The sequence below is a fragment of the Canis lupus genome, chromosome 17, assembly GCF_011100685.1.
Source record: "Canis lupus familiaris isolate Mischka breed German Shepherd chromosome 17, alternate assembly UU_Cfam_GSD_1.0, whole genome shotgun sequence".
In the NCBI taxonomy this organism is placed as follows: domain Eukaryota; kingdom Metazoa; phylum Chordata; class Mammalia; order Carnivora; family Canidae; genus Canis; species Canis lupus.
Genome location: NC_049238.1, coordinates 4,067,187 through 4,139,275, shown reverse-complemented (window position 1 = coordinate 4,139,275; position 72,089 = coordinate 4,067,187). Strand labels below are relative to the sequence as shown.

At 41.5% G+C, this 72,089-nt stretch overlaps 2 long non-coding RNA genes across 3 annotated transcripts; one reads left to right on the top strand and one right to left on the bottom strand.

Annotated features, from left to right (window-relative positions):
• Positions 1 to 18,025: 18,025 nt before the first annotated feature.
• On the bottom strand, positions 18,026 to 69,356 carry LOC111090469. 2 transcript variants are annotated; one of them, XR_005371784.1, is made up of 6 exons: positions 69,306 to 69,356; positions 63,071 to 63,127; positions 54,557 to 54,618; positions 52,651 to 52,854; positions 49,520 to 49,738; positions 18,026 to 18,160 (listed from the first exon to the last, which is right to left on the bottom strand). It is a non-coding gene; the product is annotated as an uncharacterized LOC111090469 (long non-coding RNA). The 2 variants fall into 2 exon arrangements; XR_005371783.1 differs by lacking the exon at positions 18,026 to 18,160 and adding an exon at positions 43,348 to 44,597.
• LOC111090470 lies at positions 20,539 to 31,869 on the top strand. The gene is made up of 4 exons (XR_005371785.1): positions 20,539 to 20,690; positions 26,751 to 26,892; positions 28,233 to 28,302; positions 31,787 to 31,869. It is a non-coding gene; the product is annotated as an uncharacterized LOC111090470 (long non-coding RNA).
• Positions 69,357 to 72,089: the final 2,733 nt, after the last annotated feature.

Below are 72,089 nucleotides of genomic sequence, written 5' to 3'. Positions count from 1 at the left end.
AGAGTGGGATGTGCAAGAATCATCAGATTAGCCACACATGGAATTAATTAAAACCACCATATAAATGCACTGACACAGAGATACTCTGCTGCTTTGGTAACATCACCACCACCAAAGAAAACAAGGTTAAGATAATTTAGGTCATTAGAACCTGTTCTAAAAGGTTGTTTTGGAACTTTTATCCTCAAGGAGGTGGGAATTCGAAACATCCAGCACTCTCTGATATTCTAGGCTTAGTCTAATGTCTCCATCCACTGGAGACTATAGATCTGTCCCTGGGTTTCATCTCTTTAGGTAGTCAGGTGTGTGTGTGATAGTTCTCCTATCTGACTAAATAATCTATTTTTTTAACATGCTTCTAGGTGTGACTATCCTACATTTTTTTTTTTATAAAATACTATTGAAAAATAACCTCTTTAAGAGAAATGAGACATTTGCAATTGTGAGGCTTTGCATTCTGATGAAGATCTGGAGACCAGTATTCTGAAGCTGGCTGTCACCTAGCCATTGTGACTCCTCCTATGAAGCTGGCCAGGGTGGGCATGACTCCCCACCTACAAAGCCTCTACTGCCTGGGGCACACAAGGCCTCTAGTAAGCAGGGCTGTGTGGTAACGGTGTGGGGCTGATATCTTTGGGTTGAACCATGTTTTTCTTAGGCATGAAAGACTAGAGGAAGAATATTTCTCTATCTTCTCTCCAAATATATTGTGCTTTTTGAATGTAAGACATTGACTTGTATTAAATCAATGTAAGCATGATGTAAACATGACCCTGAATCAGGTTTATGTCTCACTTTATTTAAGATGAAGTTAGATCAAGATATTGAAAAATGAAAACACCAGAAGTTGTAAGATTTATTTCCAACTCTTAGTGTTAATTTCTCAATATAACTCAAGTCTTGAGCTGCTGACCACAGAGAAACCAGCACCCTGAGTCACTAGCATGAAAGGCAAAGCCTTCTGTGGTCATAGCCAAGAGAGGGCTGGAATTCCCACTTCCCACTGTCTGCTCTCTCGGATGATGAACAGAAATAAAGAAGAGATCTGGATGCTATGAGGCTGATCATCCCCATCAGAATAATGTCCTCTGATTTTCTATGACCACTGCCAAAGACAAACCTGGACAGTTGTTAAAGTGGACAGAACAATTTTTTTTTAAAAATTATTTATTTATTTGATAGAGACAGCACAGAACAAGGAGCAGAGAGAGAGGAAGAGAGAATCTGAATTCAACTCCCCACTGAGCTCAAAGCCCTACATTGGGCTCCATCTCATGACCCTGAGATCATGACCTGAACTGAAACCAAGAGTTCGATGCTTACTGACTGCACCACCCAGGCACCTTGACTGAATAGATTTTAATCAATAGCACACTAATGCAATAGGGAAAGAGTCCATTGTGAGCTGAACTCAACTTCCATTGGTGCCGAGATGACTGGGCTTTTTAAAGAGAAAATTGAGAATAGAGGGGATGAAGTGAACAGGAGCTCCATGGAGCCAAGGAAAGAAAAAAATATTAAGAGCTGGAAGGGGGGTGGTTTGGGTGTGCTAACTGGTGCTCACTGAAGTAGGTTCCTGCCCTCTACAGAGATGGGGCAATGAGACCTTGTCTTCAGGTGTCAGCTGCAGCACATAGTGGGTCATCTGTCTGCCTTGAGTTTTCTCGGGCAATTTAAGGGAGGCTGGGGTGGCCCTAGGGACATGCCCTTCAGCTGTTAGAAACTGTTCCTATTTGTTTAGGTCTTTACAGGTCAAGATTGAGGCCTCCTGTAGAAGACAGCTCCGTGAAAATGGGATAAAGTTTGGTCAAGAGAGAGTTTTGCTACCTCTCATGGAAAGGGTTTTTCTCTATTGAATTTTTTCATTGTTTTTTTCTTGACTAGTCTCTCTTTCCCTCTGCCTGTCTTGTTTTATTTTTAGGTGTTACTTCTCCATCCTGCCATCTGCCATTCTCTTTGCATCTTCCCAGAATCCTTAAATCTGTTCATTAAATACTTCCTTTAATAGATATATTTTTCTACCTGCAGTTCCCATTCCTTAGACTGACATCAGAGAGAGCTTGGGTTATAGAAAGATGATTCCACTGGCATTTAGTTTTAGAAGGGAAGAGACACCTGATTGCTCAGGTGACACATAGCATGACTTTTCTTCATAGGACACAGTGAACATTTGGAATCACAGCACTTTATGAAGTGGCTGTTTCATCTAATAGAGGAAGAAATTAAGGGCAAGAGATGAACATATTTCTTTTTGGGGTGCTTTTGACAGCCACTGAGTCATGATGAATTGAGGGAAATTCCAAGAGACTCCTGAAGACCCTCTCACATAACCATTTCTATGCTGACAGCGTGCCACATCCATGGGGGCTCTGCTCAGGCCTGAGTGTGCTGATTTCCCAGACCCTGCAGACCACCTGTGCACCCTGCCAGTTTCAAATCTCAGCTTTGTAATGATTTCTGTTTCTCCCAGCCATGCCTTTTATTTTAATTTTTACCCTGTGTCCCAATTTCCTTCCCTCCTACACTTCCTTCTAATCCAAGACTAGACTTTTGAAATTTTACAGCAATGTTGATTCCTTCCAATTTTGGAGATTCTGTTGTGACATATTATTGGCTGGATTGTGTCCCCAAATTCATGAGTTGAAATCCTTATCCTTAGTACCACAGAACATGACCTCATCTGGAGAAAAGATCTTTGTATCTGATCAAGTTAAAATGAGGTCATGAGGATGGCCCCAATCCTATATGACTGGTGTCCTTAGAAGAACAGGAAATATGGAGGCAGACATAGATGAGAGGACAATGATGTGGAGACTCTGGGAGAGGATGGTCATTCACAGGCAAGGAGAGGGGCCTGGAACAGAGTCCTCCTCCTGGTCCTCAGAAGGAACCAGCCCTGAGATACCTCGGTTTTGGATTTCCAGCCTCCAAACCAGTGAGAAACATGTTCCTATGTGTAAGCCCAATAGCCCTTGGTGCTTTGCCATGGCATCTCTAGCAGATGAATCCGTGTATCTTCCTGGGATATGAAGTATATAGGTCCAGGGAAACTGAATGACTGGAAGATTCCAGCTCACATTTCAAGGTATTTTCCCTATGAAATGAATTGAAGCTAGAGTGGGAAACCCTAAAATCTGCCACCTTGGTCTCCACTGCTGTCTATCTTCTTGGTGTGCAGGCTGTCTCTAGGGGGGACTTCATGAAAGCTCGGCATTTCTCAGAGTGTAGTTAGAGAAAGAAACAAGGACTGCCTCTTACAAAGCAGGGTGCACATATCTACAGAAGCTGTTATTTCTCAATAAAAGCTTGGTTTAAAGGAAATGTAGTTGGTTTTGCGCTCAGAGAGATTGTGTATGTCTGCTGATCTTTCTTTTCAAATAACTGTGCTTATTGGTAGAAAATAGAGTTGGAAAGATAGCCAAAGGCGTGCTGAGGGTAGAAGAGAAAATGTGACTTTATAAAGGTCAGCAATGAAGTAAAAAAATTGATTGCTAGAGTAGGATTTCAACTTTTAGGTCTATATTTATTTTTATAAAAATAGAGATACCAAGTAGATTCTAAAAGCCATGTGAAAAGTCAGCAAATACTCTGTCAAGCCGACTTATTGCTGACTACTGTATAAGTCCGACAGTGGATGAAAAGAAGAATAACACAACACTGACTTGTCTTTTGGCCTTTTCCTTTGGTTAGTGTTAAAATTATGAAAAAAAACATATACAAAATGTGTGAAGGACAAAAGTTATGGTAGGTGTAGCATCAGTGTTGATGAGCAAACATTGCATCATTACCTTATTTTAGTCCTAACACTGACTTTCAGAGGGACACATTTCTATTTTCAGAATGTGCACAAGGAAACTGAGGGTTGGAGGGGATTGGTGACCTGATAGTGTCATCGAGCCAGGGGGAGGTCACGCTGGAGCCAGAACTAGTCATGGACCTCAAGTCCACGGCAGGGTCTGCCTCAAGATACGTGACCTGCAGTCACGCAAAACCCCATGGTCAGACATTCCTGAGGACTGCATAATGCTTTGCTCTCACTCGCTTGAAATTCTTAATGATTTTCAGACAAAGGGATTCCGTTTTCATTTTTCGCTGGGTCCTGCTAATTATTTAGCCAATCCTTTATCCAGGCAGTGATGTGTGTGTGTGTGTGTGTGTGTGTGTGTGTGTGTGTGTGTGTTGAAGTCAGATAAATTGCATGAGTTTTTCTGCCATAGTTTTAGTGTTATTGCTCACTTTGAAATGGTTCAAATTTATAAGTGATTATTGAATATAATTGGATGACTGGGAGATTTCACAGTAAAGAAACACACATTCCTTTGGTGGCTGCCAAATCCTTCAACCTCTTCTGGAAAAGCAGCAATGATGTATTCATACTTCTTTAACCATGACGTATAAACTTGAAGATTCTTAGAAGAAAACTGGGCAATTATATCCCTTTGAGGTATATCAACATTTTATCACCATTTAAACTTGAGAAAAAATTTAAATATTTCACTAAAAAGTGTATTCCAAGAGAGCACTTTTTAAGAATTAAAAAGCAAAATAAAACACTTGATTTTCCTGTACTTAGTTATAAACAGAAACATTGATTTTCATAGAAAGACAGGGAGGTTTTGAATCATTGAGTCAGATAGACTTGGGATCAAATGCAATTTCTAGAATTTACTAGCCTATCACTTAGACTATCTAACCTTATTTATTTAACCTATAAAATAAAATAATAATACTTTTTTGCAGAAATATTTTTCACATTCGATGCTGTATGGCTACAAATTAATTACAAAATTAATAAGGTACAAGCTATCTCCTTAAAAATTATTGTATTTTATTTCATGGAACCATTTCTTTAAATATTTGGTGATATAACTAGGTGTAAAATGTTTAATACAAGTGATTAATCATAAAACTTTTATTTTTTATTTTATTTTTTTAATTAATTATTTATTTATTTATGATAGTCACAGAGAGAGAGAGAGAGGCAGAGACACAGGCAGAGGGAGAAGCAGGCTCCATGCACCGGGAGCCCGATGTGGAATTCGATCCCGGGTCTCCAGGATCGCGCCCTGGGCCAAAGGCAGGTGCCAAACCGCTGCGCCACCCAGGGATCCCCAATCATAAAACTTTTAATAAAGAAGTTGAAATCATGAGGGTATCTGATGTATACTCTTAGGACACTTCAGAAAGAATTTTTAAAAATTGGTAAAAACTTGTGACCAGGATACAAGTCAAAATAATATGCAGCCTACCTCAGTGCAAGAGTTGTTTCTGTAACAAAGTAAAGAATTAAAGGCCACAAAAACCCCTGAAAATTTTAAAGAATTAAAGGCCACAAAAACCCCTGAAAATTTATCAACAACAATTATTAAATACTGTATTGGTCAAAAGGGGAACCAATCTGAGACTGTGGGTCATGTCTTTCAGTTTGCTAGGGAGAAATTCTTCTTTTGCTCCTGATAGTTTCTTTTGCTCATTGGCTGGTGTATCCTAAATTTACAATCATAATTTAAGCAAGGAGAATAAAAACCGGGATCTATTTTCATTTTACTTTGAATGACCAGGTCTGATGCAGTGTTATTTCTCAGAATATCTCCTCTGCTTGGTCCCCTGCTTGACAGAAAAGCTAATTAATTAATAAATGAGTAAGGGGAATATGATGCAATCGTCAAGGGAAAATTCTGTGTAAGAACCAAGGCCCTCTGACATCATCCTGTAATGAGACTTTCTTCCCACAGAAAGCTGAACCTGGGTCTATTATTCTTCATCTAGGTGTTATGACAAAGTTCAACTCCTCTCAGAAGCTAGGCTATGTCCTTCACAGAGAAAGAGAATTGCTAATTCCCTGTGTAAAGTTCTTTGCGTTGTTGTTATAAAAAAAAAAAAAATGTTGGCTAGCTTTTGCAGAATTGGATGAGGAGAAAGAACAAGAAAGAATGTGTGCCGTTCAGTTGTGAGAAATGAGGATATGACCAGAGTCCTTGGTGGCTTATAGTTTCTGCTCTGAGAATGACAACTGAAGAGTTCACAGCCATGCTTGCAGAGAGCTGGTCCTTGCTCTTTGATTGCTCAGCTCTAAAGTTTCACGTTTCTCCAGGTCATCTGACTCCAGAGACCACGTGATTAGATAAGGGCATGGGCCCTGTACCATTTGCATCATTGGATTCCCATCTTCGAGCAGAGAGCAAGAGTAGCCTAGGCACTATCTGAATATATTTGAATATATTCAGCTGATGGGGAATAAAGGGATGGGAAACCTCAATATGCTCCCTGAGTGTGTTGCCATAAAACTTGTGTCATTGCAAGCAGGAAAGGTATCTAAATAGATCTGATAGCAGCCAAAGTACTATATCCTAATGTTTCCAAAGTCCAAAATTAGAGACTATTTCTATGTTGGAATGTGTGTGATCTTGGCGACTTAATGAAAAATTGGTTTTCCTAAGGCAAAATTTAACTGAGTTGGTGCTATGCTCTTGGAGACTTCTGCTGTAGCTGGTGATATACTGAATATTCTAAATGCCATTGTTTGAAACCAGGGAACAGTGGATTCAGTGTAGACAGAAGTGAGTTATGTAAACACCTAATGTTTACATTAGGTGACACTATAAAACAGAGGCAATGAATTGTAAGGTGGTAAGACTATTTGTATCTTATGTCATTCACTGCATTTCTGCGTGTGTTAGGGAATGCAGTGCCTACAGAATTTTACAAGTTCTATAAAGAATTATATTTCTCTGATTGTTTGCCTGCTGAGTGCCAGTGTTTTGACCCTAGGATTTAGGTAGAGCACATCAATTCCATGTACCTGCCTAAACTAATATTTACAAGGCTCATAAATCTAGATTTTACAAAATGTAAAAACAGTGAATCCACCCTGTACAGTGAGAGGCACATTTTACAATGGAGCTCCATCCTGTCCAAAGTAGAGCTCCCATGGGCGCCACAGAGCCTCCTCTCTAAAGGCTGGGGACCTAGGACAGGGTTGTGCCTGCCTGTCTAGCTAGATCTCTCTTCTTGAATTGTCCTTATCCTACTGACCTTCTTAAATGTAGTCTAGGATGCTCTATACTTGGTTGTGGTCCAAGGTGATATCTATTCAACATCTTCTCTTCCTTCCTTCCAAACAGAACTCCAATTTGTTCTAGTATCCTGCCTCATCCTAGGCCAGAAGGTGATCTTGACACATTCACACCAGTCAGCAGATTCCTCTTAACTATTTCTGGTCAATGTAAGAGCAATTGCCTACATAGTCCAATGTGAGGAAGAAGGGAAGATCTCCTCGTGTCTTTCCCATTGCACACGGATGAGGAAGCATTTTGTTCCAAGTGGGTCAAGGAGATGTGAGGACCAGGAGAGGAACTAGGCTTTTGATTAAACTGAGGCCATGATACACACATTTTTATTAAAATACCTGTTAGACATGTGGCATACATGGGACAGATCCTGTCAATAATGTTAACAAAAGAAAGCTTGGGGCCAACATAAATATTATTTATTCTAGAACATGTCTGCGGATCTCACCTTAGAACTGTCCATACAATTCTTCTAAATAGTATCAAAGTAGAACCAAAACAAAATAAGCTTTGTCTATAGAGAATCACAAAATTACTCTATTTCTATAGTAAGACCATGATATGATGTGCTCCACTTGTAAACCAAAATTTAAGTAAATTTTATATCATTCAAATCAGAGGTCGCTTGCAGAATTTTTTGAATGGAATGTTCATAGTCCTAGTGCCAGGGTCCATGTGCAGGTCCATGTGCAATTGTTGGGTATTGGACTATCTAGCATTATTTAGGGTCCAGAGAAAAGATTCTTTACTGCTATCATGAAATATTTATCCAGACATTAAGGTTCTGAGCTTCCATCTACCTCAGTTGAGGTGTTAATTTTTGGCATCAGTAGCATCCCAGAGCTCTCCTGGGTGGTCTCCTAACTTCAGTTTGTTTCCCACCACACAACCTTCCACAAAGTAGGGATATCTCTAAAACACAAAACTGATTACATAATTTCATCATGTAGAACTTGCGCATCACTCATCTTGCCATAGAAAGTCAAGTTCAAGCCCTCAGCATGGTGCACAGGGCCATGTGAGGTCTCACCTCTGTGCTCACACCTAGCCCTTCATCCCACTCACCATGCATCCTAACGTCGCTCACATGTTGGCAGTGCTCCTGACACACCATGCCTCCTTTACTTGACCACCTAACAGAATCTTAGCCCTTAAAAAAAAATCCTAATCATCATAATCCCTGTGATTCTTTCCCACACCACCCACCACAAGGCCGGAGGTACTAGTGCTTCTTCTTTAAACACAATGATGTTTGTGCATGTAATGTATCTGTTAGTCTATGCTTCTTAAGAATCTACCTTTCATTTGGAATGGTGGTTATCAACTCATCCTTTTGCCTCTTTCCTATCTTACCATAGTGCATAAGGGACCGATAAATTGTGATGAGTGGACAAAATGCTACTTTAACCAAGTTAATCCTTGGATATGCAAATAACTCTACAACATGCACAGATTTTGGAGGAAAAGAATAATTACAGTTTAATTGCTTATTTGATATGAACATGTCAGGAATACATGTATATATACCTTATGAAGGCACTCCACGCTTTTTAAGTGCCAGTAAGCATAAGAAAAATACTATACCAGCGATGCCTGGGTGGCTCAGCGGTTAAGTGCATCTGCCTTCAGCTCAAGGTGTGATCCTAGAGTACCAAGATCGAGCCCCACATTGGATTCCCTACATGGAGCCTGCTTCTCCCTCTGCCTATGTCTCTGCCTCTCTCTCTGTGTCTATCATGAATAAATAAAATATTTTTAAAAAAGAAAAGTACTATACCAGAATCAGTAAAAGATATACAGATTATACAAAACAAAATAAATGACAACAGACCATGTCTCTGCTAACATCTTGTGGAAAACAAAAACCAAAAAGAAAAGTGAAACAACTTGCACACAGAAGTGCATGAATACAACATCTCCCAAACACACACATACACAAAATCACCATCTTCTGTATTCAGTTCTTGGATACTACTGGTCACTAATGTAATAGATATTATTGAGCACTTGGTCTGGTCAGCCTTGGAATATGTGCTAGGAATAAATGCAAAGGAGATTCAACTTTTATTTTCAACATTACAGTCTAGGGGCACCTGGGTGGCTCAGTGGTTGAGCGTCCACCTTTGACTCAGGTCATGATCCCGGGGTCCCAGGACGAGTCACACATCGGGCTCCCCACAGGGAGTCTGCTTCTCTCTCTGCCTGTGTCTCTGCCCCTTTCTCTGTCTCTCATGAGTATATAAATAAAATATTTTTTAAAAATCACAGTCTAATGGGGCAATGAGTCAAGAGCCTACTGAGGCTAGTGGGCGAGACCAGCAGTGCCAGAGGTGTCTGGAGAAGACCTTTTCTGTGTCCTGGGAGGAACTAGCTCGGCTCATTCTCGAGGGGCAAAAAGTACTGTCCAAGGGGAGTCAGGAAGTCGTTCTATGTGCCTCTTGCAAAGGACCTGAGGCAGAAGGTTTTTTGCCACCTGAGACCTCAGCTTATTGTTTCCATTGCTGCTGAAAGGTATTATCCCTTGATGCCAGTAATGATTCTGAAATATATTTTAATAAACAACTGGTTTTATGGGCATTTGTACTTACCAAGTGCATGCACTGACCTAACATGTGTTTATATGTCTTAATTATCTAATCCTTAAGATTTATGAGATAAATATTCCCATTAATCTCTGTGTTATAGTCAAGGAGACTGCGATGCAATAAACCTGCGAAATTCACCAAATAGCATTCAGTCCAAAAGTGACAGTATATTAATGAACCAGGATGGGAACCCTCACATTCGGATACACTGATTTCAGGTGGCATAAGACTGGGATATGGATTTGCTCTTCTGTATATTCCCTGCTGATTCTTGCCAGGGACTTCCTTTGTGCCTGGTCATCTTCAAATACGTGAAGGTTTTTCATATGCTGCCATATGTTATATGTTATTCATATAGAATAAGTAATTAAAGTCTAATAAACTAAGGAAAACCTTGCCCTCTAAACTTTGTGGGTGTCTGGATACTGCATGCTATAAATAAAGTGGAACCTAGAAACCACTACAATTTTTCTTACTTCTTCCCATCTCCTGGTGAGATTACCAAACTCTTTCCAGACCCCTATGGGAATCCCTAGGGCACATTTCTATTTTCCTGGCAGGTTGACTTCTGCTTTTCAGCTCCTTGGTTCTTGGCATCTCTATCTTTCCTGGTGTCCTTCAAGTGGTTGGTGGTCCCATTCCTTCTATACCAAATCTTCCTATGGCTGTCCTCACTGGGTCCTCACCTGCGGAGTATGGCTGCCTTGTTTTCTCTCACGCCTGGGACCGGCACTCCCATTGCAGCTGTTGCGGGTACAGTTTCACTCTAAGCCATATTCATTGAAACTGGAGACAGTCCATCTAGCCGCTTCCAGATTTCCCGATTTTAGGACTCACAAGCTAAACTCGGCTTCCATTTTCCTTGTTCTTAGTTCTAAGACAGCTTTGCACAGGACGGGGATTGTCATGAAAACCCAAGAAAAAGAGTGTTCCAAAGAAGAGTGATTAGGCTACAGCCCATCAACGTGCTTCCTTCTCCCAGAACAAAGGCACAGATGTCATTATAATAACCTAGAAGATGCAACCTAGAATACTAGAATGACCCGAAATATTTTTAAAAGCTGTTTCTGCAGCCTTAAGATAGTCCCAAGACCTGTCAACACAGAACAAACTCTCAAGTGCAGGGACCTCCCACTGCTGTGCATCAGGAAAGGAGAGCTCAGAGAATTTCAATCATTTCCCCGAGATCACACAGCCAGTGGATGCTAACCCAATGATTCCAACTGATCCCAGAGCCTCTGCCCCTCTTCCCTGTCGCTGTAAAACTCAGTAGCTCTGCTACTCCCAACTGTGTGCCCTTGGGTAAATGAAACCTCTTTCTGCCTCAGTTCCAGGGGCCATCTTCAGGGACATTTACAGCCTGGGTCTAATAACTCCCTTCAGGGGCCATCATGAACTCAACTGAATGAAAATGGAAATCTTAGGTCTCAAACACATTAAAGGATTTTCTCCTCCAAAGACAAAGCACATTTTAGCAAAAGAAAGAAGCTCTTCTCGGGAAGGACGGAGGTAAAAGGAGAGGTAAGCAGAGGAGGCCCCCACCCAGCTCTTTCACTCCCAGCAATTTAATTGATTGGATTTTTCTTTTTAACTTGTTTGTTTGTTTGTTTTAACCTGACTCTCATTTTCACTGGATTCCTTGAGAAATCCCAGATGGAATAACAAAGCTCACAATCTCCGCCTAGCCTCCAGGCTTGCTAAAACAACCCCAAGAAAAAAAAGCTGTTAAAATCCCTGTTGAGAAGGGATGGCCATCTGCTTTAACCAGCTCGATCACCTTTCAAATGGCTGTTGATAAGGCAGGATAGGGCTCCTTTCCTATCTCTCGGGCTGAGGCTTAGAGGGAATCTGAGAAGTCAGGAACTCAGCAGAGCTTTAGAATGTGAAATGAAGGCTTAACTCTTACATGGCCAGGAACCACATCTCTATTCCCCTGCCTTGTTTTGAAGAACGATTTATCTTCCACCTTAAGTATCACAGGGAAGTATGTACTGCAGAGGTTTCTTTGGAGACATGGTTGTTGTAGCTGTTTTGTCCCTAAGAAAAAGAGAGAAAGAAGAGAAGCAAGCAAGCAACAAGGAATCAGTTTCAGAAGGAGAGAGAATGGGAACACCTGATCCAACTCCTTTTTTGGAAGGTGTACTGGGGGGGAGACGTGAGTGCTGGAATATTTCCGCTTTCAGGATGGTAGACTCACATTTATAGTCAGTCTGTTTTTGCTATGTCATATGTGGTAGGGTAGGATATCAGAGGAGGTGGGGCCACTGCCGCCATTTTAAATGAAAAATGTCTCTTCTCCTCACGCATGGTGCTATAATGTGGCACAGATGGAAACGTGTGCTTTTCTGTTTTAGTGTTTCTGTGCATTACCCAGGCAATAAATACCAGCCAAATCAAGCTGTAATTTCTAAAGTTCCATATAACCTATTTTACCAGTGTCAGCTGCCACAGCTTACAGATCCCCTAGAGAAAGTGGCCCAAGCTCCCAGCTTTTTATAGGCCTTTTCAGGGAGATCTGACAAATAAAATGTATGGAGAGCATGGCTCATACTTTTACTATCCATACAGTTAATGCTGCATTTGCTTGTTACAGTTTACACACTTGCATTGTGCAGACTCTTTCTCTTTGCACTCATATTTATTTATTTGTTTGTTGGTGGGTTGGTTGGTTGGTTTATTTTCTTTTTTAAAAGTAGTTTTCAATTGTTGTGAGAGCTTTGTCTCTCTTTCTTTCTTTTTTCTTTTTTTTTTTAAGATTTTATTTATTTATTCATGACAGAGAGAGAGAGAGGAATAGACACAGGAAGAGGGAGAAGCAGGCTCCCTTGGGGAGCCTAATGTAGGACTCAATTCTAGGACCCTGGGATCATGACCTGAGCCAAAGGCAGATGCTCAACCACTGAGACACCCAGGTGCACCCTTTTGTCTGTTTTCTAGGACAAGTACACCCTGGGTGAGAGCCAGGAGGGAAGATTGTTTTACAATGGAGTAGTTGCTTCCCCCAGGATTCAGTCAGGGTCCTATGGGCTTTGAACACAAGAAAACTGGGCTCCTGCATAAAAAAGTAAGGAGATTTTTTTTTCCAGTCTTAATGCAATCCTTGAAAGAAAAGAGACAAACAAAAAGATTAATAGATTCAAATCTGGCCCAGCTCCACGTATAAGAGATGCTCATTGCCTATCATGAGCAAGGTGGTAGGGGTTTTAGAAGGCTTATCTAATTTACTCACAACACACCACAAATTGGGGGTAGTTATTGTCATTTACAGATCAAGAAACTAAATTTCAGAGCTGCTGATGACCTGTAATTCACACAGCCGGGATTGGTGTGGAGCTGGAAGATGGCATAAGGGATCAGAAATACTATGTAAATAGATGATAGATGATGGATAGATAGATAGATAGATAGATAGATGATAGATAGATAGATAGATGATAGATAGATGATAGATAGATAGATAGATAGATAGATAGATAGATAGATAGATGATAGATAGATAGATAGATAGATGTATCCAATGCTGCCTTACATATTCTGTTTCTGATAACTGAATAAGCCTTAGTGTGGCCAGCAAAAGTCCATCTTCATGCATTTGGGTTCAGTATGTGTCCTCGGTGGTCACATTTTTGCACTAATCCAGTGAGCTGCTTCCACTAACATGGGCTTCTGGTCTGGCCCTCCTAGACTGGTGGGCATCTACCTTCCCACTGTCCAGGAACCTGGGGTGTCAAAGTCAGTATGTGAGAAGGATAACCTTCAGGGAAGGACTGAGAGGATCAGGGAAGACCCTCCATTTTTCTTTTTAAATGAAAGTGGCAGGAGCAGTAGGATCAAGGCAAGTTAACAGCCCCTCTGCACACAGTTGACTGAGCCTTTACAAGGGGCACTTCCCAGATGAATTTTCGACAACCTTCCAAGATGACCTGTGCCTGCAACAAACTGTTCCCACAAGGGTGCCAGTGGAGAGTTAGTTGTCATTGGGATTTTAGAGCTGTGGAGACTAGACTTTTACTTATTTGCAGAAAAGTTTCTCAGCTTATTTTGGGGGAAATTCCCAGTGCACACATGGGAAAGGCTTGATTCTCAATCAATCAAAGGTTTCCAATGGTATGTGATGGATTCTGACCTGCGTTTAGTAAATTCTTCTTTTTCTCAATTATCACTGGGAAGAAAATAATTTTAAATATGAAAGGCATTTCTAAAAATTAATTTCCAAAAATATTTCTAAAACCCATAATGTTGCAATGGCTTCACTTTTCCCCCTAATGATTAAATCCAATTCTTAACACACCAGCCTTTCTGACGCTGACCTTGCACACTTTCTCCATCAACATTTAAGTCTTGCTGTTTGGCCAACATTGGGGAAACTTCCATCAGGCCCCTCTGAGCATTCTTCTGTCCCGTCTTTGTTTTGCAGCCCAGCGAAGGCTCTGCTCTTTCTTGCATCATGTCTAGGTCCTTGGTCTGCCTTAGCAAGAACCCTCCACCCTGATGTCCTCCATTAGCAATTCTGCGTGGGCAGGCCCCCTCTCACTGTTCCCTGGCTCAGTCCTCCTCCTCTTTGCCCCAAGAGGAGCTCAGCACAGTCCCTCCACCTGTTGCATTGTATTGACCAAACTCTTCTTTATTATCTTCATAAAGGTCAGAATAACTTTTTCTTTATCTTCTTTCCTTGTCAGATACCCTGTTTTTAACAATACCAAGATACTTTTCATTTTGTGAAGGAGCCGCACCATGCCTTTCCCTGTTTCTGTACCTTTTTATGCACTGTTCCCTTTGAAATGCTCCTTCCTTCCTTCTAACCCAGGAAACCTTTGCTCTGTACTTAAGGTTCACACCAGATTTTATTTCCATTGAGTCCCTGAGTACTTTGAATTTACCCTTACGAGGCTACTTATTACCTGCCACCTGAGTTCCTTCGTCTGTCTCTCCCATTTCCCATGGGCTCCTCGAAAGGGGTTCTGCTCCTCATAAGGCCTGTTGTACCCTTTTCCTCTGCGCCCAGTGAGGCTGGGTCCAGGACTTGGCTTCCCATAGGGACTCTGGATGCTCATGGCTGGAACGGATGCAGCACGACGCAGAGCTTCACGACACAGAGCTTCCTTTCAAAGCAATCACACTCCCCTTCTCTTTATAGTAATTACATGAGATTTTCACTGGGAAACTTTTAGTTCCTGTTTTTTTTTTTTAAGTGTTTTTTTTTTTCCTTAAAAAGAATAATCCATATTTAAGACTTGTCACCAATGTATACTGGCCTCTCTAAATGTTTCAAATTGTTTTTTTTCCCCCTTTTTAATATTTTGGAATGTGTGCCTTTGTGTTCTACTTTGGGATTAGAAGGCCCCTATTTACACATTCCAAACATAAGTTATCTATTTACTCTGGACCCTAATTGGGAGATCCACAGGATATCCTTTCTCACCTTTGTGACTATTCTTTTTTTTTTTTAATTTCTATTTCATGAGAGATGACATCTTGTATATAATTGGCGGAAAAATTCCTTGATAGACCCTAATTTTAGGTTTCCCTAAAGATATATTTCTTGGCTACTTAGTTATGCAGGCTGATCGCATCATATTCAGATGACCATCACCTGCATTAATTGTGTAAGATGCATGATTGGCTCCTTCCCACCTCCCTGTTCCTTTTCTTTTATCTTATTTTGAATAAGGATAAAATATTATGATATCTAATCATTTTAGTTTCACTTGAAAAAAAAAAACTTTTGGTAACAATTATTTTAGAACTCTCTTTGTATCAGACAGAGTTAAATTCTCTTTTAAAGGTGTCAATAACCCTACCATGTGTTATTAAAATATGTTTTTAGGGCAGCCCGGGTAGCTCAGTGGTTTTTCAGCCCAGGACCTGATGCTGGAGACCTGGGATCGAGTCCATGTCGGGCTCCCTGCATGGAGCCTGCTTCTCCCTCTGCCTGTGTCTCTGCCTCTCTTGTTCTCTCTGTGTCTCTTGTGAATAAATAAATAAAATATTTTTCAAAAAAGAAAGAGAAAATGTCATTATTAAAAATATATATATGTTTTTAATTCTTATTTTGCAGAGCAAAATAAGGTGGGTGATTTGTCCTGTAACATGAGGCTGGGGAGGGCAGTGCAGGGACTCCAAAGCTGGTCAGAGTCGCCCCAGCTCAGACCTGGCCACAGCCCCACACCCCAGCTTAAGCTGATGGGCCTGTTTTGTTACTCATGATTTTATATAACTTTAGTTCTCCTCTAAATTGCTTATCTAATGATATATTTTACATAGTTTTGTATCAGTTCACACTTAAAGAATAAAAATGTTCTTGGTTTGCTCTTGGTTTTATTAAGAGCTGATAGAAGGAATTGATATCATTATCTGGGTACATGGCTGGGTTCAGTTTAAACTCCATCTGACCAGCTTGTATTGGGTCCTTCATGGCACGAGTGGGAAGGAGAACTGGCCGATTGTGTGTAAAAAGTCAGCTAGACCTTCCTAGATTAAGAGCACAGGTTCTTATTTCCAGATGTAGATAGAGAATGTGGTGACGAGCTTTGATGTGAGGTCGCCGTGGGTGAGGGTGTCATCTGTAGTGACTTAGACTTGACCAAGTCGTTTGGGCTCTCAGAGTGCCAGCCTCCTGATCTGAGGCCTACAGCATCTGTCGTGTGGGATCATTTGGAAGGAATCATGTAGAGGGCCTAGCCCCGTGCTCATACTCCGTAAAGCCTTTTCCTTTGGCCATTAATTAGCTTTGTGACCTTTAGGGCAGTTTCTTAACTTCTCTGTGACTGGCTTTCTTCTTGTCAAGTAGCAATATTAATACTTGTTTTATCTACACTTAGAGGTTTTTATAAGGGTCAAATGAGATAATACACTTGAAAGCATTTGGAAAATATCCAAATGTAAGCTGCCAGGATTAATGACAGCCATTGTAACTACACCAGAGAGGGGGCGCTGGGGAGAAGCAGACTGGTTGTTGCTCTACTCCAGGGATGGCAGTAATTGCAGTGATGCTATTGTATTAAAAACAGGGTTTTCTTCCTGTTTGTCAATATAGGTATAAAACAGGAACCTCATGGATTTTTCCTCCCAACTTCAAATGAAGTTTTCTGCCTGTTATGTCATGTAGTCTTTTCCTTTGCTATACAACTTTTATGATAAAATTGCATAAATCTTCCCTTTTAAATCTGTTGTATTATTTGGTATTAAACTGAACATATGTTTATTTATGTATCCCTCACCCTTTGAGGATGTGAGCATATGCTTTATTTCGACACCTAATATGAAGAGAAACAGACTTTATTTTTCAGCGTGGTTTAGGCTTCGAGAAAGTACCTTTCCTTAGTTTATGTGCATATCCCTGTAAGATTTCCCAACATCCTATAGCATTCTTATGGAACCACAGACTAATAGGGACATTTTGACGTCTGGGCACAGATGTCTCTGTTAAATGAGCTATAGGAATCCATGGATTAAGGAACACAATTCCCTGAAGAATTTACCCCTATCGGGTGTTGGATTGTGATTGCAGCAGAAAAACAGAAAGTTGAAAGCAGTGTGTGGGAAGAAAAAGAATCAGAAATACTAGATGATGCAATCTGCCTAAATGTAATCAGATGGCAGTAGATAACCAGACGCAGGGGACGTCTCAATGCTCACCAGCATCACCTTCCGTAAAACGCACAAAAATAAGTAAATAAAAATTCTGCAAGCTAATAGAATTTAGAAAGATTCCTTTTTTTTTTTTTCTGTTTGAAAATGATCCTGCCATCTCTTAAAATTTCTAAGCGACTCCAACATGGTGCATAGATGCTCTTCAGTGCACGGTTCTGAGTAGATCAAACCCTGACCGGCCCTTTTCTCTGGGCCTGGAGAACACGTGTGGCCATGTTGAGAGCCCATCCAAGCCCAGTGGTGTGGCCTTTTCAAATTGAACTTAAACCATTTGGTATGCAAGTTCTTTTGGTCCTGGCCAAACATGACTTCCTGTTTCTGAGGAGAAAGGCTTAAAAAGTCTCATAAAAAGACTCAAAGGGCTTCTTGGATATCAAAGGGTCCTTACAAAACATTGTTTGACGAGTTAAGTGTATGGAATAAGAAACACACGGAATTCATTTCCTTTAAAATGCACATGGGATTAAGAATTATGGAGAAAAGGGCTTTAGGAAAATACATTTGAGTTTTTATCAAACTTAACTTAAAATGTGTAAAACATAACTTGAGTTGCATTAAATATATAAATCATGGCTAAAATTATCTCTTAAAATATATAACTGTTTATACACAAGAATATACTCATACAGAAGATGAACTTATAAAATAATGTGGTAGATTTTCAAGATTCAGGATAGAAATTTACATCCCAAAGGATATTCCTTTCGAAATGGACAACTTACAAAGAAAGATCTTGCATGACTCTGCCTCCCACCACCAGCATCACCACAAAACAGCATGCCTTCTTTGTTTAGAAGTTGTCTTCAGGGTTTGGAAATATTATTTTGAATAGCTTCAGTCTTCATTTTATGGCTATATTTGGAAAAATCAAATTTCATTTAGAGTCAAGTCTCATGTATAAATTAAGTGATAAATCTGGGAATTCTAATTTAGGCTTAAGAAAATCAGATGTGATTTCATTGTGGGTCTCTTAAACTGGTTCTCCGACAGTCAAAACAGAGGAGATCCAAAAAGTATTTAGAGCAATGGAATCATTCTTAGAAAAAAACATTCAGACTCATCAGATGATTATTTCAAAGGATGATACCCATTTACATGGGTATATTTTATGACATCTGTTCAAAACAAATCCCATTGCTTTATAATGGTTATGTGTTTTGATGTGTGTGTTTATGTGTTAGCATAGAAAAGATAAGAGGGAAAACATCAAAACATTGACAAGGGGCTTCCCCAAATGGTAGGATTATGGGTGATTTTTTATTTTTTGTGCTTATAAATGAGCAATTTTTTAAAAATTGTTTGTTAGTACTATGCTGGTAAGAGTTTAACCACCAACTCTCTAAACAGATAAACAAAAGCAAACTCAGATTTGTAGTGTTTACCAATTTCCATGGTGTAAATATTCCAACTATGGCTTATTTTGTTATCAACATGACATCAGTGAATGGATCACTAGGAAGAGACACCCCTATTTGCCTCTAGCATACCACTGGCACACCCGTTTCTTTCACAAACAGGAGGATATTTTACAGCAAGAGAAAATGAGAACATAAGATTACACATGACTATACACAAGGTATCACCCTAGATTTTTTTTTCATATATATGTGTTTAATGGGAAATATCACATTAAAATATTTAGAACAGTTATCTCTAGATGTATGGCACGTTTCATCTTAGAACTAACTTTAATTAAGGTGATCACATATTTTAGTTTCTAAATTCTAACAGCCTTAAGAGTGAAGAGGGGCATTATTATTAGTTTTGCAGGGAAATGGGCATTAGCTGGAACTCTCCCTAGAAAACCAGGAGATATGGTCATCCACTGTATCCTTAGCATTTCGAGAACCCCTGGTCATGAGCAGAACCTGACTCTTAGGTTGGTATTGGGGGAGGTGCTGTGCATTGAATCCTGACCTTGCTGTTTCTGGTATGTCTATGTGCATTAATGCCTGCTGTGTGATAAGCACTGTGACAGGTGCTAGGAAGGAGGACCTGGCAGGGTAGTTTGGTAAGCTCAACAGAGATATTTCATAAGGCATGGAGGATTGTCATGAAGCCTGAGATTTCAGAATGGAAGGGAAGGCATGCTCTCTTGTCCCTATGGTGTATTTGGACAGAGTGGAGGCTAGTATCCCCCAGTATTTCCTCACTTTTCCTGGAGACAGGTGATCAATTCTCTGTTATTTAGTAGGAAGAAAGGAAACACTCTGGATTTCAAGCCTGAAGCTTCACTTTCATTTACGTGTTGAATCTGGAAAAACCACATCTTCCTACTGCCTAGAGAAAATCTATATGGTTCTGAGATGGACTCGTATGCGTTATTTAAACTTTACCTCAATTCTCATGCCCCCTCCCCCCCGAAGGGCTCTCTGTTGCATGTTGATCAAAATCTCTATCTCTTAGGGATTCTTATAGTACTTGTCATTGGTGCTCTCCTGTAGTTGATCCTTGCTGTAGGTATAGTATCTTATCATAGAAGGTTTGTTGTTAGTTCTCAGTATATATTCTCTTTTATTCAGTCAATCCCCCCATATGTTTTAATTTATCACCTAAACTGAAACTCGAAAGCTCTGTGTAGACATGGATTTTTAATATAATATCTACCTTCCTTTACAAACTGCCTAGGATCATGTTTTGCTCATAGTAATAGCTAAATAAATCTTCATTTCTTAATGGGCTGAAAACCACTTTGGAATGTGCACACCAAGCGTGGCATAGGCTGGCAAATTCCTGTTAAAATTCAGAATGTCTTAATATAAGTAAGAGATTTAATAAATTCAGATCTAATTTTATACAACCAGGTGACAACTCTGATAAATCAGAGGGAAGTGAGAAATGTAATCTAGCTCAAAGAGAGCAAAGCCTTGGATTCTATCTCTGCAGATGTGCTCATCAATAAACTTGAAAAATGTAGTCACACTCAGGTAGCTGTGCTTTGGTGTGGGTGCTGTTTGGGTAGTAACTCTTGATATAATATTTCATATGAATGTTATGCATTAACGGAAGTTCAGAATAAGGAGTCCAGAGTTGCAGAGCCAGTCCCTGTCTGTCACTAGCTGGCAGGGCGACCCCACTGCAGGAAGCTTGGGCTTAGCTCCTTCCTCAGCCCCGTGGGATCTTCACTGATAGGATTCCAGGCTGACCTTTGGTTATGTTGTCTGGCTCAGTTCCCCTGGTAACTTGGCAGGAGTACAATTGTCCTTTATGTTCCTAAGCAACCTCCTTAGGATAAAATGGCTACTGACTGGACCTTGCAGCTGAATGAGAAGAAACAACAAATCAGCCTTAAATACCTGAAGGATACCATGCTTTGGGCTTTCCCATGTCAGTTCTTGTAACTGATCTGTCCTCATGCCTGTGAAATTGTGAATTGTGAAAGGTACTGACTTCTTCGAAGGCCTGAGGCTTAAACCCAGAAGGTTTTAAAACAGGGCAACTCCTGCATCTGCTTGATGTGGAGCCCTCTCCTGAGACCTGTACCTCTGCTGGGACCCGGCTGGGGGCGGCTTAGGGTCCCTCCTCTATTCCTCTGAGTAAACAGGAGCAAAGTTGGCTTTTGTATGGGAGTGTTTACTCCTCGGTGGGCAAAGTCCTAGTACAGTGTGGAATCTGGAGTTATTGCAATGGATTTTATTTATTTATTTATAGAGAGTTCATTCGTGTGTGTGCACAGGGGGTGGGGCACAGAGGGAGAGGGAGAAGCAGACTCCACACTCAGCATGGAGCCCAATGACCCTGAGATCCCAGGTCCCTGATCCCAGGGTCCCTGAGATCACAACCTGAGCCAGAATCAAGAGTTCCACACTTAACTGACTGAGCCACCCAGGTACCCCTGCAATGGGATTTATTTATTTATTTATTTATTTATTTATTTATTTATGAGAGAGAGAGAGAGAGAAAGAGAGAGAGAACAAGAGAAAGGGAGAAGCAGACTCCTCCCTGAGCAGGGAGCCTGGTGTAGGGCTCTATCCTAGGACCTTGGGTTCATGATCTGAGTCAAAGGCAGATGCTTCACTGACTGAGCCACCCAGGCACCCCTGCAATGGGCTTTTAAAATGCATTTTTGAATCAAGGGTTTTTTTTGTGAATTGGAGTAAACATGTCATACATGTTTATATAGCGATGTTTTAAAATGTATATGTAAGCTGCAAAAAAGTACATTAAAATACCAAGAAATTTATTATATCTTGTTATAATTGGATACTTACTCATCATATTATTATTAAATGGATATTACATTAAAATATTGACTTTGAAATAATTTTTTTGCTCTCAATATTTCTTCAAGATCTAGCATTCTATAACCTTCATGCTTATGTGTCCTTTGATAGTGTGCCTATTACTAATATTAAATAAGTGTGTTCACTAACATCTTTACCAACTGAGAAATCAACAAATTCTCAGAATTCCAGGCAAAAACATTTCCTTCAAATGTTAACTTACAAAAACTAAGATAACCAAGAGTTGGCTTCAGTTGTTTTGAGAAGTGATGATTTCTTCTGAATTAAACCAAAGGATGAAAATGTGTCTGTATTTATTGCATATTAGTTATATGTGTGGAGGTACCACATGCATTCATATATGGGTGCGAATATCTTCAAACTCTAAGATATAGCAGCTTTTTAAAAATTAAGAGCACCTATTCCTTTCTCATGACCCCTTTTGGCAGAGCTGAAGAGGTGGTCTCTGGTGGCTCTCTGGCCACGTGAGTGGACCAAGTGCTTGAGAAAGTAACTAGGGGGCTCCTGGGGGGCTTAATCAGTGAAGTGTCTGCCTTCAGCTCAGGTCATGATCTCAGGGTCCTGGGATCAAGCCCCACATCGTGCTCCTTGCTCAGCTGGGAGTCTGCTTCTCCCTCTCCCTTTGGTGCTCCCCCTGCTTGTGCTCTCTCTCTCTGTCAAATAAATAAATAAAATCTTAATAATAAAAAGAAGAAGGTAACAGGATATCTAAATACATAGAGTTTTGTTGACAAAAATCCTGTAATTGCACCCAGAAACATGCTGGAAGGCAGCCCTGAGCGGAATGGGGCAGGGTAGCCAGTACTGTGAAACACATTCTTAGCTGTCTCCTACAAGAGCAGATGCTGTACCAATACCGCTATAAGTAGCACCATCAAAAAAATTCAAATTTCACCACATATTAAAGAGAAATTTAGACACAGATGAATAGGCTCACAGGGGTGAGGAAGTTCCATATTCTCCAAAAACCAAGAGCCACTCAGCTGCTCCAGGCTGGGCCCAGGCATTTAATGAACAAAAAAGTTGGCATCCGGAGCATCTTTTGCTCTCCAAAATCATTGTGATTTTCCTTTTCAGAGACGGCACATTATTTTTAAGACACTACCCCACCTAGTGAAGACACGGGCAGAGAAGTTCCCTGCTTCCCAGTCCAGCCTTCATCAAGATTATTTAGAACATGTGTTACAGTTAAAAAAAAGAAAGAAAGAAAGAAAGAAAGAAAGAAAGAAAGAAAGAAAGAAAGAAAGAAACCCTCCAAAGTGTCAGAAAACAGAAGACGAGGGTGCTGGGAGAAGGGAGGCGTCAGGAGAAAAGGAAGCCGGGGTTATTAGGGTTTGAGACATCACACACACAGCCTTTCTTCTGCGAGGGCCAGGGCCTTATTTCAGCTCCCCTTCCCACAGACTTTCCTAAGCAGCAACTACAAAGAGGCTGGGGATTTCTGAGCATCTTGAATAGATCAGAGGGAATCCAGATGAATCGGGAGGAAAAGTGCCCCAATCATTTGAAGGTCAGGGCCTCCAGGAAAGGAATGGCAGACATTCGCCAAGCAGCACGATTACTAAGGAACTAGGGGGAGGGGAGGAAGGAGGAGGAAGGAGCCTGCGGGGCGGCAGCACAAGTGCAGGGACAGGGTGGGACGGAGGTGCCAGGGTGGCCCGGGGAGGGAGGGCCAGGCAGCAGGGTAGAGGCGCCCAGGCTGGGAGGAAGGAGGTAGGGACGCAGAAGGGGAGAGGAGGGAGGAGGTAGGGACTGAGAAGGGGAGAGGAGGGAGGAGGTAGGGACAGAGAAGGGGAGAGGAGGGAGGAGATAGGGACTCAGAAGGGGAGAAGAGGGAGGAGATAGGGATGGAGAAGGAGAGAGGAGGCAGATGGTGACACAGAGACAGCCCATCTGAATGCAGATCTGTCAAGAACACTGCCACCACTCACCCTTGGCTTGTTGCAGGCCAGGTGTCCAGATGCAGACCATCGAGGTGGCCCCAGGACACCGGGCCGAGGCTCCTGTTTTATCCCAAAGTTGCAACGGACTAAATCGTGAATCTGACGTCTATTAAGGCATTTTCTGAGTCACAAAACCTCTCTCCTTAAATTTATCGGTGCTTTTAGCAACTAGAAATCTGCTTCATGTCTTCAAGTGCCACATCCTTTCCTTAGCAGGGACCCAGGTCCAGTGACAGCAACACAGGACAACACCGGTGATCACAGCCTTCGTAGAACTGAGCAGCTGCCCTTGATCACAGGGACAGAGGACAGGCCACCGTGGGGCGTGTATTTGCAGTTTTTTGGTTTTTTTTTTTTTTTTTTTTGTCTGTGCCACCTCTATGCGATCATTTGTCCCAACAGTAGAAAATTACTCAATTCTTTTAGGTTGAAGTGCCCCAGTTATTTTACCCTGAATTCAATAATCTTGATCTCTGATTGCCAGCATTTTTGCCCCCCAGAGACAAAATAGATACAGGCTAAGAGGAGAACAGAAGCCTGAGACCCACACGGTGGCCCTGGGTGCGTGGCGGTTCCAGCCACCTCGCTCTTCCTTGTATCTTCTGGGACTTTGTTCCAGGGAACAGGTGGAGTGAAGCATCAGGGCCACACCGCTGTCCCTGGGACGAGGACTCACGTGGGGCAGGAGGCGAGGAGGGAGCTTGTGTGTGACGAAGCCAAGAAGGGATTTCCATGAACAGCTCCACAACAGGGCTCTTCAGAATTGCCTATTTTGTGGAGTATTATCACAATTCCGTGCACAAGGAGGCGCGGCCGTCCCCAGTGCGTACATTTGTTGGGAGGTAATTACCAGTTCAGACTCCTCTTCAGGCAATCCCTGTGACCCCCACCCAAGCCACTTTCTACAGGGATTGAGAATTGCCAGTTAAGAATGCTCAGGAATGTTTGTCATAGATGTTTCAATATGCAGATCAGCCCTGGAGACTTGAAAATCCGTCAAAGCTCCATTGTGTCAAGGACCCATTTCTTTAAATTAGTTCTTGCATATGTATTTAGAATTCAATAGACTAAATCAGCTTCAGGGAAGCAGTCAAGGGGTAGTGATTAAACAGTATATACTTTTCAAAACTGTTTATGTGACAAAAAGTAACATTGCAGTCAATTATTCAAATATGACTTTCTTAAGAATTGAGGAAGTACACATGTTAATAGTCTCTTCTGTATGTGGCTGCTATAGAAATTAGAGTATGAGCAATGCGAAGAGGTGCTAACAGAGAAATAATCACCCCTCATATCTCAGTTCTTAGAGAACAGAGGGCAGATTTTTCATGATGGTTGCCCAGATGGCCAGTCGGGGAAACGGGGAGTCGCTAAGATGTGTGTGGGGCCCTCCACCCTTGTCCGCCTCCCATCCATCCATGTCTGCTCCACGCCAAATGGAACAGGGACTGTGACACCAGCCATGCATGACTCTTTTCTTTTCTTTTGCCCTCCTTCCATCTGGTCTGGGAAGTGCTCTGACACATGGGTTACCTTCTAGCCCTCCCCACAAATTATGCTACCAGCTGGCAGAGGGGCTGAGTTGGCGAGAAGTCGGCAATGCCATGGACCAAGGCCAACCGTCACCATTCAACTCAACATCTTTCCTTCCTTTACCTCTTTTCCCTCTCCTGGCTTCTCATTTCTCTCCTGGAAATTCTTAGCAGAATGAAGCTAAAAAAGTAAATAAGCTAAAGCAAAGCTGACAGTAATAGAGTAATAGTAAAGCCTCCAGAATGTTACATCTTTGAAAGACATCGTTGATATTTTCTGGAGTTTGTCAAATTCAGTGATGCTTTTTTACCTCCCCACCAAACACACTCTAGGAGGGCAAAGATTGTGCTGATGAATTACTATGGTGATGTATTCATTGTATTCACACCACACTTTTGTTCATATTCTTTTCCCCAAACTGGTGGAAATCACCCCCTACCCACAGGCATTTTTTCTTTTTTCTTATTCAGCCAAACCACAGCATTTCATTGACAAATTCCTTGCAGGATGTAGAGCTCGCTCTCCACTGGAAGTTTACAGAGTTGACTGACAACGCTTGCCAATGTTGTGGTGATTTTCTCTACCTTTGTTTTGTTTTTAATGATTGGATTCTCCACTACTGGGGAGGGGCCCATGAACACAATGTGGAGAGGAATGGTCCTTGCCATTTCTTCAAGTGGAAAAATCAACAGCATTATCAGAGCATCTGAACAACAAAAATGACTTTCCAGAAACTCAGTTCCTTGTCTAAAGGGAGTGTTGGCATAATGGTTACTGTCAGGCAAGTTCAGCATCTCAGTGTTTTCATTTCCCAGTTGCATGGTCCTGGGCAAATTATATGATTGTGTCCATATCAGTTTCTTTATTTGTAAAATGAGAAAAAAAAGGACTGTTTACCTAAAAAGGTTTTGGTGATTTTTAAAATTAATCCGTAGTATGTGTTTAGAATAATGTCTGAGGCAGAATAAATTCTCAACAATTTTTAGATATTCTATCTTGTTTTGTTGTATCATTGCCATGCCTATGATCTCATGGCCACTAGCACAAATTTATATTCCTGGCTCAATATAATTATTGGCTGATTCTTAGTTCCCTTGATTGGTGGGTTAATATTCTTTGTTTAATGTTTGAAAACACATATATTTAAATGTGAGTATTTGAACAATACTGAGAATATACACCAAACCTTAAATTTTCTACTCTACCCTCCAAACTTCTTCCCTCTGAGGCAATCACTGTCAGCAATTACTTATATACCTTCCAAAATATGTGTGCTTGTGCATTCCTTTATGAAAAATCCTACCAACGCTCTTTCTATCCCTCCTGGAGCTCACACTTTTGTGTTCCCACCAAAGGTAATCATTGTTTCAGATTTTATATTTATATACCTTGTTTTCCTTTTTAATACTTTTATCATACGTGACTCTACACAGTATTTTTTCAGCTATTCTTATTTTAAGCTTTGCGAAAAAAGGTTATCATTCACTTTTTTTTGTTTACTTTTTAGTAAATGGGAGCACATTATATATACTTTTCAGCCTCTTTTTCTCTTAACAGTATTCATTGATTTTTTTTAAAGTATTTGAGCCAATTGTCAGATCAAAACAGTTTTCCTAATTGTAGACTGATGATGATAAAAATAAGATTAAATTTTCAAACCCATTATGCCTAGAAATAGTATCATTTAGTTTATCTTTAAAACATTTTCTTTCTTCTTCTTAGGTCTCTTAACATATCTGGGAACTAAATGGTTAAGCATTGATGTCACTTCAAAGTTATGGAGGTAGTACGTGACATGAGAGCTGAGATTAATGTCCACTTCTCATCAACACTGGAGTTGAGGGTTCCACCACATTTATTAGAGGTCCGGGTATATTTATTATTTAAGATAATAGCTTAATAATAACTCTCATACTGATATGAATGCTGTCAGATGATCTTAAAATGAAATTAACAGTTTTGCTTCTAATCGTTCTAGTTAACCCTTCAGGTTATTATTAAAATGGGCACAATGTTGATGGTGAGTATATATTAGCTGTTAAAAATAAGCTTTCAGTACCTTCCATGCAAAATCAATTAGACTAGCAGCCCTAGAGATTTGAGAACACAAACTCTAAACCTGTGGTGCTTACAATTCAGTATTGAAACAAATTCCATCCACGTAAAGATGCTAATTATGAGATCTCTTGGAGTTAGCTGAATATCATAGTGGAATGGTGAGCAGGCAAGGGAACTTGAAGTTAGCACCTAGGGACCCTTTAGGAAGTGTAGACATCTCTGAGTGCCTTTGTAGCCAAGGAAAAGCTAGAGGCCATGGATGAATCAACTCCATAAAAATGCATGTTTTGTAGTTTGCATGCATTCACTTTACCAAATTGCTTTATATTCAGTGTTTAATTTGCCTCACACTTCTCAGGAAGAAAGAGAAAATATCTCACTTAAGAGCATCCAGATAAATACAACTAAAACATTGAGATGAGACCTGTGTATGTTCATATGTAAGCCAATTTAAGAGTTCTTCCAGTCTCAGGTTGCTGACTGGTTTGAGGCTTTATTTTCATCTACTCCCCTGCCCTCGCTTCTCCTCCTTCCCCTCATCTTTCATTCCACACTTGTTGAAAATCTACTACGTGCCAGGCTTAATACAGGACAATGTTTAGGCCCTGGGACAACATATTGGTCACAGTCACTTGAATTCAGAGTAAAAATGAAACACATGATTTTTGGTTAGTTTCAATGTGTGCATTTATGATAAAAGAGTGTGTTTGGCAGATAAAGGGTGAAGTCAAAGGTATGTAGCAAATGATTTCAGCATTTGAACATAACTAGAACTCCATCTCCTCACACACTTGATTCTTCTATTGGCTTTATTTATAGCATGTCTTAAAAAAAACACATTTGGAGGAAAATTAAACCGAGAGATTCCCTTTCATGATGGACAAAATAACCCTGTGTTTTGTATATAACCTAGCCTAAGGAACAGAGGAAATAGAAGCATTGGTTTTCTCATGAATGGAGAGACTAGGGAAACATCTCCAATATATGAACCATGACTTAAAACAGATTTTAAATTCCCTCTTCTTTCTCCCCTCTACCAAGTGGTTATGTGCCATGCTATTAACAGACTCAAAGGGATTATACGAGCCAGGGTAAGTTGCTTGATTCTGGGGTTGCTGGTAAGCATAAGTATTCTCCTTCTTTCAGAGTGGCTGGGTAGAGGCATAAATAACCAAAATCATTGGAAAAGGAGAGCAAAGTTACAAAGACAAAGTAGGTAAGCAATTACAGAAACACAGTCTGTGCTTGACCTGCTGGTCCTGTCATCGGGCTACTCATTAAGCAGATACGATAATAAAGAATCTTGAAAACATCATGCCAAATGGAAGAAGTCAATCACAAAGGCCATATCTCGCATTATTTTGCATATATGGAAGGTACCAGGAAAACCTATACAGATGCAGACAATGTATTAGCGGTTGCCTGGGGTAGGTAGAAAGAGTAGGAAGAGGTGGAAAGAACACCTGATCATGCAAAGGGGCTTATTTCTGAGTGATGGTCATATCCTAGAATTATATTGTGGTGCTAGTTGCATGACTCTGTGAATATACTCAAAGCCACTAAACTGCACACTTTAAATGGATGCATTTTATGTCATATGAATTATACCACAACAAAACTCAAAGAAACTCCAACCCAACAACAGAAAAGATGAGTAACTCTACGATGAGGGTCTTCTCCAGCCCTACTAGCTAGCACAGTTTCCTGAGTGGAATGGCGGAAGAGTCACCCTAGAGCAGGATCTGGCTTGAGATACCTTCCTGGGCTCACCACTCTGTGATCTGAATTCGGACCCTTCCTTGTTGGGAGACCTTGGTTGGAGGTGGCCACAAGTTGCATCAACACAAATGAAGGAAAAAAATAGTATAAATGACTGGTCAAGGAAAAAGCAAGAGAGCTAAGGGATATTTTCTAGTTGTCTTATAATATCTGTGTTCTTTGGAGAAGCTCCTTCCCCTATCCCAGTGGCTTTATTGTTTCCTTATTATCTGTTTTTTTCTTGATCCCTCTGACAGAATTTCCTCCCTGGAAATGGATTGACAACACAGAACAATAGCATTTGGCTTCATGGAGGAGGGAGGATCTGGGTTTAACTCTGCAGAATCCTCCTGTGTGTGTGTGTGTGTGTGTGTGTGTGTATTCTTCAGGTCTAGAGGTTGAGCTCATAATACTCTTCAGTTCATGGTTCTCTATTGTTATCGATTTGTGCAAAAGTCCTTTTTTAAAATTCTATTTTTATCCTTTCTGATACTCATGATCTATTCTCATCCCTCCCACTTTTTTTTAACCACTCAAATGTGGTTCTTGCCTGTCACTTTGTTTTTATGTGCTCTTTCATAATAAGAGTATTTTGAATAAACATAAATAATATTTTTTAAGATTATATTTATTTATTTACTTATTTATTTGAAAGAGAGAGAGAAATAGCGAGACAGGGAGCATAAGCAGGGAGGAGAGGGAGAAGCAGACATCCCGCTGAGCAGGGATCCTTGCTTGGGGCTCAATCCCAGGACCCTGGTATCATGACCTGAGCTGAAGGCAGATGCTTCATGGACTGAGCCACCCAGGCACTCCTAAATGGTATTTGTTCTGAAGTCATTGTTATGATTCTTTTAGTCTCTTGCCTCGTTAGCACCATACAACTATGTCTGAATATCACCTATTAAAGGATTTGAATGCTTATTTAAAGCAACTATGTAAAATAAACTAAATTATATAGAATTAATCATGTTACTATACTCTAAACTCCTTGAGGGAGAGCATATGTGCCTTGTCAATGTTCTTTGAATGTTGAAAGAAAATAAGAATGGAAGAACAGAGAGATGATGGAAGGAAAGAATGAACGTGTCTGAGCTCTCGCACACCTGTCCTCCCACATTGCCGTCCTTCATTAATCCTGCCCCCTTTTACACTCCACTGTTGCCCTCCTTTTCGTGGTCCCCTTCCTTCTGACCTAAGTACTCAAGCATGTTGTTGAATAATAGCAAATGTTTCCCATCATGGCCTCTCTTTATTGATACAGTCAACACTTGCAGTATTCAAAAACAGATTGGTCATGTTTAAGCCAAGTGTTTGCTGATCGCTCATTAGTCCCAGATGCTCAGACTGTTTGTTAGTCTTTCTACTTGACACCACCTCCTACAGATTTGGTACCAACGCAGCAGCTTAAGGGAGCTCTGGTGGGGCTGTGATAGATACTGTTCAGCTTGTTGGATAATTAAAATAAAAACTTATGGTAGCCAAGATTTAGCTGAGATCTGAGGCTTTGACAAAAAGGTCATATTCACAGGACCCTGTCCAAGCCTTGCTGGCTCTCAACTAAAGGGGGTGTTCAAACTTAAAGTCATGAATCCAATGATCACAATCTTGCTTAAAGGAGTCAGATACTCAAAGTAATTGAAACAAGAAGCTAGAAAAAAAAAGTAGCTAGAACTATAGCTTCAAAAGTAGATGCAACATGGGTTTGTTTTTTCCGCTCTTCATCTAGATTTTCACCTTTTTTCAAAGTTGTGACTCATGATTCACATCCCTAGTGAACTCTGCCTGGATTCGTAAACTCTCAGTGGCCATTCTTTCATGGAAATATTCCCATAGATTCTCCTATGTCTAGTTTCTGATGCTTGCCAGTTGGTATGCAGGAGGTGGCACTGTCTTTATAGAAGATGGCACTTTGATATGTATAGACTTCTTACTTATGTTTGGTTCTCCAGAAAATGAACTTGGGAGGAGAGATTTCTGTGCAAGAGATTTTGGGGAAGTGCATTCAGAAACAGCATCATTCAGGGAATTAGGGGAGCATACTGGACAGAAAGCACTATTGAGCTACAATGCAGTGCCACAGAGACCTCAGCTAATAATGTAGGGAGCTCAGGAGCTGGTGTGGCCCAGGGAGTCGTCCTGAATCAAGGCAAAACACCAGAGGTTTGTACCCCAGGGACCCAGCGATTCCTGAATTGGTGGTTACCTGTTAGCAATGAGCCAGTTCTTCCAGCGCCTGAGGAAATACGTACCTTCATCTTGGAGGTCTGAATAGCATACCACAACATTTTGCCCAGTGCATTATTTTACCAAAACAATGAGGTTGACATTATCAATCTCGTATTGTAAAGGAGGGATTCTGGACTTATGGAATATATATGAGGCCATTATTTCACACTCAGGTAACACAGCTATGTGGTGACAGGGGCAGCTCTTGAAACCAGGTTTTGAATTAAAAAAAAATAGGTAATTTCATGGACAAGTTAGGAAAAAAGAAAAGGAGGAAGGTAAAAAAATTGTTCCAGAAAACTGAAGAGATTTGAAACTTGTCCTAGCATAATGTCACATCTGTGATAAACATGAGTCCAACAGTGAAGAAGGTATTAAAGCAGTTTGCTTGTGCATTTCAAGGTCAAATCTCAGTGCCTCCCCATCACCTCCTTCATTCAGTTCTGGAAATTCCAAAGGAAAGATGAGTGCCAGTCAGTTAAGGTACAACAAACTAAATAGAAGTCAGAAAAAAGCCTCTGGTTCTGGTGTAAGTGTGAGTGAGTGTGAAGGTGTGTGTGTGTGTGTGTGTCGAGGGCTGGGAGGTATTAGGGGAGAATAATTGGCTAGCAGGTCACAGTGGGGAAGTAGGTGAGAGAACACTTTGTGGGTGGGTCCCTTTCCCTTACGATGTTATTTGGAGATGCCACTGACAATCTTATTATTCTTTCAAGACTTAAAAAAAAAAAGAAATTTTGTTTGTAACCTGCAGCCTCCGAGCATTTGCTCCTCAGCACCAAGAGCATCAAGCCTGCAGGTAAGACTTGATTACAGGTAAGATAAATGACTCTAGAACACAGTAGTGAAGTCTCAGGAGCAGGTGCTCATTCCATAGGCTTTTTCGCACAGGTGTTTGCCTACACTTCTCCTGACCTAGACGAGGAAGGACACACGCTAGCATTTCTCTTTTTCCCTGTCATAGGTGCTCAGCCAAATAACTAAAAATCTCAGGTGAAAAAAAAAAACAAAAAAAATAAATAAAAAAAAATAAAAATCTCAGGTGAATATAAACTTCGAAGACAAATAATGAGGCATTTTAAGGATAATTCACTGAATGCCCTATTCCAAAGATAGCATAATTATGAAAGCAGGGAGATTAGGAATTCACAGTAAATGTTCTTAAGGAGAATATCTTATATTTGAAGCAAGAACAAGTAGTTATAAAGTAGGAAGAATACAGTACGTATAGAAAATATAGTAGTTAAAGGTGTCTATAGATGAGTTTATTAAAGAGTCAAAGAACAAATCAGCAAGTTGTAATACTAGCTACAATTTTTCCCAAGGGCATGGAGAAAGAGAAAGAGTAAAATAAAACAACAAAAATACAAACATAAAAAGTTAAAATATGTGCAGGAGAGAGCAATAATGCCCTAAACCTATTCAAAGGATGCTCTAGAAGAATCACAGAAACAACACATCAGTTTCTTAGAGTGAAACAAACACTTAGAGCATAAAACCTTTCCAAGGTTACTACCTATAAGAAATGGTACCTTCGCCCCCACACCACACAAAGAATGTTGATATCTGACTTATTCACAACAGCCAAAAAACTAGAAAATTCCTAGTGTCCATTAATATGTAAACCGATAAACAAAATGTGATACGTCCATGCAATGGAATGTTATTTAGCAATGAGCATGATAAAAGTCACATGGATGTATTCCAAAATCATTATGCTAAAAAAAGAGGCAAGACATAAAAAGTGCACACCATACTATCTCATTGAAATGAAATTCTATAAGAAAGGGACTAATTCATAGTGATGGAAAGATTAGTGGTGGCCCAGGACTGGGGGGAGGAAGAGAGTTTCATCACAAGGGTGCATGAAGGAAATTTTTGGGGTGAGGGAATGTATCTTGATTTTTGTGGTGGTCACAAGAAGGGATAAATTTTCAAATTCACTAAACTTCACTTAAAAAGTATTCATATTATGACATGCAATGATACCTTAATAAAATTAACATATTTGTAAAGGAAAAGGAAACAGAGAAAAATGCATTCATGTAGGTAATGTATTTTCTACCAAAACTCTCCAGAGATGCAGAAACGTTGAACATAAATACACAACAAGCTATTTTTCAAACTAGCTCAAAATAAGGTCAAGTATGAACATTTAAACTTAGTCTAAATATACCTGAAGCAAAAAAAATATGTATGATAAAATATTATCTAGCTAAATAAATTGTGCATAAGAACATAAATTATCCAATACAGTTTAGCCCTCAAATAAAACATTTTATTACCAGAAAGTTCTGTCAATATATTAGTAGATTAGTGGAGTAAAAGATAAAAGATCTCAAGAGAGGCAGGAGAAAGCATTTATAAAATTCAGCCTTTAAAATAAACCTCAGAAGATTTGAATGAAGAATAACTATACATAAAAGTCTTATTATTTTATACAAAAGTCCTAGGGCAAATATCATTTGTAATGCTGTATCTTTGGTTTCCATGCTGACTTTGTGAAGGTGGATATTTCATTTAGTTATTTGAGTTATAAGGCCTGAGACCTTTATTTGCTACATGGAAATTTTCCTTTGTTATTTTTTCTCTTTTCTTTTTATGATGTTTGTTCTTATAACATTTTACTATTTTTATTTAACTATACGTGCAACGATTAAAAAGGAATCAGGGCAAGATCCTCCATGATTAGCATTTGCTTTTGAATACACTGAGTTTTTCCTGGGTGAGCAAGTTTTCCTAGGTGAGCAAGTTTCCTGGGTGAGCAAGTTAAAGGAGGGTGGATAGACCAACAGGCAACACCTGAGAGCCCCATGGTGGTGTGCACGGTGTCAAGCACCAGCTACATTTACCAGCACAAACCATCTTTCTGTCAGGGCAGGAATCTAGTCCTTGATGGAAGTGTAAAGAGTAAGAACAGGTGCTTATTTCCAGATAAATAAATTAGGGATCCCTTTGCCAGCATCAATCACAAAGACTCATTCTTCATAAAACTGTAGAAGCCTGGAACACCTGGGTGACTCAGTGGTTGAGCATCTGCCTTCAGCTCAGGGCATGATCCCGGGGTCCCCAGATTGAGTCCTTTATTGGGTTCTGCATGGAGCCTGCTTCTCCCTCTGCCTGTGTCTCTGCCTCTCTCTGTGTGTCTCTCATGAATGGATAAATAAAAATCTTAAAAAAAAAAAAAAAAAAAAAAAAAAGCTGTAGAAGACTAATTAACCAGAACTGAATTACCTGGTCCTGAAAGTACTGAAAACAAGGCTAACTAATCCTTGGGGCTTTGAATTAGGCCTTTTAAAATACTCTTAAGAGAATAAGCAAAGCCTTCAGATGAGAGGTGACAGGACACAATGCGAGGACCTCCATAAGATGCAGTGTGCTGTCTGAGCGTGGTTCATATACTGTCATCTCAAAGAAAGCTCGGTGAATTCCGATTCCGTGCTTTTCTAACGATATCTTCCAATAAAAAAATTACAGCCTCCCAGTAGATATCAAGTAAACACTTCCATCTAGAAGAAAGAAGCACACTTCACATGGGAAAAATGAGGATGTTGTCATGACAACTATGAAGAGTGTTTTATTAGATGGCTGAATTGAATGCTGTGCAGAGCTCCTGGGCTCTATGTTCTTATTTGAAATTCTGGAAACCTGCTTGGTGTCTCATACCCTTATAATCATACAAAAGGTGGCTACAGTGATCCCCAAAGAGTGACCTAGTGAAACATCTTAATCCTAGCATCTGTTTCAAAACTGATAAACATCCAACACATAGAGAGGCCTCTGGACTGCCACTCACTTGTGTACTGTGCTACTGTGTTGATCAAATGAAGCCTCCCATTTTATAGAACGTTTTGACAATGTTCTTGGTGCTCAAAGGCCCCAGGACTGTCCCAAGAGCTGGAGTTTTCACGGGGAGAGAGAGAGAGAGAGCCACAGATCTGAATGGAGAACCAGATCGGGATTTTCTTGGCCATACCAGATTACTTATCTCAAAGATCTCTGTTTCCTTTTGTTCAAATTCTTCATAGTTGGAACCAATATTAAGTCAGTCTTTATACACGTTTAAAAGCTGGTTGGCCAGAAAACTTTCCTACAAATGCTTTGGTTAGTCTCACCTGCTCTAATTGTATAATTGCGGATATCTTATTTTTGCTTTGAAAGGATTTAAAATTAACAATAAATACTCTAAACACCCTGTCTTAACCCATAAACAGCTAACTTCAGAAAAAAAAAATCAGCTAATTGTGATTATCCACAAAGATTGTGTACAAGGATGATAGGAACATGGACCATTTGTATAAATTGCCTCGTTTTTTCCCCAAACAGTGCTCTGAATGATCACTCAAAATGATATAATGTGTCCCAGGAGCCTAGAACAACACATAGCACATGAGAGGCTCTCAGTGCATAGTTTTTGAATAAATTGATCTGATTCTCACTTTACTCACTGTCATGAATTGCAGAACTCAAGTATTCTGACTTCAGATGCAGGATTTTGATCTATATGCTGCACTATATTCTGAGTACTCCTATTTAATTATGATTTTATTTTCTTTTGCATTAGAATAACATGTCAGCTTGTTTCCCTCCTCTACTAATTGGGAAGGTTTTAGGGAATAGAGAGGATAATCTATAGACTTGCTTGTCTTTTCTCTTTTTCTTTTTAGATTTTATTTATTTATTCATGAGAGACACACAGAAAGAGGCAGAGACACAGGCAGAGGGAGAAGCATGCTCCCTGCAAGGAACTTGACGTGGGACTAGATCCCAGGACCCCAGGATCACGACCTGAGCCAAAGGCAGATGCTCAACCACTGAGCCACCCAGACATCCCTAGATCTGCTTGTTTTAAACTCTAAAGGAAGAAACCTGTCTCTAGCCACTGGAGCCAAGCATCATGGGTAGAACATGTGGGTGTTAGATGCAGATAAAATTCGAATTTTACCTTGGGCGCTGTTATGGGCTGAATTGTATCCATGCAAATCATACACTGAAGCCCTTACTCCCAGAACCACAGAATGTGAATGTATTTGGAGAAGGGGTCTTGAAAATGATAAGTAAGTCAGAAGGCTATTAGGATGGGTCTTGATCCAATATGACTGGTGTTTTTATGAAAAGAGGGAGAGACACCAGGGGCACATACACACACAAAAAAGACCATTTGAAGACACAGAGGCAGCTGTCTGCAAGGCCAGGAGAAAGGCCTCAGGAGAAATCAAAGCTGCTGACACCTTGATCTTAGACTTCCAGCCTCCAAAACTGTGAGGAAATTCATTTTGGCTGCTTACACCTCCCAGCCAGAGGGAGAAACAAAGCTGGAAGTTAGAAGCCCACTAAAGCTCAGAATGCAAGAAAAGCGCCATGACAGTGAAATAAGTCAGACAGATACTCAAGACCTCACTTAAATGTGGAATCAAAAACAACAGAACTCAAAGAAACAGAGAATAGATTGGTGATTGCCAGAGGCAGTGGGTTTGGGTGAAGGTGTCAAAAGGTGCAAGATTGCCAATTATAAGGTTAGCAAGCATGGGGATTTAAGGTACCACATGGATGCTATTGTTCACATCTTTGCATGGTGTACTTGAAAGTTGCTAGGAGAGTAGATCCTAAAAATCCTCATCATAAGCAAAAAACAACCAACACTTTTTTTGGAACTATGTAAGATGATGGATGTTAAGTAAGCTAATGCTATCATCACTTTGCAATATGTATGTCAGGTTATGGGGTACACCTTAAACTTATACAGTATTGTCTGTCAGTACTATGTCACTAAAGCTGGAAGGAAAAAAAAAGAAAACAAGCAAAAAAGTCAAGATGAGTGGCTAATTCGGGGTTGAAGATAGTGAACTGAGTCAAGAGTGCTACCAGGAAGATAAAGCAAACCAGGTCTGCACAGGATGAAGCCAAGAATGAGGTAGCTTTGAGAAACATGAATGTCTTGCTTTTTAGAGTCTCCCTGGAACATAATGGTGGGTGGGCATGTCAGACCTACAATAGCAAGAGGTAGTGAAGGGCAAGAGGTGGAGACTACCAGTAGGAGGAGTGGCCAAATAGCCACCTTGTAGGGGATAACCAAGTGGACTGAGCTAATTAGCCTTAGGGGTGTATAAACCCACAGTAAACGGGTTTTACAGACACGGTGTTTCCTGGCTTGCCTGGACCTGAGGCAGGCTGGGTACATTATCCACTGACAGAGGCCTGATTGTAATGATTTACTCTCGAGATCTGAAGTGACTCAGCCAATACAATTCTTCTTTTGTCTCACTAAAGTGTCCCTCTCTCACACAATAATTTGCTAGACTCTTCATTCATTATGGCCAGCCCTCTCATTTTACCATTATTTCTTTCTTATTCTTCTGCACTGAGCCCTCATGCTACCAAAATCAGAACATCTCCATGTTTACAATAATGCATTGAGTTTTATTCATTTCAAGGTAATATAGCCCGGGAGAAACTCTTTATACCACTTAAGTGCTATCGGGCAGGACGGCCATAAGAAAGGGAAAAATGGAGGCTTGTTATCTGTGCAGCCTGAAAACAATCCCTTCTGTTTTGACTTGAAAGGCAGCTGGTTTACAGGGATACCTTTTCCCGGGAAGAGCTTTCAGCCTTTTCTAAAAGTAAAGGCCACGTAGATCTTTGAGACCCTGACGCTGTGATCAAAGACACAATACACTAGTGTCTTATAGTCATTGACATAAAGGCATGATCAAATTAAGAAGACTCAGAACATCTAATAAAGTAGTCCTTGTTAAAGTGCATACATGTTGGCCAGGTTCTGTTCAGACTAGATTCATTTGAAGCTCACAAAGGTCCTAGTTCTGCATTCACATATTTTTACTTCACAGAATTTCTGATTATTTGGAAAATGTGAGCTGTGTTGTACTTCTAAGTGGTTTAATTTTTGAGCTGATTATCAATTATAGACTGGATCCCTAAATAGCCGCAACATTTGAGTTCAAGAGTAATTCTTTGCCAGTATAGTTTCTCTCTGTGATGTTTTGTAGAGATTTTTCAAAGTTCTTGTATCACAGCAAGAATTTAAAATATTAAAATATTAGAACTGAGGGATCCTGAAATCCTCCCTAAAAGAGAAAGACCTTTCAGAGGAAAATTGTAATGTTGAAAAATAGGCTCTAAATACATATAGATGTAAATTTCTTTACACCTTAAATTAGAACTTGTGGTAAGATTTCTACATATTTTTTTGCTCTTCTTAAGTTTTAAATATCTGACTCTTCATTTCTCTGCACACAGCTTAAAAGCATTTTATACTTTCTATCCTGTGAGACATCTTTCCCCTCTTCTTGCTTCCAACTACTCACCATTTTTTATAAAAAACAAAAAAAGTTACCAAATGTCTTGAGACCATAGCCCACACATAAATTACACATGGTTTCATAATAAATTCTTTGCAATGACTTCCACCACCATCATCGGGATGACCTCACTGGTGACTCAAGAGGACAACATTGCATTTTGTGTAGAGTTGTTTGGAGATGCCCACATTGGCCATGTCTGCATACTCCAGGGCACTAATGATGAATGAACTGCCAAGTCAAAGAGCTTTTCTTAGTTCTTACTATCATTGGCTCATGGTCCTCCACCCCTTCCCTTAAGCAACTGTTTTTAGTTTTGGTGGATGATTTACTCCTTTGTATTGTGTTCCCATTCTTGCTAGAGGTCAGATATCAGAATCCTCCAGGGCTGATTCTTCATTTCCTTAGACTTTTTTTTTTCTTTTTTAACAACAGCTAATTTTAAGATCTACTAATGGCAAAGTCCAACTCTATCCTTAATAATTTGGGGTGTGCGTCAATGTCACATCTCCACCCATTTACTGGCAACTTCATTGCACATACCTTTCCTTCCCAACCTTCCCCTGCCCATTGACAGATGCATATCACACTGCATAGCTACAGCTCTCTGCCACTGGTGCTATCATCCTGTCAGTTGCTCAAACTTGAAATTTTGAAATATTTTTTCTTCCTTTTTTTACATCTCTTGCATGTATACTTGTTTAAAGTCTATGTAAACACCCATTTAAAACTTGTGCTTTCAATCTTGTTTACCTGATTCTGGTCTCTTATTCTTTTTAATAGGACAGTTGCAAATACTTCATTTTATCATTCAAAAAGAAATTCCAGGCTAGATAAGTGCTAACACTGCTTCATGACAAAAGATACTAAAAAACAAACAAAAAACAAAACATAACTGTGAGAGCCAAATTCACACCAATGACAAAATACTACAAAATGATTAAAATTGTATACAAGATCAATATTAATTATTTGCTCATTGCATATAATATATTCTTGCATTTGGGTATTGATAGTGAAGGACATTTTCAGGTTTGGAAAAAGTACAGACATCAGAATTCGGACAATTCCATTTTTTCAACTCAACATTCACATTGCTCTGCTAGGGCTACCATAACAAAATACTATAGACTAGGGGGTTTAAACAACAAACATTAATTTCTTATAGTTCTGAAGGCTGGGGTTCCTGGCAGGATAGGTTTTATTCTGAGGCTTCTTGTCTTAGCTTGTAGACAGCTGCCATCTTTCTATGTGCTCACATGACCTCTTCTTTGTACTTGTGTGGATAGAGAAAGAAACCTCTGGTATTTTCCTCTTCTTATAAGGACACTAGCCCTTATGATATCAATTTAGCCTTAATTACTTTCTTAGAGGTTCCGTCTCCAAATAAATCCAGTCTAGGGGTTAAGGCTTCAACCTGTGAATCTTGGGAGGACACGGTCCATAACATAGTCCATAACAACACTAGCAGCAGAGTGTTAGGACATGTGCTGTGAAATTCAGGGGTGCAGAGGTTAACAGACTAATACTTCACAGAGCTATGCCTCTCAGGTAGAATGGACCAAACATGGATTGGAAGCAGAAAGGACGTCTACCGATGGTGGTAACCTTCACGTAGCTAGCAATGAAATGTGTGTCCACTTCCTTTTCCTACCCATATGCTCCTTTGGTTAGGTGAATGAACTTCCTCTTTCTGGCTGTGCTGTGGGATCTCTAGCCAATGAGCACTTCCTAAAATCAGCTCCTAGAACAATCAATCTCCACAGACAAAGAAATCCTAGTGTTCCTTTTGCCATACCATACTAGTCATTACCTTTGCTCTAGCAGCCTTCAGGAATAAATTGTTTTTTTGTTTTTTGTTTTTTGTTTTTTGTTTTTTTTTTTTTTACTTTTCTTACTGGAAAGACATAGACATCCTTGATGCAGGACTTCTGCTGCTATCAAGAGTTGATTCTCTAGTTATCTGGAGAACAGAAAATTTAGGGTGACAGGGCTTTATTGGATAGGGAAAAAGTGCATGCCTAAGGAGCTACACACTATAATCTGGCCACACACACTGGAAAAGATCATCTCCATGGACCTAGGAGTTTCCTAGATCAAAAAATATTTAGGCCCCAGTTCTGAAGAGAAGAATGACTTCAGAAGTTGGTGTACTCCTTCCAATTACATCACTGACATGAATTTATTGGGTGCTCAGTTTTGTATACTCATGGCTCCCTGACCACAAGGCCATTAAATAATCTCTAATGCACATATTAGTTTAATGATGCTTATTTATTTTTCTCTTTTGGTCAAGCAGACCTCCTCTAAGAGTCTCTTTCCCTCCAGAGTCTGGGAGGAGGGAGGACAGTCTTCCTGAGCCCATGAATGTGTTGGAAGCTCAAGGTTAAGGGAGGGAGTGATGTCTATTGACTTGAGGCTTCAGGTACATTGGATAGGGCAGGCCTTTGTTTTTTTATTATTTCTTGAATAAAATGTGGGGATTTTGAGTAAATATTCCTTAATTCTATTCTCTAACACCTCTAAAATGAAGTATAGAGGTTTTTTATTTAAATTCTCTAGGGATATATATATATATATATATATATATATATATATATATCCACTGTATATATGTAATGTATTATTTATATTATAATATATTTAGTGTATATATAACATATTATTTGTATTGAAACATATATAATATATACAGTTCCTGCTTGAAAAAAAAATACATAGTTCCTGGGATAGTCTCAACAATTTTGAAAAAGAACAAAATTAGAGTACTTTCATGTCATAATGTCAAGCTTATTATTGAGCTACAGTCCTTAAGATAGCATGGTACTAGAGTAAGGGCAGACATATAAATCAATAGAACAGAATTTTTAGACACTAATAGAAGAGAATTGAGAGTCCTCAAATAAAACCATATATTGATGACCAATTGATTTTTGACAAAGGTGCCAAGGCAATTCATTTTGAAAAAGATAGTCTGCTCAACCAATGGTACTAGGACAATTGGATCCTCACAAGGAAAAAGATGAACTTCGACCTTTATATTAATCACAAAAATTAACTTAATCACATGACTATACGAAAGAGCTAAAATGACCCCACTTCTGCAAAAAAACAGGATAGAATCTTCAAGACATTGAGTTGAGCAAAGTTCTTACAGGCAACACCAAAACAGGGCCCATGGGAAAAAAATAAATTAGATCTCATCAAACTTAAAATGGCACTTAATACAATATTATTGGGAAAACAAAGATGCAAGCAATGGATTGGGGAAAAATTGCCTTAACATTATCAGATTATATTTTCACCCCAATGAAAGTATGTCTGGATTCCTTTGTGATGTCTGAGAGAAGCTTGAGAAACAGTTGTGGGACTCCCCACATTTCAGTGATAAGTGAAGGAAGAGGAAGAAGAAAGATGGGTGGGAGGTAAGAGAAGACATGAGCAGGAGTCCTTTGGGGGAGGCTAAGACAGAAAGAACTTCAAGCAAGAGGATGATCATCACATAGACTTGAGGCTGACATTAACCTTCGTGCTTGGGAAAGGAGGGTTCAGAAGAATTATTTACTGCTTATTTCCAAATGATGAGAAGAGCAGAGATATACATGAGGAGGCGGAATGGTCTCATGGTAGGAAATCTCTGGTTGAAGCTGTGTGGCCAGGACACCTGAAGGACTCCCAAATTTGGGAGGACGAGTCCCCAACATAAGAAGTCAAACGTTGCTTACCTGAGTGCGTTGGTGAGGATGTCTGATGGGAAGATTCTGATGGGAAATGAGACAGCTGGGGAGGGCGGAATGCACGTGAATTGGACAGATCTGTGGGCACCAAATTAAAGTTGGCTCCACCAAGGAAGGGCAGGAAGTGTTGATTGATGCTGGGTGTGGCACACAGAGGTTAAGTGCTGCCCTTGTGGAAGACCCTCTGGGCTCTGTAGCGCTGCACACCCCTCTCAATGTGGGAGGGCATAGCTGGGGGCTGGGGTACCAGGCTGTCCTTGCCTAGCAAAGGGATGGGATGGAAGGAGGAAGGGGGAGAGCATCTGGGGGGAGAGCCTAGGAGAGGAGGGGTTATGATCTAGAAGGCTACACAGGTAGAAGCAAGAAAAATACAAAGCATCCTGTACATAGGGATTTGCTAACAATCATGTTAACAGAGGTGAAAGCAGGAAACATCTTTTTTTTTTTTTAAGATTTTATTCACTTATTCATGAGGGACACACACACACACAGAGAGAGAGAGAGAGAGAGAGAGAGAGAGAGAGAGGCAGAGACACAGGCAGGGGGAGAAGCAGGCTCCATGCAGGGAACCCAATACAGGACTTGATCCCAGGTCCCCAGAATCACACCATGGGCCGAAGGCAGCCCTAAACTGCTGAGCCACCCGGGCTGCCTGAAACATATATTTTTGTCCAGATAGTTTTGCCGGCCGCTGTTGGGAACATGGGATTAATAGCTATGTGTCTTTGGCAAAATCTACAGACAGACCAAACTGTGAAAAGGTTCCGGGCTGCGCTGGATTGCAGGAGACCAGCAAATGCAAAACTCTGCATCTCTCTCGCCCTCTGAATGTGCCACCTGGAAGGTGGGGTGAGAGGTGAGGGCCACAGGTATCTGGGGGTCATGAACCTCAACATCAGGAGAACCAGCAGGGGCTCCCGAGCTCCTTGAAAAACTGGGGAAACAAAGGATGCTCCATATGCCTGATGCCAAAGAAAATATGGGTGATTAAAAATAGTTTAGAAACTGTTAAACAAATTAGAAACTCAAATTCTCCTGAAAGAGATCATTCTCTTTGATTTTCAGAATAATGCCAAATTCAACAACCTTCATGAGGCCAGAGCGACCTGATAAAGAGGCAATTTGTGAGATGCCTACTTCAATATTTGAGAATTTCGATTTTTATTATGTGTATTCATATATCATTTTCTTTGTTCAAACAATTATAAGTCCCAACTCCAGTCTAAAGGTATACAGTAAAACAACTCTGATGATTCCTCGGTGGGTAGAGGAGCTCAGAGGGGTCAGGTGTGATTTGTGTTTTTGTTTGAGAACAGAGTCTGTCACACTTTCAGCACTCGCAGGGCAGAGAAAGTCCTCTTGATCTTCTTGGTTTATATCTTCTGCTTGCACTATCTACCACCTCTCAGTATTTTACGATTTCAGCGAGTCTTCTTCCATCCGGCTTGTGAGAGCACACAAAAAGAACAGCTCAGTGACTTTGGTCCTGTGGGTAGGCTAGATGAAGCCACCTGCATTCTGGGATAAAGTCAGGATAATCAGCAAATCCTAGCTGCCACTTAACCCCCAACCTCATCAGTGGGAAGATGACTCCAGATCAAAGGCCAGTCCTCAAGAATTGCCAATTCCATGTCTAAAGCCCAGCTCCTGGCTCTGGGCAGCTTTGCTTAGCTGATGATGTCCTGAGACCCATTACTATACGATTCCCAAGTTGAACATCGACTTGGCAGACTGCTTTCCCTCTGCAGAATGAGTCCTGGAGGCCTTTCAATACCCTGTGCCAGGGGATTATGCAGAGGAGTCAGCACCACCGTCTTGGTCCCGCATTGTTGAGGTTGCCCCCAGGAAGCTGTCAGCACCCCCTCCTCTTCAGGCCCTGCAAGCTTGCAGGTCAGAGAAGGGAAGAGCAGAAAGACCCCCCAATGCTGGTTTTTCACAGAACTGTCCACCCCACCTGTGCCTGACTTCAGTGGGACCTGAGGGATATTGTGCAAGACTTTGGAGAGGGAAGTCCGATCAAGTGAGTTTATTTAATTTCCCTAGAATGCCCTAAGTGCTTTCTAACCACTCACCACTTTCAAAGCTCTCATTTTTATTTCCTTACAAAAGTTCTACATTACGCCTTTGACTCTCATTTCTTTGTGTTCTGGCTTTTAATTCAAAAACTTCAATTTTTAGATTGGATCTTCATTTGCAATCTCTAAATCTATCACATTTTATCTGAGGATCTCCTATATTTTGTCCTTCTTTCTTCATATTTGAAGGGAGAGTAGCATGTTTCTCCTCTACATCAATGATTCATTATTTTTGCAATTCCACTGTTGGGTGTCTTCACTGAAGGTTTCAATTCTCATGCTTTTCTTTATGCTTTCATTATGCCCCTACTATTTTTCCTTTCCTTGGGACTTTAGATCCCAATTTCAAAGAGAAGCTCTTTTTGTTTTTCCTCATACTGAGCAATGCAATATGTTCTTTAAAAAAAGGAGAGAGAGAGAGAGAGAGAGAGAGAGAGAGAGAGAGAGGATGATTCCAGCATCAAATTATTTTCATATATATGAACTTCCTCTGAGCCTTCAGGATAATGTTCCTTTTTTCCTGATTATTATTTAACAAATGTGATCTTTGAAAATTACATATTTTATAGGAATGAGAATTTTTTTAAAGATTTTATTTATTTATCCATGAGAAACACAGAGAGAAGCAGAGACACAGGCAGAGGGAGAAGCAGGCTCCTCACAAGGAGCCCAAGTAGGACTCGATCCCCGGACAGGATCACACCCTAAGCTGAAGGCAGATGTTCAACCTGTGAGCCACCCAGGCATCCGAGGAATGAGAATGTTCAGTGTAGCACTATTTAGAATGCCAAGAAACTGTTAGCAATAAATTCCAGTCCTACATTACAAGAATGTTACTGTACATTATATAATTTTAATACAAATAGATAATAGATACCTAGGGGCACCTGAGTGGCACTGTTCATTAGGCATCTGACTCTTGGTTTCAGCTGAGGTCATGATCTCAGGGTCCTGGGATGGAGACTTGCATCAGAGGTTTGTGCTCAGCAAGGAGTCTGCTTGAGACTCTCTCTCCCTCTCCCTCTGCCCCTCCAGCTCATGTTCTCCCTCCCTCTCTCTCTCTCTTTTTTAAAGATTTTATTCATTTATTCATGAGAGACACAGAGAGAGAGAGAGAGAGAGAGGCAGAGACACAGGCAGAGGGAGAAGCAGGCTCCAAGCAAGGAGCCCGATGTGGGACTCGATTCCAGGACTCCAGGATCATGCCCTGGGCCAAAGGCAGGCACCAAACCACTGAGCCACCCAGAGATCCCCTCTTTCTCTTTAAACTAAATAAATAAATCTTGAAAAAAATAATACATGCCTATCCAAAAGTATAATGGCTATAAAAATAAGAGACATATTTGTGTCATACAGTTCCTTGAAAATGAAGTATAAAAAGAGAAGTCCCATTATACATGGAAATGCATAAGATAAAAACAATTCAACTTGCCTGGTGGGGGTATGTCAAGATTGTTTTTTCATATTTACCTAAAATACAGTTTATATTTTATTTCTAATAATTAAAAAAACCCACATTCCTAAAGGTAAATATCAATGGGTTCAATTGTTTAGTCATACTATCAGTTAACTTCTATAAGGATAATAGCTGGAGAGAAAAGCTTGGATTTAGTGACATTTAATCCACTTTGCCTCTAGGATATAGACTCTATGATCATTGACTGATTTCTCTCCACATGTTCTCCTTACTTGCCCAAAGAAAAGTAAACTGAACCAACGCTGGTCCAGCAATGACTTTGTCTCAGAGATATTCAACTAATTATGTAGCAAACAAAATTATTATGATTTTGAATTTCTTTCATTTGTGGGTGTAGCAAGAAGATCAAAGACATCTAAACAAATAAAACATAGGCTTCACTTCCTCCACCGGGTCCCTGTTTCCATATCTATTAAAAAAAATACTGGAGTTGTCCTATAACTCCAAGATTCCTACTAATTCTTGCATTCTGTGATTCTAATTACTATAATTTTCATTACTGATAACTAAAATAAATGACAGAGTAAACATGGGAAGATAGCACTGGAGCTGAGTTTCCCAACCGTGGTAGAGTTCAGAGAGTAAAGCGTTCATCCCATGTTTACCAGGAGTAGTGAGAGGGGGCGTACTTGCCTGATCTTCTGGGGGAAAAGTGCTGTTCTTTCACCTTTGTTGTTGTTTCAATTTATTTGTTTTGGAGATGACTTCTCTCTGCTTGGGGAAGTTTCCTTCTATGTCTGACTTACTGACTTTTTAGTACATGGATTTTGAGTTTTATCAAAGGCTATTTCCGCATGTATCATGATAATCATGTATTTCTAGTTTTTTTCCTTTATTTTTTTTTAATATGGTGAACTGTATGATTGATTTTTGAATGTTGAACCAGCCTTGCATTCCTGAGGTAAACCCCACTTGGTCACGTTATAGTCTCTTTTAAAAATTTATTTCCTTTATTTTGTATTTTGTGGGATTAAATTTATTACCATTTTGTTGAGCATTTTTGCATCCAATAAATTCATAAGTGATTTTGTCCTATAGTTTTGCTTTCTTGAAATATATTTGGTTTTGGTGTCAGCAGAATGAGGTCCTCAAAAAACAAGTTGGGAAGTATTCCATCCTCTTCCATATTCTGGAAGAATTTGTGTACAAGTGCTGTAATTTTTACCTGAAGAGTTTGGTAGCATTCATCAGTGCATTCATCCATATCTTGGGTCTTGGGTTTTCTTTTATGGAATGTTTTTAACTCCAAATTAAATCGATTTAGTGGAGTTAAGATTACTCACATTATTGGGCTGCCTGGGTGGCTCAGTTGTTGAGAATCTGCCTTTGGCTCAGGTTGTGATCCCAGGGTCCTGGGATTGAGTCCCACTTTAGGCTCACTGCTGGGAACCTGCTTCTCCCCCTGCTTATGTCTCTGCTTCTCTGTCTCTCATGAGTAAATAAATAAAATGTTTATCTAATGGTTGTAGACTTATCTTTGGTCATTTGTGTCCTCCAAGGAATTTTTCCATTTTTATAAATGTCACTTTCCAGCTTTACTCTAAAAGCTGTGAATACTAGTGGCCCTCCTCACCCTCCCTTCCATCACCTTACTGCCCTAGTGAATGATGTCTTCCCATCAGGAGAGATGGGACTGATTATCATCTGATAGCATCTCACTTTTTACAGGGAGAAAAACTTTTTTCCCTGAGGCCACTTATCTTCCGGAAAAGCAGTCTATACTGTAGTGTCTAAACCGCTAACCTGAAAGCCTCAAGCAAATAGGCACATTTAAATCCAATAGGGTTCATGATCCCCCAGGCTGGTATTTTCTTCTCTGCTTTGATACTGACCTGATTCAGAATTCCCTTTCTTCCTTCTACATTATGATGGGACAAGAAGAGAGAAGATGAGGGTGAGGCCAGAGAGGTACCCAGGATACAAAATTTTAAAAGGTGCTCTCTCTTGGGGTCCTGTAAGCTCAAGGTCTATACCTGTAGGAATCTAACAATGAGCTCCTCCTTCTCATCTGTGTCCTGGATGCCCCATTTGCCTCATTTAATTCTGGCCTTTTAGATTTTATTACTTCTTTGAAAGCTGTAAAAATGTAAAATCCTTGTCAGTGTTTTATCAGAAGTAGTTTAGGCATCATTTCCAAGGAATGAACCAAAACTATCATGATTTTTGATCTAGTCCTGTAAATCATCAGTGATATTAAGACATTATTAAAAAAAAATTATGCGGGCCTAATAACCATAACAAATGCCACAGGCCCTGATTGTGTCCTTCATCTCCTCCCCGCCACCAAATCATATATGTGAAAACACTTCTACTTTCACAACTTGCTCCATTTAGAATGATTCTGGAATATGTGCATTTCCTGCAGTGCTATCTAAAACCCCATCCATTTTTCTCCCACTCAAGAAAGCACATGACAATGTAAGTAATGGATGCTGTTATAGGAATAAATTTAAATATTTTCTAATTTACTATTTACCATTCATAAACTGTTCTTTATTTTTATAACAAATTATTTTTAGATTAAATCACAAGTGACTACCACATGTACTACAGACAGAATGGTAATGACTGTTCCACTGAATACTTTACATTAAACAGTATTACACACTCAAAATATTGCCAAGGATTTAGAATTTTGATCAGCAGTTTCAGGAAGCCGAGGGCTTTAGGCTAGCTGATGAATCATAGAGAGGGTCCCACCATTTCTCGTCAGAGGCTGCTGCCTCTGTGTCAGTGGGCCGTGGGATTTCTATGATCCGACCTTAGGATGACCCCTTTTTATGGCGAAATAAGGTATTAAGCAAGGTCGTTCTCTCTGGAGCCGTAAAAGATTGACGAGGGAACACTGAGCTGTGCTTTGTTTCGAGCAGGGCTGCTGCATGTCCTCGGCCTCCCCTGAGCCTGGTCCAGGCGGTGGTCATTCTAACAGCACTGTCTCCCAGCCTGGGTTTGGCTCTGTCTTCATACTCAGCCCTTTTTAAATTGTGAGACTTCTTTTTTTTTCTTCATTGTCTCAGTCCAAATGCACATAACAAAACACCAACTGTATGTCAGCCTTGAAAATGTAAAACTGACCTTAGCACCCTGTGCTTCCTGTGCTTAGCACTTATGTCTAAAATCCTTCATCTACACTTTCTTTGAAATATTTTGCACCTGAGAGTTCATTATATGTCTCTATGTCATTTTGACCTATTTTCAATAATGAATGTATTCAGTGTTAGAATGGTATTGCAATATAGATGCTAAAAGTGCAACTTCACACATTCTTTATATTAACTTTAATTCAATGCTTTCCATTTCTCCATTGCTCCAGACCCAGGAGTTTAAAAAATTTACATTTGTCTGTTAAAGAGATTATGAACTCCTTAACTAGCACATGCCATGTGCTAAAAATTTTCCCATTTTAGTACTTACAACATCCAATTAGGTATATAGTTAAATTCCCAGTTTTCAAAGGAGCAACCCAAGTCTGAGTGAAGAAAAGTAACTTGTCTAAAGTCACACAACTAACAAATAGAAGAGCCAATGTTAAATATAAATCTATCTCACTCCAAAATTCATGTTTTTTTTTTTTACGTAAAATCCTGCATCTCCTTCCAGGACTTGCTATGGAAGAGAATGTTTTTCTCAAATTTTACTTTGTCGTCTATCCCCTAAGAAGATAAACAATTTTCACATATGAAGCTTTTTAAAAAAAAAGCCTCAAAACTTCTTGCTGATTAATTAGCAAGACAAGTCAGAGAGGACAACCAAAACAAAGAGCTCCCTAAACCCAAACACTAAAGCAATAATCCAGATTGAAGTATTTTAATAAACATGAATATATTGTTAATACCATTACCTATCACTGGTATCCCCATCGACATGGTGACATCTCACTCCTGAGCTCCTCGTGTTTGCTGGCATCTCCAGGCCTTGCTTTTCTCCTGGTTGCTGGCGATAGAGTTTGCTAGATCCTCCTGCTGCCTGGGACATCCTTCTTCACTCAGTCCCTATATAGATAGGGAGTTCCTTGCATTAAACTTCTGTAAGAGATCTGATTCTCTCCTGAAACTGGGACCTGGAAACCACACAGAAGTCCATTTTAATTATACTCTTTTTAAAATATTTTTTTTTTTTTTTTAAGGGATTCCTGGGTGGCTCAGTCATTGAGTGTCTGCCTTCGGCTCAGGGCCTGATCCCAGGATCCAGGATCGAGTCCCACATCAGGCTTCTTACAGGCCTGCTTTTCCCTCTGCCTGTGTCTCTGCATCTTTCTCTCTCTCTCTCTGTCTCTGTCTCTTTGAATAAATAAATAAAATCTTAAACAATAAAAAAAATAAAAGTTTTTGGGCCGCCTGAGTGGCTCAGTAGTTAAGCAGCTGATTTCTGCTCAGGGCATGATCCTGGAGTCCCAGGATCGAGTCCCACATCCGGCTCCCTGAATAAAGTCTGCTTCTTCCTCTGCCTGTCTCTGCCTCTCTCTCTCTCTCTCATGAATAAATAAAATAAAAATCTATTAATTTTTTTTCTTTTTTTATTTAAGTCCAATCAACATATAATGTATTATTAGTTTCAGACATAGAAGTCCGTGATTCATCAGTCTTCTATAATACCCAGTGCTCATCATATCTTGTGACCTCCTTTATGTCCTCAGTCTTTCCCAAATCTTAAGAATATGTTTGCAAAATTAACACGAGAATTTCAATTGTCTACACTTGCAGGGGGTATAGCTACAAGCACTAAGCTTCTGTGTCACTCCTGAGAAGGCTAACCAGCCCGTGCATGTGTGGTGCAATGTCTGCTTTTCTTTTCTTTTTTTTTTTTTTTAAGATTTTATTTATTTATTCATAGAGACACAGCTAGAGAGAAAGACAGAGACACAGGCAGAGGGAGAAGCAGGCTCCATGCAGGGAGTCCGATGTGGGACTCGATCCCGGGGTCTCCAGGATCACACCCTGGGCTGCAGGCGGCGCTAAACCGCTGCGCCACTGGGGCTGCCCAATGTCTGCTTTTCAAATCCTGAATTATTAAGGTCAAAGAAGTATGGCCATATTCAGTTCCTGTGCACAGACTTTGCTCAACTAGAGGCTCAATTAATTAGCAGATCAAAATCAGGCTGGGATTTGTTTTGTCAATTGCTAACCAGTTTAACTGGGTTATAGAGAAAGACTCTATATGACATTAAATGACCTTCCTAAAAGCTTATTTATCTCCCAACTGCTCATATTAGAATCAATTTCAGGAGTCATTCAAAATGCGCTGTTTATGAGCTTCCTAAATGCAGTTACTATTTGCCAGATGTCCGTGTCACACCAGTCGGCTGCTTGCCTTTCACTGACCCCTTCCATAGATGTTCCTGCCTTGGATCTAAGACCCAGGAAACTCCCACCCCAGAGCAGGGTGGTTGCCACGCTGGGTCCTGGGGAGAAAGAAGTCCTCACTTGGGTGTGGGCAAAGCAGACAATGTTATAAGTTGAGCTTATAGTGGTGACAAAATTAGATTTTTTTCAGGTTGGATTTAGAAGTATATTATTATTATTATTTTTTTTTTTTGAAGTATATTATTTTTTTAGACTTCTTAGTGTGTTTCAAGAATTTATAATTCCTTTGATTAGATCTAAGTTGATTAGAAATGAATGTGAACTCCCCGCCCGCCCCCCTGATATCCTAGGGTTATTCTATAGCTGGCTGGGACCTGGTTGTTTTGAATGTCTTATTAACCCAAATACTCTGCATCAGAGGCACACACATCTTCGTTTTTTCTACTTATGTGATGAGATCATCATCCACTGTCAGTGGCTCACTCTGAACAAAATTAAGTTGATCATAAAATGATTTCTACATTTAAACATGACATATTTAGATAAAAAAAGTAGAGCTTAACTAGTACTTCTCATTAACCAAGTATCCTAACTCTTTAATTCTTTAACTAACAATCTGTTTCACAGATTTCCATAAAATGAAAAAAAAAAACAAAAACCCAAAACAACAAAGTATTTGTTTTCTCCTTCACATTGACTTTTCTATATGCAATGACAACATACCCATTGCTCAGAAAAGAACCTAAAAATTCTAATAGATGATATTAAAATTTCCAAAATAATTTTTAAATGTTCCTGTGACATATAAACAAAACTGGACCAAGTAAAAATAATGATGAACAAGCAAATGTTCATTATAAAATAAATGTAATTTTACCAATATTGGAAAATATTGGTAAAATGCCACATTGGAATAAAGACTAAAATGCTTTACTTGTACTTTCTTTATTGTTTCATTCCTATGATAAGAACTGAGAATACTGCGAAATATATATTTATTTTGTAGAAATATATAATAAAAGAGACAAGGTAGGCATCAAAAAATAGAAGCAGTAACAAAAGATCGACCAAATACAGAATAATAAACACAAATTCTCCACTTAAAATATCAAACACTATACCTGTTTTCCTGACTTTACACAAAGACAATTGCTTTCTATATGCTGGGTCTACTAAAATATCACAGTTAATGATTTTTTTTTTTTTTTGATGTCATGGGGTAAAACTGAATTATGTAGTTAACCGTAATGAGCATTGTGCGGTTATTTCTAAATTCCACAGGGAAAGGGTTAAATTACTTTGTTGTTCACTAAATTGCCATGTGTACCCAGGCACTCAGTTGAAGCTTTTTAACGGTGATGATGAAAAACTTGGAAATATTAAGACATGGAAATTACTCAGATTAATCTAAAAAATGTTAACATAGATTTTTGCTGTTGTTGTTGTTTTCTTTTTCCAACTGAAGAAAAAAATCAGCCCAAAGCTCTAGCAGTGAAATTGGTATTACTTTTTTGGGGGAAGTGTAAGACAAAAAAAGAAACATTTAGGAGACTGGTGTAGAGGAAGAGTGGTATGAGTCAGAAAGGCCTAGAAACGTCAAATAATTTTCTTGAGCCTGTTTTGTTGTCTATCAAATGGAGGTAATGAAGTACAGATGTATATAGATTACCTAGCTTTGTGCCTGGCATCTAGCAGAGCTCAGTAAGGATGAGGAAGCAAACGTGCCTCATATCTAGTGGTCCTTAGGCTTTTCCCTGGTTTTGCCCAGTAGGGAGCATGTTAGCTTGACCTCCTGGATCTGTTTCCTTCTTTTGTTTTCGATGGTGACCTCTGTCTCACCAGGCATGGTCCCTTTGGTCAGGTGCAGCATAACCTGAAAACAGGAAGAGGATAAGAATGAGAGGTGGAGGGCTTGGGATAGAAAGGGGTGTGGGGTATTTGGGTACAGGGAAGGCATGAAAGAGGGAAGGAGATGAGCAGAGGAGGGGGAGGGAAGAGAGAAATGAAATAGAAATGAGGCAGCATGGTTGCCGGTCTACTCACATTTTTCACGGTGTTTATGAAAAACAATTAAAAGGCAAACTGTTATGAAAGCATTTTCGGTTCCTAGAATGTGCCCTTTCGAATTCAACACTGCTCCAAGACTGAGTTACGTCGATCCTCACTCTATTAGCACTAAAATCCACATGGTCCTCATTCTCTACAGCGATTTCAGTGTGTTTCTGCCTCTTGACTAATGTGGGAAGACCTCTCCACTCCTTCTCCCTACCCACATCCTTCTTATCTTAGAAAGACCCCACCTCCGTGATAACTACTGTCCCTGATTCATCTCACTGTCAGAAACATTTTGCAAGAACTACTCTTGTTTGATCTGGACCTATCTTTGATCAGGTTGCTCAGGAGCAAAGCTTGAAATGGAGATTCAGGTGAGCATGATTGACTGAGGGAATGTCAGCAGAAGCAGGGCTTGGGGAGGTGGGATCCAGCCGGGGAGGAGCTAATGACAGGTGTGATTTCAGCAAGACTCTGGCTCTGGCCTGGTCACACAAGATGTCCTGGAACATTAACTGTATCACTGCGTTGTTGATCCTGCCTTGAGGCAAGAGTATCAGTCTTCGGATGTTGAAGTCACTCAATTATTGGTTTTAGGTTCTGCATCACTTGTTGGGAAAGACAGCAAGCCTTCTGCATATTCAACTGAGGGATAGATATTCTTCAGAGGACGAGATGGCATCTAGCCAGGAAGTGGCTGACACTCACTGCAGCCCAGTCGAGGGCACCTGGATGGCCCATCCATTGCACCTACTACTGTGTCTATTGAGAGCCTCACCCATTCTTTACTTTGTGTTGCAGAAATTTGTTTCTGTTGTATTTCTACTCATTTGTGAGTTTCCGGGGGGACAAACTAAGTGCTGTGTTTATCCTTGCAGTTCACAAGACACATAGTCCAGCTCCCTTCCTGTGAGCCTTGGGATGGGCCTTGGGAATGGATGCCAAGACTTCATTTCTAACAGGAAGGAAACCTGGAGCATGGCTCCAGCTCATTCTGTCACAGAATGGAGTAGATTATGGGGAATGCTTGTATTCATGGGAAGCCTCCTGAAAGCTTAGGAGTGTGCAGACTCATCCACCCTGATCTAACCAGTGCCACCAAGGTGTACAAGTGTCCACAGCGGAAGGGAATTACCAAGGGCATGGGTGACCAAGGCTTACACGGCTGCTGAGTGACCTGTTCCCACACACTGATCTTACAGACAAGATTCTTACCGGGGCCTTGGCAAAATAACAGGTGCCTACACATTATATACCTCCAGAATGTTCATGGAGACTGAACGAGGTGAATGCCATGGGTTTGGTAGGCATGTTTGCTGAATAAATTGCATATTAACTTGTAGAATATCTCTTGCATACCTATTATAAAACCCCTGAAAGAGCAGTGGGAATGAGATGGAAACAATTGGAGGACAACTCTGTTTGACTTAGGCCTTCCCAGCAATTGCCTCAGTCCCACTGTTTCCTATACTGCCTGTGGTCTGGACACGCCCAGGTTCAAGGGTCCATCTTTGATTCCTCACCTGTGTTCTTGTCCAGAAGTCTGGGGACACACTTTCCTGATGGCCTCGGCAGCTTCTTCCAGCTGGAGCAAAGAGATAATCACTACCATTTATGTCATCACCACCATCAGGACTACATCACCATAAGAAAGGATTTGGGGATTTGTGTTTTATTTATCCTTCCATAATTCAGTAAAAATGAAGTCTACCTGGATTAGTTTGCTGATTTTTCCAATACTGTTAGTTTCTGTCGAAATCAGGTTTGGCAACATAAATGCTGCTAATGGAAAAAGTTGCCGGTGCATTCTTGTATTTTTTTTTTTTTTCATGGGATGAGCTTTAGGAGATTAAACTCAGCCTTCAGTAGTTAGGAATCTCTGTTCTTGAAAGCTAAATGGAAGCTGATCGTAAATCTCTAGATGCTTCCAGGCACTGTTAATTTGGAGATGTGCTGATGATGTAATTAGTAATATATAAAAATAAAAACTCCAAAAGCAGACGGCTGTTCTCATGCTCTGGCAGAGATGCAGGTGGGGAGCTGGATTTGAATGGGGTATAATCATTTTATACCTCCATGCAGAAAATCCCTTAAGAAAAGTGCCTCTCCATTAGCTGTCACTGAGAATTATCTGTGCCCTGGGAGTAGACTGTGACAATATTTTTTGCTGAATTTCGAAAGAGCACATATAACTAAGGCCGTGACACTGACATGCTGAAAGACCAAAACTTCGTGGCAGCTGTGCTCTGCTCAGGAGATGCGGGCATCTCTGCAGCCCCCCGGAGGGTGGGGGAGCATCAGTTCTTGCACGGAGCCCTGGACAAGAGCGAGTGGAGGGAGACTGAGGGCCAGGGAGCTCTGCTTTTGTTCTGTCCTTTCCTGTGTGCAGATGAGGGAGCAAGCAGGGTTTGTGAGCACCAAGAGGGAGCACCCCACAGCCCCAGGGAGAGCCACGGACCCAGAAGGACGGTCAGCATTGGAGAGGGCTGAGAACGTCCTTCCTGTGCCAGAGCCTGGCCCCAGGGACCTGGACCCCCTTCCTCCCCCACAGGCACACTTAGAGGAACCCACAGGGAAGTGAAGGTATTTTTAAACCTTATTATTGGGGTGATATTTTTAGATCTTTTGTGAAAGGTGTTCTTTCTCCCTTGTCTGCTTCAGACCATCTCGTCTACCTTTGCCTGTTTCCTGCAGCTTCTCCAGCCTCAAGTCTGTGCAAGGTGACGGAGGTTGAGGACCGCATGATGCGGGCCGGGTGGGCCCCGGGGGAGGACCGCGTGGTGGGGACCAGGGAGCCCCGGGAGGAGGACCGTGGGGTGGGGGCCAGGAAGCCCCGGGGGAGGACAGCGGGGTGGGGACCAGGGAGCCCGGGAGGAGGACCGCGTGGTGGGGACCAGCGAGCCCCGGGGGAGGACAGCGGGGTGGGGGCCAGGGAGCCCGGGAGGAGGACCGCGGGGTGGGGACCAGGGAGCCCGGGAGGAGGACCGTGGGGTGGGGGCCAGGAAGCCCCGGGGGAGGACAGCGGGGTGGGGGCCAGGGAGCCCGGGAGGAGGACCGCGGGGTGGGGACCAGGGAGCCCCGGGAGGAGGACAGCGGGGTGAGGACCAGGGAGCCTGGGAGGAGGACAGCGGGGTGGGGACCAGCGAGCCCCGGAGGAGGACAGCGGGGTGAGGACCAGGGAGCCTGGGAGGAGGACAGCGGGGTGGGGACCAGGGAGCCCCGGGGGAGGACCGCGGGGTGGGGACCAGGGAGCCCCGGGGGAGGACAGCGGGGTGGGGACCAGGGAGCCCGGGAGGAGGACCGCGGGGTGGGGACCAGGGAGCCCCGGGGGAGGACCGCGTGGTGGGGACCAGGGAGCCCCGGGGGAAGACAGCGGGGTGGGGACCAGAGAGCCCCGGAGGAGGACAGCGGGGTGAGGACCAGGGAGCCTGGGAGGAGGACAGCGGGGTGGGGACCAGGGAGCCCCGGGGGAGGACCGCGGGGTGGGGACCAGGGAGCCCCGGGGGAGGACAGCGGGGTGGGGACCAGGGAGCCCGAGAGGAGGACCGCGGGGTGGGGACCAGGGAGCCCCGGGGGAGGACCGCGTGGTGGGGACCAGGGAGCCCCGGAGGAGGACAGCGGGGTGGGGGCCAGGGAGCCCCGGGAGGAGGACCGCGTGGTGGGGACCAGCGAGCCCCGGAGGAGGACAGCGGGGTGAGGACCAGGGAGCCTGGGAGGAGGACAGCGGGGTGGGGACCAGCGAGCCCCGGAGGAGGACAGCGCGGTGGGGACCAGGGAGCCCCGGGGGAGGACCGCGGGGTGGGGACCAGGGAGCCCCGGGGGAGGACAGCGGGGTGGGGACCAGGGAGCCCGGGAGGAGGACCGCGGGGTGGGGACCAGGGAGCCCCGGGGGAGGACCGCGTGGTGGGGACCAGCGAGCCCCGGGGGAGGACAGCGGAGTGGGGACCAGGGAGCCCAGGGAGGAGGACCGCGTGGTGGGGACCAGCGAGCCCCGGAGGAGGACAGCGGGGTGAGGACCAGGGAGCCTGGGAGGAGGACAGCGGGGTGGGGGCCAGGGAGCCCCGGGGGAGGACAGCGGGGTGGGGACCAGGGAGCCCCGGGAGGAGGACTGCGGGGTGAGGACCAGGGAGCCCCGGGGGAGGACAGCGGGGTGGGGACCAGGGAGCCCGGGAGGAGGACCGCGGGGTGGGGACCAGCGAGCCCCGGAGGAGGACAGCAGGGTGAGGACCAGGGAGCCTGGGAGGAGGACAGCGGGGTGGGGGCCAGGGAGCCCGGGAGGAGGACAGTGGGATGGGGGCCAGGGAGCCCCGGGGGAGGACAGCGGGGTGGGGACCAGGGAGCCCGGGAGGAGGACCACGGGGTGGGGACCAGGGAGCCCCGGGGGAGGACAGCGGGGTGGGGACCACAGAGCCCTGGGGGAGGACCGCGGGGTGGGGACCAGGGAGCCCCGGGAGGAGGACCGCGGGGTGGGGACCAGGGAGCCCCGGGAGGAGGACAGCGGGCTGGGGACCAGGGAGCCCCGGGGGAGGACCGTGGGGTGGGGACCAGGGAGCCCCGGGGGAAGACAGCGGGGTGGGGACCAGGGAGCCCCGGGAGGAGGACTGCGGGGCGGGGGCCGGTTGGGCCCCGGGGGAGGACCGCGGGGAGGTTGCCAGGAGAACCCCTGGAGAACCCCGGGGGAGGACCACGCTCTGGCATCCCTCCCCTCCCCGCTCTGTGCGCCTCTGCCTCCCTGTCTCGGTTTCTGCAGCTGAGGTTTGGACATGACAACACTCACTTCAGCGGACTGTCGTGAGGATTAACTGAGTTCATGTCTGCAAAGCTACTTGGAACAGTCCCTGGCGCCGAGTCAGGGCTGCATGGTTCTTTGTTTTTCTTAGTATTTTCAGAGCCCATCGTAGCGCCGCTGAAGGCCGCCCAGGGCCCACTCCTCCCTGCTGGGCTCCTGGAAGGGGTCTGCCCACCGCGGCTCTGCAGGCTTGTCCCCACACCTCCTCAGTGCAAGCCACCGAGCCGTCTCAGCTCCCCGCACCCACGAGGTTAGAGCTCCTGAGGGGGTGGCATGGGGCCCGGGAGGCCATGTGGGAGCCCCCCGGGCTGCTGCGCCCATGCCCTGAGCCTGCCCAATGCTAATGGACGCATTTCTCCCTGGTGCCACTCCCAAATTTTGATGGTTTGTCCAGGCTCATTGTGAGATGAAGAAACACCCTGCTCTGTTAGCCTAAAGGGAGTCCTGCTGCCTTTTCTTATTGGGTCACATTTTCCTCCAAAAAAGAAGTGGTATCTTGACCAGACTCATTGTCCAAGAACTTTATGCTCATAGGAAAATCACACAGACACACATGCGTGAAGATCAATACATCCTTGCTAAATAAAATAATTAAAACATAAATGACATTCAAATGAAGTTTTCAATTTTTAGTTGACTGGGAAAATGCTAGTGATATAATTTTAAGTGAAAAGGACAAGATATAAAATTGTACATATAGCATGGTTTTATGCCCACATATTTAGAGGAATAGAAACAAAAAATGGAAACTTACCTAGTGGTGGTGGAATTATAGGTCTTTTTATGTTTTAAGAATAATTGTCTATATTTTCCAGAACTTTTAATAATGGATTTATAGTATTTTATTAATTTGAGAGAAAAAAACAATGAATAGTGGTATTTTTGGAAAATCTGACTAAGAAGCATTTACTCAATGCACTTAGTGTTACCTATTTCCACCATTCATCAGGCTGAAAATCTCTTAATTCTGATGTTGGAAGGATCCTTTGAAGAGCCGTAATGAAAATTTGGAAAATTTGTTGTGCTGACTCTCAGATTCACCGACTATACCATGAGGGTGCTGGAGGCTCCAGTACCCCCGCCCCACCCCATGCTAACACCTCATAAGCATTTGCTACATGTTCCTAATGAATTTGGCTGGCTTATCGATTCAGATAAACCCTTGACAGCAGTGGCACCAGTGATCTGCAAGATTTCTGATCCAATCATTTAAAAACATTTCTCCCTGATTCCTATGCCCAGAGTGCCCAGAGACCAAGAGTTTTCCTTTTCCGTTGATGCGTCTCACTCTGGTCGCTACGATTTCCCATGCTCAGTTTACCCCAAAATCTCAGAGTTTGAGCCAACTCTGAGTGGCCTGGGGTCTTCTGGTAGGTGGCTCAGGGGACAGAACACATCCCAGAACCGTTGGCAGCAGAACCACAAAGCAAGAGCCTGGTGTGCCCGACAAAGCTGTGTAGTCACACAGAAGGGCACTGATCTAGCCATTTCTTCAATGAGGCCCAAGAAGTTTACTATGTTTTTTTTTTTTTTTTTTAATTAGCATTCCTGAAATTCCCATTTAACTAACTATGGAGAATAAAGTTATTTTTAAAAAGTAAAGGTTGCCCATTTCTGAAGTTGCCTAGACACACTGCAAAACAAGTCATTATTTTTAGATATTAAAAAATAAAAATATATATATATATAGATTGTGAGAAAATGCAAATGGAGAAGTGTCCACAAAGAACACAGCTTGCCCTTTGCCCTCTGGGATGAGGGGCAGGTCAGAGAGGAAACAGGGATCACCCAGCTGATCCCTTCCTCCTTCTGATGGTCTCCTGCCAGATGCTGGCTTCCACTCTGACTTCTGCACCAGTCAGTCAGCACCACTATGATGGACTGTCCTGCCATCTTTGTTGGCTTATGCACTGCCTCCATGAGTGACATGGTGCAAAACTTCCTAAAGGCAGAAACAGAGAATGAAGTGCTCCTCAGAGCAGAAGGAGAGGGCCCAGCTGATGTGGAATTCAGGGTAGGGGAGTAGCAGGTATTCTCCTTTCAGTCCAGACCTGGATTTAGTTGTGTATCATCTACTAGAGTAGCCCTGAGTGGTGTGCTCATGTTTCAGGTCTCAGTAGGTGAGGACCTTGCACTGGTCACTGGTCTAGGTCCACCGTGCACTTCATGTGTGTCCCAACAGCATCCTTCCTCCTGGACACATGCTGCCTACCACTTCCTTCCTGTGGCTTCCATCCTGGTGGAACAGCAAGCATCACTCATCAGAGGGCAGAAGGAAGGAAGAGTTTATCCATCTGGTGTCTCTACCCCTCCCACTTCTGGGTTGTGTATTGCTAAGTGCCATGCTCTCAAATGGGTGGTCTTGAGAAGCAGCTCGTGCTGCTTCAGTGTCCTTGGGTGCCCAACAACAACTTAAAGTGGCTACCAGGTAATAATGTGCCTTTATTCCAATTTTTCTTCCTTGGCTGCATGTTTCTCTTCCTTCATTCTTGCTCCCTAAGACCATGCTACCTCTCCCCCAGATTCTGCTTTCTAGGGAATCCTAGCGGGGCCACTGCTGGAGAAGCTGGGGAGCAATCCAGATCTGGTGGTGATGTTCAGACAAAGAAGCTGCAAACAGGAAACAGAAACCAAGTGAGCCCAGATGAACTGAGAATGCTCCGCCTTGCATTTTATCTGGTATAAATGGAAGTGCAGTACTTAAATATTTATGAAATGAATGGAAGGAAGGAAGGAAGGAAGGAAGGAAGGAAGGAAGGAAGGAAGGAAGGAAGGATCAAGTAGTTGAAACAGGTCAAAGTCGAAACCAGCAAAAGAGGAGCAAAAGTAGCACCCAGTCCCTGAGGCTGTCCCTGTTGGCCAGGCAGTCTGCTTCAGCCATCCTTCAACACTGATGACTCAGCGCACAAGCACATAAGCTGACTGGATCATAGAAACCCTGAGAACTGATTTTAACACTTAAATTCCCCAGGGCCTCAGCATTTCTGTATGTATTATAGGCATTTAATCTATTCATTTGATTCACTTCTGTGTTTAATGGATATTTTTTGAGTACCCACTCTGTGCCAGACATAATTCTGAAACAAATTCCAAGATGTGTGCTTTCCCCTTGCACCCAAACGTGTACACCATAGGGCAATGCCTTAGGCACCAAACCCATACAGAAGAGCTCCTCTTCTTACTCCAGCATTTCCCCAGGACTTTCCGCATCCATCCTGCCCCTCATCCCTTCAGCATCCCTGTGCCTCTGTGGCTGAGGGTGTCAGAGCACAGGTGCCACAGCAGCCTCCTGCCCCAGCCGCTGAGTCCTTATGCCCCTGAATGGTGTTACCTGGGCAGGTCCTTCAGACAGGGGCTGTCCAATAAGATGCTCTGGGATGATGGAAATGTTTTAGATCTACACTATCTAAAATTTTAACCCTTAGCCACATGTGACCAGTGTGACTAGAGAACCCAATTTTAAATTTTATTCATTTTAATAAATTATATTTCAAAAACCACAGGATTACCAGAGGCTATAATCTTACACAAAGCAGCTCTACATCTTGCAGGGACCCCCCCCCCACTTGCTAGCATTTCAGAGTGCTGCCCCTTCCTGGGTGGCCCTGCCCTCCCTCCCACACCCAAATCACTGCTTTACCTTGCTCAGCTTTTCAGAAATCTCAAATAATTGATGAGGCAGTGAGAATTTGCAGGAGTTTTGGTAAAGGGTAAGAAAAACAGAGGAGGGGGAAAGAACCAGTAAAAAGCTAAAGAAGAGGGCAGACAACTATAAATATCTGAGAGCAGCAAGAGGAGAAAATGTTGCTCCATTCACACAACTTCATCAATGGAGTAAAGGCTAACAAATGAGGGGATGGCCCAGGGAAGCCACGTTGAACTGGTGCTGGTGGAAGCACATGGCTTAGCTCAAAAGAAACTATGAGAGGCAGTGAGTGTCCTCTGGAAGATCCCAAAGTGAGGGCAGAGGCTGGTGGAAAAGCAGGAGGCCACACAGCCCCCTTATTCTCCTTACAAAGTGATTGAGTTTGTGAAAATAAATGTATCATCTCCCTCACGTTTAGGGTGCCATGCATGTTCCTGCCACTTCCCTTAAATGAGCCATGATGAATAAAAGCACAGAACAGGATGGCCACAGCAACTGTGACACCCTTAGGAGTAGGACCAGAGCTCAGAAGGAATACAAAGAACAATGAAATAGCACCAGTCTGGATGGGACAAAAGTGATGGGGGGGAAGCAACCATATCACTTAAAGTTTATATGATATCAAGTACTGGAAAAATATAGCTAAAAGGACTTGAAAAGTCCTAATTCAACTCGTAACATATTGAACCATTTGAGGGCACAGTACCAAATGTATGCCCCTGTAGACACACAGAAATCTCCTTCACCAGGATGCTTGTCCCGTGTGGTGGGGCACACGGAGCCCCAAAGGAATGCTGTGTCACCCAAAGTGCCCTCTGTTTTCCCTCCCAAGCAAAATAAGTCCATTTAACTATGTCAAAGGCCTTGGATTGATGCCTTTAAAATCTCCCAAAGAGAAATCTTTAATGCAGAATTTTATTTCCTGGGGCACCTGGGTGGCTCAGTCAGTGAAACATCTGCTTTCAACTCAGGTCATGATCCTGGCATCCTGGGATGGAGCCCCATGTGGGGCTCCCTGCTCAGTGGGGAGTCTGCTTCCTCCTCTGCCCCTCCTCCCTGCTCACATGCGCTTTCTCTCTGACAAATAAATAAATAACTAATCTTAAAAAAAAAAAAAAGGAATTTGATATCCTGCCAGCAGATGTCCTCCATCACACCAAAGGTTAGAGAACTTACGCTCAGCTCACTTGTTTTTATGTTTCCATTTGCAGAGACTTGGTTCTTTCAGGGACTTTGCAGCTTGTGGGTGTCTGATTTATTGTTAAGGCAGCCGCCAAGTCACATTTTCCTTGGCCTGGTGCTGATGGAGTCTTGGTCATGGGCTTAATAGTGTCTACCTGATGCTAAGAAGGAATGAGGGAGTGCCCAAGAAGAGGGCTCACCAGTTTTCTGTCTTCAAGCCCAGGAGAGGGGCTGGAGGAAGATGGCCTTCTTATCTACCACCAGGATTCCAGTGAGTGTGGGTCCGATCATTTGAAATAATTGAGACTCTATCATTGAGAATCATTTTGCTTGAGCCAGCTGAGGACCCAGTGTTCAACCAAGCAGTCAGACAGAGGCAGGTGGCCCAGGGCCACCCCACCCTACTGAATGGAGGCTCACCTACTTTGGTGTGTCTTCTTTCAGGCTCCACCAGCCCCTTGGAAGCTCCGTGAGGACCTGTAGGTGATAAAACAGCCGAGAGACTGAGGCTGAGAGGAAACCTCCCTCTGGCTTGGCATGAATTTCCACTGCCCCCAAATGAAGCACTGCAGTCAGACTTCATCACAGGGATGGCTTATTCACATCTGGGGAAGTGGGCTTCCACAAGATACTGCAATTCACATCAGCAAATTCTCTTCTTTATCACAAGCCTTTTATGCATAATCAAGCCTTTTTAAGGTTAACCTGAAACTCAATAGAAAGTGTAGACAGGAGAAATATCCACATTCCATACTTGCCCAAATGTACTATTCACGTGAATAACTGGAGAAAAGGAGGGTGCTGTGTAGTGGGGGATGAGGGATGGGTTGAAGAAGTTAGGAAGGAGGAAAACTTGGAGTAATCATCACTGGATACATACTATGTGCCAGACATTTTACTAGACAAATTAGTACATCTTATTTTCTTGAATTATCCCCCATGTCCTTCAAGATTGCTATGATCAGTCCTGTTTTTCACAGATTTGGAAGATGAGGCTAAGAGACTATGTATGTTTTTAGGTGACAAAGCTAGTACGTAGTGGACATAATATTTAACCAAGTGTGTCTGGATCTTCCTAATAATAAAGGACACTGTGCTCCATCTCAGGCCTGAAACATACCTTCCTTATTCCTTTCATTATTTCATCTCTAGCTATGCTTCAAATGTCAGCCACTTCCTTACACAGACCTTCCATAGTTCACACAGACCTTCCATAGTTCCTCTGCATATCTTCTTCACTTTCCTTATTGTCATTGCTTCCGTATTTTATTTGGTGTTTCCTGGTGACTCTGTCTGTTTTAATAATTATTATATTCTTAGTGCCTAGCCCATAACAAGTAAAACTTCCTGGGATGAATGAACGAATGACAAATATATAACACTGATGACCTAAAGTCCATATTTTATTTCCATAATGCCCCTGTGTATTTGTAGAACTTATTATGACTCTTAAACAAATCATACTTTGTCTTTTACTTCTCTCCTGGAAAAACAAAATCCACCATTGATATTGCCTAGACATCTCTCCCAAAATACCTAATGCACGTTGCATCTATAAAACATTCACTAGGCTGAAATCCTCATTCATCTTCATTCCTCACTGAACATCATGTCATATATGCTCAGTTATTAGTAATAAATACCCCAAGTATTAAATATGTAGTTGAACAATCTGTTATATTATTTACATAATAGAATTGTGGTGGGCATAAATGTTAATAAATAACAATGCAATATTATTAGTGATCACTTATACTTGCAAAATGATAAATTATGCAGGAGCCTCTAAATTCTTGAATGTAATATTTTATTAGATGGAAACTACCGAAGGTATATTTTATTCATAGAAGAGCCTCAGCATTTATACTTTTGACAGAACCAATCATCTCAGTCCGACTTTGTGATTACAGGAGACTTGTGTTGCATAGATTTTGGTTAACTCTTTACAAATTGCTGGGGACAGCATGATTTTCCACAGGATGTCCTGACCCCACTGTATTCATAGAATGCTTGGTTGGAAACCTGTGTGATTCCAACTTCCAGGGCTTCTTTGAGGTACTAAAAGGGGTACTCACTTGCAAATGCGGTATAATGAGAATTTGCCAGATGACCATAGCATATGTTCCAGTGATTCTCACAATCTGGAAATGTGTTTTCAGGTCACAGAACAATTTTGAATGTCTCTGGCCTCAAAGTCAAAGATGGTTGTTTAGCATGATAGAATGAATTTCTCAGGTAGAAATTATGGAGAGGAGGTGTCTCATGGTTTTTGAGCACTTACTACACACTATTGTGTTTTGCCTCCTGTTTTCTTTAATTTTTGCAACAAGTCTGAGATACAGCATTATTACACATACTAGCCCACACTCTAAAGCTAAATAAACAATCTTAGGGTCATTAGGTATCTTGCCCAAGATCTAGATAAGTGATAAAGTAGGGATTAGAACCTAAATCTACCTTGGCTTAAAATTTATGTGTTTTTAAATTGTATCTCAGGCTGGCCCAAGACAACTCAAATCATACCTTCGTCATTGTTTACGTTATGGTAGTATTTTGGGAACTAGTTTCATTTAAGCCCAGATACTAATCAAACTTCTGTTATGTGCTGATTATTAGGTAATACTTGGAAAAATATGGTGTTTGAATCAAGATTCAAACTCATATTCCCTTTAAAGGTTTAAAAAACTTAGATCTACCTAATATTATTATTATGTTTTGAAGTAAAGTTAGAACTAATCCATTTGGGCTTTGTCTCTTTAAAAACACGATGAATCTGGGACTGAGCCCATCTCCTGTCTATGCCATCCCCACGGTTCCACTGAAATTGTTTTTTCCAAAACACGCAGCCCCCAGTGTAGCATGCTCAGACCTGAGCTTCTAACTCTCGTTCCTGCTTTGCAGAATGGTAGGGTTTCTGTTTCCTTCTTTGGTTACCAATGCTCTGGGACTTGCCAAGGGCGTCCTTCAATTTCCCGTGCACTTCTGGCTTCTTTAGCTGGGATGCTCCCCGGGGACCAGTAGGAGGGCTGCCTGCAAGGCCCACCTGCCACCTTGTGGCAGGCTTGGGAACTTCTCTATCCTGGCATCCTGGGGCCTGCAGGCAGCCCAAGGGGTTTGACTTGATTTTAATGTATATATTTTACATTTTAATTAGTTTGTTCTATTCTATTTTATTTTATCTTATTCGTCATCAGTGAGGCAGTGTCTCCGGTAGGTAATCTTTTGACCTTTTAGAAGGCCTCAGTGTCTAGGTTCACTTTGGTCTACCCAGGAAGGTCAGTTCAAGGGCACATCTAATCTCTAGTTTTCTTTTTCTTTTTCTTTTTTTTTTTTTTAATCTCTAGTTTTCTTTCTAATCTCTAGTTTTAGGCCTACCACTATCAATATACTTTCATGATAGTCCCTTTGGAAAATGTGAATTTAGCTTTGTAACCAAAATAGATTCTTAAGGTTAGGTTTAAAATGGGATCCTTTAGAAAACTAAAAGCCAAGCAAATAAAAAATGAAACCAGTGAACATTCTTTGAAAGAAATAGCTCGGTCTTCATATTTGGGATCCACTTGACTGAAGGAGTGACCAGTACCAAGGTGTCTTCCAGCTGGTGTCTGTCTTCCTTCTTCTAAATCAGTGTTCCTCAAAGCTGACTGTCTATTGGAATCCCCTTGACAGTTCTAATGGATAGCCAAGAATGCTACTAACAGAAGCACTTGATATTCATAGAGTTCAGCATGAGCATTTTTGTATTTCTGGAAATTTGTGTGTGAGAAAACCAGAGAATGTAATAGCAAAGACCTTTAACCCTACCCAAAGTTCACACTGAAACAGGTCTGATGTTTGCAAGTAAAATTCATAAAAGAAGGTGGATGGCAAGTAAGCAGTGGCACTGAGGGTCTTGGCAGGTATACACAGCATGTGCATCTAGAATAGTTGGAACCTTTATGAGGTCTGTGGTTTGTGTACAAAATGAATTTTGTAGCACTGTTGGGTTCTACAGATACTTGGCTTCTCATCTTATTGCATTTTTTAATTGAACAAACAATATTTAAAAATAGGTATTTATTCTTAACATTGTTTGTAGTGATGAGTAAAACATTGCGTGTGTTTATAAAAATGTTATATTTTCCTCCTGGAGATATCCAGAGAGAAAAGGTAATGCATGAGACTCCACTTAATTCAGCTATAAATATATACATGTTTTAATATACATTCATCCTGCTAGCAAAAGAGGATTTTATAGAATTTATAGAGCGTGTAGTATTAAATACATGCCAAATTTATACAATTTATACAAAGAGATGCTACCAGGGAATGGGGCCCAAAGTTTAGGTCAATATAGAATATATTCCAATTGATTAACTGAAAATATAATTAACAGTCCGTTTTAAACAATGCCTCAACTTAAAAAAAATGTATAGCTTTCCTCAGAATAATGTAATATATCCACAATTATTTTTGTTTAATTTTTACTTGAAACCCCAACAGTTTAGTCATTCTTCATGGGTTGCAGCATTTTGAAGGTCAATGACTGCTTGTATTGGGTCAGTGGGTACTCACTCAAAGAGCCCATTGTTACCCAGGTCACTATGGGGTATTGTGGATCTACCTATTATTCTCCAGAGATGAGAACTAGCTGGATCCTTCCTACTTGGTTACCCATGGAGAGAAAGCCATGAATTTGTTTTGAATTTTATTTTATTTTTTCTAGGAAAGCAAACAGTAGAATTATTTTTCTTTCTTTCTTTTTTGTTTTGTTTTCTATATACCTCCGAGAACAAACAAATGGGCAAAGACCTTGTAAAAAATTATATATCCCAAGGTTAAAACCTTCACTTTCTTTGTTCTCAGTTATAGCAAATGAGAAAGGTATAGAGAAATGGACAGAAAACTAAAAATTATTGTGTGCTTGAAATGTTCTAGATTCTAAGTTCCTTAAGCTCATTATTTTATTTTATACCAACTCTTTGAAAGAAGTTTTATTATCTCTGTCTCTCAGATCAGGGGGGCGAGTCTCAGAAAGGTTAGATAATTTGCACAATGTTGGGGCTTCTGGGTGGCTCAGTTGGTTAAGTCTTGATTTTGGCTCAGATCATGATCTCAGCGTCCTGGAATTGAGCCCCACAGTGGGCCACACTCAGTGGGAAATCTGCTTGAGGACTCTCTCTCTTTCCCTCTGCCCCTCCCACTCATGCTCTCTCTCAACCTCTCTTTCCCTCCAAATAAATAAATAAATCTTAAAAAAAAAAAAAAAAAACTTGCACAATGCCACAATAGCATTGAGTATAGCAGATCTTTTATTTGAACCCAGGTCTGTAACTCAAGGTCACCCTGTTGGTTTTTTTGTTTGTTTGTTTGTTTGTTTCTCTTTACTGAACTTGAAAAGGGAGAAGGGCAGAGCAAGACAGATAAGGGCCTCAATTTGAGTCTCTGCTTGTTTTAAATATTGGTGCATTCCAAGCCTCTCCATACTGGGTGTGTGGCTTCTATCTCTACGGATCCACAGGTCACATGACTATCGTCTCCTGGGATTTGAAATCATCATCATTTCATATTTTACCCAAACTCTATAGATTCTCAGAAAATGTCCATACCAGGCACATTTCAGCAAGCAGTGAGCACAGCCAGAAGGTTGGCTGTCAACTTCTTTCCTTTCCAAGATGGACATATTTTACTGTAAACCTGTATGTGTCGTTATGGCTTCGATTTGTAAAAAGCTGACACTCATGGCAGGTGAGCTCTCTTAACAGCTCGGATGTTCCCTCCTCCTCTTCTCAAGTTGCACAGAAGGGACATCAAGTGGAGAAAATTAGAGATGGCGACCTTCATATTATTGAAATGACATTGTTGATGCCTTTTTTCTATCTTAGTTCCTACTTAACATGACCATCTCTCTTCCCCCCAAAGACTGAGCCTCCAACCTGTACTTACAGATCAGTTGAGAAGAGAAAACCACATTTTTACCCTCTAAGTTTTCCATTGTTAACAAAAATCATAAAATACCGCATCTAGGTATGCTTGTGAAGGAGATGATCAGCTGAACCTAGTCAAGGGAAAAAATTTCATGAAGGGAAAAGGATCCTAGCCATATACCACTGGTAGACTGGTAGGTGGGAATGGCACTCACCTCCTAGGTGAGGGCAGGGAGCAGGGCATCTGAAGGAGGCAGCAGGGCACATATGACTAAGAGTCAAGGAGAACAGCCATGCAGCTCATGCTTTCCAAATCAAAAGTGAGAGCACATATTCTAGTAAGCTTGAAATTATTTAGTGTTGCTATTTATTTATTAAAGAAAGATTGAGAGAGAGAGAGAGAGAGAGAGAGAGAGAAGGGGAGGGGTGGAGCAGAGGGAGAAGCAGACTCCCCACTGAACAGGGGGCCCAATGTGGAGCTTGGTTCCATGACCCCAGGATCATGACCTGAGCCAAAGGCAGATGCTTCATCAACTGAGCCACCCTGGGTCCCTTAGGGTTGCTTTTTAAAGACATTTTTTTTTTTTTAAGAGTAGCTTTGTGCTCATGGCGAAATTGAGAGGCAGATACTACGATTTTCCACATTCCCTCTGCCCTACCCATCCACAGGGTTCCCCATTTTCAACATCTGCTGCCAGATTATCACATTTGTTACAACTGAGGAACTTAAATTGACCCATCATAATTACCTCAAGTCCGTAGTTTACTTAATGGCTCATTCCTGGTGTTGTACATTCTGTAGGTTTGGACAAATGGATAATGACACGCATCCACCTTTATGGCATCACACAGAGTCTTTTCAATGCCCTAAAACTCCTCTGTGGTTCATCTGCTCATCGCCTCCCCCAACTCCTGGCAACCACTGATCTTTTCACTATCTCCACAATTTGGTCTTAGTTTGAAGTTATTTTTACTTGCCATGAAGTGCTCTTCAGCCTTGGAGCTCCTCTCATTACCTCCTCATAGCTTTTAGATAAAGTCCAAACCTTTAGTCCACAATGCTTCACAACCTCACCTGGCACTGCTTGTCCAGTCTCTTCTCTCAGCAGTCCTGCACACACTGTACTCTGGCCGTGAAGAGGCATTCTAGATACAAAGTGATTCTTTTTTTTTTTAATTTTTATTTATTTATGATAGGCACACAGTGAGAGAGAGAGAGAGGCAGAGACACAGGCAGAGGGAGAAGCAGGCTTCATGCACCGGGAGCCCGACGTGGGATTCGATCTCAGATCTTCAGGATTGCGCCCTGGGCCAAAGGCAGGCGCTAAACCACTGTGCCACCCAGGGATCCCAAAAGTGATTCTAAACATAGAGTAATTCTAAACAGAAAATGATCCAGAACAAAGTAATCCTAAATAAAATAAATGTAAATGTAAAATAATTCTGAACATAAGAAATCCTGAATGCTACATAATTCTAAATACAAGATAATTTAAAACATAAGGTAATTCTAAACATGAAATAATTAGAAATATAATGTAACAGTCTTACATCTCAATTGTTTTGTGTGTCATCCCATGAACAAAATCATAAAATGAAAATCAGCCTCCATCTTTGGAATGAGTACCCTCCCCCAATGTAATGCATTCTAACAAACAGAGGACAGGGTCCCATCTGATTTGAGTAAATAGTGATTTTTGCAAGTGAATATTCTGAGTCAGAAATGGCTATAGTCCATGAAGGAATAAGAGTCCCTCATCTTTGTCTTTTTTTTTTTTTTTTTTCTTTTTAAGTTCTGGTCACTCCCCCTCACCACCCCCGAAAGCTAGCGTGTGTAAACCACTTTCAGGAGAGTTTGTCATACAAGTCCCAAGGGAGTTAGATTCCCTTCTGTTGCCTCAACACTGTATGAAATCTCTGATGAACAACAAACCATACTGCAGAGGAGCCATTGGTCTCCTTGTTTGTTTCTCCTTAGCCTAAAAGCATTTGTGAGAATTTATCTGGCACCTCGCAAATCCTCGCATATTGTAAACATTCCATAAAATCTTTATTGAAATTAATGTTAAAATAAGGACCATTTTGGGTTTCATTAGATTTATTACGATAGAGACTAAACTTAATATGAGAATTCTAAAGGTATTTTGAAAACATTTTCCATGTTCCTACCTCTATAATCTTGCATTACTACCTTGCTTGCTTCCCTAAAATGCTTAAAACTATTTGCATTCTAATTTGACTTTATGTGTTGCAATATTTAGCTTTCCATTGGCAGAAGCTACAAGGTTAGAGTCCAGATACATGTCTTAGAAACTAAAAGTTCTGGAATCATCCCTGTGTGGAGTCAGCTCATTTGTTATTCTGTCTTTTGATATGGAGAGTTAAGTTGTTGAGCTCACCTCCAGGGATTTACGCAGGCTGACTTCCTCCATAATGGCAGTTGGGGAGGAAGAATTTCTGTGATGAGCATTTATTTTGTCCAAGCCTTTGAACTTGATAAATGTGGATAAGAAAGTGGATGGCCAATACATGTTGAACAATAGGCATTGTATAATTCAAGATTGTGATTATTCAAGATTGTAGTAAGATTTGGCCACTTCTTAAATTAGAAAAAAAAGAGAAGAAAAGCAGACAAATAATTGTGATTAGATGAAAATTTGTATGGCAGTATGGCAGATTTACTTAAAGTCCTGATTTTCTTAAAATCCCACTGGACCTGGAAAAGTCAAGAGTACATAGTATTGGTATTGAGTTAACAGAGAGTTAAAATTCATTTTTAGTTGCACTGTCTGCCTAAACTGCCCTTAACAAGATCATTTTTGTACATGAAATTTTGCACCTCATTACCCCTAATTACAGCCTTTGAAAGGCATTCTTTGAAAATGCATAGTGAACAATGTAGAATAGAAGATACTTATCTTTCTTCTATTCTTGTTAATTGTTGAGTCTTATTCTTATGTCTGACTTCAGCATTTATCTTTTTCTATCCCAAATAAAATGATTTTTTTTCTCACCTAAAATTCAGAGACTTTTCTTTTGGGGACTAGGGAGAGAATGATGCCATTTTAATAACTACAAGAAGAAGCATCTTCTTTCTACTCCTTCAACACTGTCTGTCTACCTTGTGTACATCAGTTAGCATCTCCTACCTTATCACAGAATCATACAGTGCCCATGTCAGGGCAAGACTCAACTTCCTCAGGACAAAAACAATATCTTACAGATTTCTTGGAATTCTTACAGTGGCTAAATTGGTGCCTTGAGAAGAATAGGCATCCAACAAATTCTTGTTGCCTAAACTGACAATGAGCAGATGTTGTATCATTAAGGTGTCTTGTATTATCTTGGATATTTTCAAATATTAGAAATATTCTCCCTATTTTAAGATCATTTCTGCTTCTTTCATTTTCCACCAGATCATTTACTGCATAAAACCATTTAAAGTGTGTCTACCCATTCTCCCATTCAATTCAATAATTATATTGTGCTTCCTAATATTTTTCTATACGCTTATTCTCACCACCAGTTTCTTC